The sequence below is a fragment of the Lithobates pipiens genome, unplaced genomic scaffold (assembly GCF_037356315.1).
Source record: "Lithobates pipiens isolate NorthernLeopardFrog02 unplaced genomic scaffold, aLitPip1_a1.2 Scaffold_83, whole genome shotgun sequence".
Taxonomy (NCBI): domain Eukaryota; kingdom Metazoa; phylum Chordata; class Amphibia; order Anura; family Ranidae; genus Lithobates; species Lithobates pipiens.
The window spans coordinates 614,500-686,588 of NW_027507907.1; the positions used below are offsets into that span (position 1 = coordinate 614,500).

The following is a 72,089-nucleotide window of genomic DNA, read 5'->3' on the forward strand; positions in this document are numbered from 1 at the left end:
CTAATTCAGAAGGAAACGAATTGCACATGTCTAGTAGACAGGTAACAGGGAATTCTCAGTAGATCAGCAATGGTTCTCTAGTTAAGGCACTCAATATTTAATCATATTTTGCTGCAACAATTACCACATTTTTAGATAAACCATGCATTTCCTCCAGCTTTAAGTGTGCAGAGTGTATTTTTTATCAATTTAAGAAGCAAAATTGAGAAGTCACATTGATAATACCCATAGTAGTGCAGAAAATATGTAAAACAGTTTTTACTATATAAGATATAGATCAATACCTTTTTTTATTACAGTGAAAAATCCCAGCGCTATGGGCATAAAAAGCTAGCAAAATTGCTGCCACCTAAAAACAAAATATATTAAAACTTCAAAGTGTTTAAAGTGAGAGTGACTTAAAACAGTAGTGCTGTGCTTAACTAATAAACACCTACTTATTATACATGTATCAAAGTCCAATAAACATAAATTATACTACAGAGATTCCAGTGAAAAAATAAAAATAGTAAACAGACAAAAGAAAATGTGTATATCTCCATATGAAAGTCCACCAATGAAGTGAAAGAAAGTGTCCAAATCTTCCAATAAGTGATTAAATTCCGTCACACATCTCTTCACATGTCTAGTGATTCCACTCCCCAACAGAGTACGCACTCACCAAAAACAATTACTTTCCACTCTCGTGGTTGGCACAACTAGCATGAACTGATATCCTGCTGTTAAGTTCAGAAGATGTTCAATAATGGCTCCATATTATTGCATGACAGCAAATTGCATATGAAAAGGAAGCATGGGGTCCAATGGTGCAATAACTAAACAGAGTCCACAATTCTATTAAAACCAAGATACACACATGATACATAATAAAAACTTGCATGTATTAAAATTCACGCTGTGACATCAGGTGTATGGTACTAGGTTGGATATCTCACCACCTCCAAGAACGAAAGTCTGTGCTTGCACTCCTCTGTGTTTGCATCCATTCTCTTTCCCTACTTCCCGATGCATCAGCTGTTGCCACGTAACCACACCCGGATGAATTTCCTCACTTCCAACTTCGTCACTGGGGGTCCTGGGAGTCTATCTGTGCTTTCTTTTTCATATACCATTTGCTGTCATGCAATAATAATAATGGAGCCATTATTGAACATCTCCTGAACCTAACAGCAGGATATTGGTTCATGCTATTTGTGCTAACCATGAGAGTGGATGGCAATTGCTTTTGGTGAGTGCATACTCCCTTGGGGAGTGGAATCACTAGACACATGTGAAAAGATGTGTGACTGAATTGAATCACTTATTTGAAGATTTGGACACTTTCTTTCACTTCATTGGTGGACTTTCATATAGAGATACACATATTTTATTTTTTTCTGCTTTCTATTTTATTTTTTCCCTAGAATCTGAGCAATATATATTTTTTCACTGGAATCTAAACAGTATAATTTTTCTTTATTGGACTTTATTACTGTAACATATGTATAATAAGTAGGTGTTTATTAGTTATGCACAGCCCTACTGTTTGACGTTACTCTCACTTTAATCACTTTGAGATTTTAATATCTTTTTTTTTACACCAAAATTAAAATATATATGCTGGGGTTTATCTTTGTATATAACTATTTCCTTTTGAAGTTTTTATCTTACATGCAGTACAGAGGGACGGCAATGGGGTTGACTTTCACCCCATCCTGCTTGGGAAAAACCCATGGCACCCCTCTAATGTAGTGCTGTAGTGTACTATCACCCGCTCTGACATTAAAATGTAATTTAGAAATTACAAAATTAAGTTAAAAATAATAATTATTATTATATATATATGTGTGTGTGTGTGTGTGTGTATTTATACTGTATATAATTCTAAAATACAGACAAACCATAGAGAAAACTTTCCATACTTACCAAAGAGGATGATGAGCTGAAATGCAAGGCAACATCTATACATCATTCCAACTGTATTATACACTAACACATCTGTATAAAAAATTGTATATATATATATATATATATATCTTGTCTTTTACTGATGATTCATAATAAATAGCTGTTTTTATCAATTTATCTGTTATGTGTTTTAAGTGCCTATAAAGTCCCACAACTGGGAAACCTCTATGTCTATATTCATATTTAGGGATGTGGCACACTCTGGAGTCTAATCATCGATACCCCCATTGGCTGCCAATAGGTGCATGCTGTATGTGTGGTGTGTGGGTATTAAAGTCCACCCTCTTTGCTGCATTATGTAAGTGGCAAATGGTTAAATCATCAGTAGCCATTATAATATCAATTTAGATCTACATGAACTATTGATGGATTGCTTACTCATTACTTCCAAAAAATATTCTGTGACTATATACAGTATACACATCTTACTCATCTAAGCAATCAAAATTCTACTATTGCAATGCCCAATATCATCATACCTCTTGATGTAATAAAATGTTGGCAGTATCCTTCAGCTCTTATTTACTTATTGAGATGTATAAATATTGGTAATTACTGGATCCCTTTTTAGTCCAAGGAACAGCTTTTTTTTTTACAGTAGACAATAATGAAGCTCTATGTGATACCCTAATTATCTTCCTGTTTTATAATAAACTCTCTTGTGGTTTTTCAGCTCATGGGGAAGTGATGCTTCTTACAAATCAGTACAAACCACATTCTGATATCATCTGCTGTATGAGCAGATTGATAAAAATTGATCCACCAGAGGCTTTAAAGATCTACTACAAAGTGGTACCTATCAGTTGGCTTAAAGTGTATGTGTAGCACCCTGGAGATTAGGCAGGGTTGCTCCTCACAAATTTACTTGTCAAGAGTAGTTATCCTGGTTGATTGCTAGAGATCTATTGATTTCTCCCTAAATCTGGCCTTGTTGCACTTTTTTCTTCAACCACTAGGTGGCCGGTTACTTTGGTGGTACTAAGTATGGGAAGTATAAAATAGAGAGTGCTAATGCGCTTCACCTCACTCAAAAAAGGTGTATGAAAATCAAAAATAGTGAAAAACAAATGTAGGTATAAGTATAAAAAATACCGAATATACTAAAAAAACGTGGAAGCAGCCAAGCAGTGAATAGTAATCTCAGTACTACATAAACAAATGGGTGTAAATTATTAATGCGGCGCTGCCAACAAACTAAAATAAAATATTACAAAAACACTAGATACATAACATGTGGAAAAAAGTGAATCAACCTCACTCAGTGATCCAGTGTGCAATACAATATGCTCCAAAACACTAGAAATAGTGCCTATATAGAAACATCATGAAATAAAAGATATATAATCAAAAAAATAGAACGTGACTAAAAGATCAAAAAATAAAAAGTGCACATAAATACAAAAAACAATGTAACGTGCCAAAAAAGTCCATAGAATTATTTCGTGAATATACACTCAAGTCCATGCAAGTAACGTGATATCCAAGCCCGTGATACTCCAGCAAACAACTTCAGTGCCAAAACACAGGTGCACCAAAACGTTTCCCCCAGCCTCTCACCTCAAAAGTTTAGTAAGCAGACTTTGTATACAGCCCAAAGGCTATTCCTTTCTCTTCCATCCAGCAGGTCATAAACAGCTGCACCTTTCTTTCCCAGACTCCTCCGTTATCTCTCAGTACAGTGTGCGGTATGGAGAGTATGCAATAAAGGACAGGGGGGGCTCTCATGTGTAGTAATTCACAAAATCATTTTAATAAAATAAGTAATCACTTACATGAAGGATAAGAACAGCGAGAAACAACGAATCATTCGAAACTCCCGGTCTCGGCCGCGACCGGAAGTGACACGTGACGCACCACAGCTCCTTTCCCTGACGCGTTGCGTCACTCCCTCGTGACTTTCTCAAAGGGTTATGGGAGTTGTGGTGCTAGATGGAGCTTATATGTAGTCAGCGCCGTCGTCATGGTAACCACGACGGCGCCGCCACAGACAACACAGTACATGTAAAATGTAGCATACAATAGCGGTAATGCAAGGTATATCTATACCATATCAGGCAAAAAGAGAATAATGCAAATAATACCTGTACCTTACATTCACAGATGTCAATACGCACAAATCAATATAGAATATCTGATATCTATATAAACATATAGAGCGGCATCTAGTGGTAAATTAGCAAATGACTTCCTCTAATGCAATTAAACCTTCAAAATAATAATAAAATAATTTATACATCATTAAAAAATATATAATACCGATACCCTTTTAATTATAAAATCTGAAGAAAATAAAATGCATAAAAAAGCTACAAATCAGCTTCAAAATAAAAATAAAAATAAAAATAAAAATAAAAATAGAAAAGGAGGAAGTAGTTAAAACTTAATAGAGAAGGGAATCGTGATATTTTCAAATATATCCCCCATTTTTTTCCCTACCATCACTACTGGAATTCATGAAGACCTATACAGTACCCCGTATATAAAAAATCTATAAAAATATCTAAAATCTAAAATGTTATAAAATGGATGCGGTATCCCTAAAAGATACATATCAACCGCAAAAATGGAACTTACATGAATCTGAAATATGTAAAAATTATTAAAATAAAAAATTAAAAATTCGAGATAAAACAATTAAGATCAAATTCGACATTATGGCCTAAAGGTGTCAAAGTGCGTAGTTCGTGTATCCAACGAGATTCAGCCTGGCTGATTTTGATTACCTTATTGTCACCCCTCCAGTGTGGCTTGTACTTCTGGATGCCACAAATGATTAATGATGAAGGATCTTTTTGGTGAAATTTGGCATAGTGTCTAGACAAGCTATGTTTATCGAAACCTTTTTTGATATTCTGCACATGTTCCCTAAGTCGTTTCCATAGCTGTCTTTTTGTCCTTCCCACATACTGAATATGGCATGGGCATTCTAAAACATAAATCACCCCTTCACTGTGGCAGGTGATAAGGTAATCAATACATGTTATGTATCTAGTGTTTTTGTAATATTTTATTTTAGTTTGTTGGCAGCGCCGCATTAATAATTTACACCCACTAAGTATGGGAAGGGCAACTCAAGGTCAGATCCCTTGGCGTGTTGGAAGAGCCTATGTATTTGGGTGAAATCAGGTGACCTATGTTCTGTGCCACCTAGACGGCTGTCTGGGTGGATGTGTGTCATATTGCCTGGGCAGCTAGGCTGGAGATTGTGCCTATCCTGGGGGCATCTGGATGCTAGGCTGTCTGAGGCCTATACAGAAGCAAGAGAGCAGCGCAGGGTTGGGACTGCGGCTTGCAGTCCAACCAAAAGTGACGGTTCTGTCGGCCAGAGAACCTGTCGTGGTCAGAGGTAGAGGGGAAACTGTCACCAGTAAGGGACCACAGTGAGTAACTGAAGCAAGTACCGGGCGCGGTGGAAAATCGGGAAACTTCAGGCGGTGATCAAGTCAGGGACCCAGCCAGTGGAGGTGACACTTGCGGTGCAGCCTTGTCTGTCAAGCTAGGGACTGGACAGGCCAGTGGGGTGAAGCTTGAGAAGTATCTGGAGTGCCGAACTAGGGACTAGGGAGGTTCTCATTAGACTGAAGGAGTCCGGAAGACCTTGCTACACTTGTAAAGCCAAAATGTTTCTTTTTAGTTTTGGATGGAGTGTAGAAAGAGTTAGCTCTTCTGTTGTACTTTTTTCCTGTCTTTATGCCCACTGGGGGAGATTCATCTTCATCCTTTTGTCCTGGTGACCATTGTCTTTGTTCCCAGAAAAGGAGGGAAATCCAACATTTGACACGAGAACAGGAGGTAATAGGAAATCTTCCAATGGGTACACTGATGGCAGCTACCTAAAGAGAGTTCATTCCCTCGATTTGAAGAGACCTCCTCTACATTCTGACGTGTCTCCAGGACAGAAAGTGAAGGCAAATCTCCCCAATGGGAAAGCTTCAGGTACACTGCACTTCACCCGCGGTCTGAGTAAACCACAGCACATCAGTGAGAAAGCAAACCTATACTATAATGCCCAGTGTATTGCTTCACATTCACCTGAAGATCTCTTCATACCTGCTGCTGGTACAGCTCTGAAGACCACTAGCCGGTTATCGGTAAACCACACAGAACAGAGATCTGCCTATGTAAACAAGGCAGATCTCCCTTCTGATAGGGGGGGAAAGGGATGGATTTTGTGTTCCTGCAAAGTAGGGTAAAAAAATCCAGCTCTTCCCTTAGTAAAAGCACCACATACAGTACACGAAAACACTGGCTAGGCACACAGTTAACCCTTTGTTGTTTAACCCCCTTCCCAGCCAATGTCATTAGTACAGTGACGACGCATATTTTTAGCACTGATCACTGTATTAGTGTCCTTGGTTCCTGCAACATGTCAAAAGTGTCAGTGTCTGATTGGCCTCCACAATATCACAGTCCTGCTATAAATCGCTGATCGCTGCCATTACTAGTATAAATAAATATATAAAAATCCCAATATATATCCAATAGTTTGTAGATGCTATAATGTAACCAATCAATATACGCTTATTGGGATTTCTTTTAATCAAACACATGTAGCAGAATACATGTTGAACCCTTACAATCACTTTAAGAAGAAATTTGTTTTTTCATTTTTTTAGGATTGGATATATTTTATAGCAGAAAGTAAAAAATATACATTTTTTATTTTTTTACTTGTCAGTCTTTTTTTTGTTTATAGCGCAAAACATAAAAACCACAGAGGTGATCAAATACCACCAAAAGAAATCTCTGTTTGTGGGGAAAAAATTTTTTTTTTTTATATATTTTTTTTTTTTTTTTTTTTTTGGGGTACAGCATGGCATGACGGTGCAATTGTCAGTTAAAGTAACGCAGTGTGTTTGTGTATTGCAACAGATATACAATTTATTTTTCTTTGTTTGTATGACTAGCGCTGCACTTATTCACATCCATGAAAGGGGGTAAGCCTTCCGGAGGTCGAGGGGTGTTATACATTATATTGTATATACTGTACATTAGTGTTATTTAATGTATAGTTATATATTAGACATGTGTGATTAGTTTCGTATGAAACTAAAAATTCAAACAAATCCAAAATACTAATTTTTATGCATACAAATTCCGAAATTTCATTTACAAATTTGGGATCCAAATTCATAACGAACATTCGTAATTGTTACGAAAAGTTTACAAACCTAAAAGTTAAAAACCCAGGAATAGGGATGAGCCGAACACCCCCCGGTTCGGTTCGCACCAGAACTTGCGAACGACCCCCGCGTTCGGTACGAACGTTAGAACCCCATTGAAGTCTATGGGACTCGAACGTTCGAATTGGAAAATGCTAATTTTAACGGCTAATATGCAAGATAGTGTGCTAAAAAGGGTTTGGCGATCTGCCTCCTGCCTCAGGGGACATGGGTCACTGCAAAAAAAAGTTTTAAAAACTACCGTTTTGGCGGGAGCACTGATTTTAATGACGATTAAAGTGAAAAAAAAAAGTGAAGTATTCCTTTAAATATGGTGCCTGGGGGGTGTCTATAGTATGCCTGTGAAGTGCCACGTGTTTCCCGTGTTTAGAACAGTCCCTGCACAAAATGACATTAAACGGAAATAACACCATTTAAAACTGCTTGCGGTTTTAATGTTATATCTGGTTCCTGCAATATGGTTGAAAATCATTCAGAAAAATGGCATGGGTAGCCCTCCCTGCCCATTACCAGCCTATTTGGGTCTTGTACGCATATTAAGGGGAACCCCGTACCCATATTAAAAAAAGGAAATGCGTGTGGCCCCCAGGCCCTATATACTCAGAACAGCAGTATACAGGCGATGCAAACAAGACAGGGACTGTGTAGGTTTGTTGTGTTAAGTTGAATCTGTTTGTCATTTTCAACCGGTACATTTTTAAAGTGTAGCTCCAGTCAAAAAAAATATTTTTAAGCTTTTTGGAAAACATAGGGAAGGGTTATCACCCCTGTATAATTTGTTTTGTCATCCATCTTTTTTCATCTCACTTGCTGCTGTCTCCTTGCGTTTGCAAGAAGGAGATGTTTGTAAGTTGGATGTTTGAAAGTAGGGGCCTGCCCTATATTATAGCGGTATGTACTGGGTACAGAGCACGCAGACAGCACGCACTATCTCCTAACACTACTGACTGCAAGCTCTATTATTAACCACTTGTTAGCCCAATGTTTGCATAAAGTGAAAGATGAAGTTATGCTGAGTAAATAGATATCAAACATGTCACTCTTCAAAATTGCACATGCCCGTGGAATGGCGCCAAATGTCGCTACTTAAAAAATCCCCATAGGCGACGCTTTAATTTTTTTTTTACTGGTTACATGTTTTGAGTTGCAGAGGAGGTCTAGGACTAGAATTATTGCTCTCGCTCTAACATTCTCGGGGATACCTCACATGTGTGGCACATGCGAGCACATGGGGACATGGGCGCTTTAATTTTTATTTTATTTTTTTATTGTTCATTTTACTTTATTTTAGTTTGACATTTTTTTTCCCAAAAATATATTTTTGATCACTTTTATTCCTATTACAAGAAATGTAAACATCCCTTGTAATAGGAATATGGGGTGACAGGTCCTCTTTACAGTGAAATCTGGGGGGTCAATATGACCCCACATCTCACCTCTAGGCTGGGAAGCCTGACATAAAAAAAAAAAAAAAAGATTCTGGCTTTGATCGTACTGGCGAGTTGGTAGAAGCACCGGAGGGCGGTGAGGGGTGGGGGGCGTCTATGGCTGGGTACTTCAGGGTATCACCGAGTATGGCTGGGTATCTCTGAGTATGGCTGGGTATGGCAATTTATGGCAGGGTATTACAGAGTATTGGCGGGGTATTGGCGGGGTACTACAGAGTAATAGCAGGGTACTGCAGAGTATTGGGGGTACTGCAGAGTAATAGCAGGGTACTGCAGAGTATTGGGGGTACTGCAGAGTAATAGCAGGGTACTGCACTGCAGAGTAATGGCGGGGTACTGCACTGCAGAGTAATGGCGGGGTACTGCACTGCAGAGTAATGACGGGGTACTGCACTGCAGAGTAATGGCGGGGTACTGCACTGCAGAGTAATGACGGGGTACTGCACTGCAGAGTAATGGCGGGGTACTGCACTGCAGAGTAATGGCGGGGTACTGCACTGCAGAGTAATGGCGGGGTACTGCACTGCAGAGTAATGACGGGGTACTGCACTGCAGAGTAATGGCGGGGTACTGCACTGCAGAGTAATGGCGGGGTACTGCACTGCAGAGTAATGACGGGGTACTGCACTGCAGAGTAATGGCGGGGTACTGCACTGCAGAGTAATGGCGGGGTACTGCAGAGTAATGGCGGGTACTGCAGAGTATTGGGGGGTACTGCACTGCAGAGTAATGGGGGTTACTGCAGAGTAATGGGGGGTACTGCAGAGTAATGGCAGGGTACTGCAGAGTATGCACTGGTATTGCAGAGTATTGGCAGGGAATTGAGGGGTTAAATTCGGTGAGCAGCGATGTGGGCACTGCAGATGCAGCCCACATCGCTGCTGACACCGATCTCTTTCCCCTCCGCTGTACCGATCGGTACAGAAAGGGGAGGGAGGAACAGGCGTCATAACATGACGCCGGTTTGTTTCCAAGTGATCACTCCGTCATTTGACGGAGCAATCACGTGGTAAACGGCCGCTATGAGCGGCCGTTTACCGTGATGCGCCGGGTCCTATGGACCCGGCGGTCACGGATGCTCTCGAGTGCGCACACCTCGGGGCACGCAAGAGCAGAATTCTGGGAGGCCGTTAATTAACGGCCTCTCTGAGTTAAACAACCGCCCTGAAGCCATTAATCGGCAATGGGCAGTTGTTAAGTGGTTAAAGCTAGATCACTAGCTATATAGGTGAGGTGAATATAGTGGTGTATACTGCAGTCAGGGCACAGACAACAACCACTACACAGCAGCAAGATAGGAAATCAGCCAAAAACGATTGGTGTGTACTGTGTTGAAGGTACACAGAACACCCACTGCTTCAGATGAAAAGTAACACACTACAGGAGGCCGCCTTAAAGGCGGCCTTATATAGTGTGGGGCGTGCACTACACAGCCTGAGGTATGATTGGCCACAGGCATCCTGCCTGTGGCCAATCATGGCTCTCCTCGCTGCCGGCGCTGCGATTGGCCAAGCATGCGGGGTCATAGTGCATGCTTGGCCAATCATCGGACAGCAATGCACTGCGCCAACGCAGTGCATTGTGGTCCGCGCGCGCGTCACTCGAATTTTGACGCGAACGGCCAAAACGTTCGGAATTCGCCGAACGGGCGAACAGCCAATGTTCGAGTCGAACGTACGTTCGACTCGAACATGAAGCTCATCCCTACCCAGGAAGTCAGCACAGCCCAGGGATGGTGGGAGCCCCTCATAATGATAAATTCATCATAACAAACTTTTGTTATTTTATCGAATCTAACGAAAATTCGTATTTCGTACGAATCCGAATTGAATTTCGTACACGAATTCTGAAATGTGTTTTTTTTTTCATACGGAACGAAACTAAACAAATTTTTTGACGGCGCCCATATCTATTATATATTAGTGTGATTGAGGCTCGGTTCACACAGGGGGCGACATGAGGCGACACGACTTGCCGTGCCGCGACCTGACAAGTCGCCCCCGTTCTGTACTACGGAACCATTCTAAGAGGAGCGACTTGAGTCGCTCCGACTTAGAAAAAAGGTTCCTGAACTACTTTTGGGCGACCTCGGGCGACTTGCATTGACTTCTTTACAGAAGTCATTTGCAAGTCACCGCTGAGGTCGCGTCAGGTCGCGGCGCGGCAAGTCGTGTCGCCTCGTGTCGCCCCCTGTGTGAACCGAGCCTTATTGTAAAGCTTTATATTTACGTTAAACAGCATACTGTATAGTTATAGATTAAAGTTACATTTTTTACTAGATTAGTGTCATATATTTTATAGTGATATATTAATGTCATATATTCAGGGATTTTTTTCTCTGAGAATAGGTGCAGGGACCCTATCCCCCTTCTTCTGAGTCACTTCTTGTCTCCACCCCCTAGCCACCTCTGAGCAACGTTCCTTGCTTTCATCCCCCACCCAAGTAACCCGAATGGAATTTATTAAAAATAGCAAGAAAAGTAGTAAAATAGATCCCCCACAGCTTGCAGCAATAGATCCCCCCCAGCAACAATAGATTTGATCAGAAACAATAGACCCCCCCCACCAGCAACAATGGACCCCCACAACAATATACCACCACAACAGCAACAACAGATGCCACCAGCATCAATAGACTCTCCAGCAGCCACCAACAATAGACTCCCCTTTGTCAATAGTAGATCTCTTCCAACAATAATTGACCCCCCAGCAACAATATATCCCCCACCAGCAACAGTAGACCGCCACTCAAAAAGGATCTGCTCCAGCAATAATAGATCACCCAGAAGCCAGCATTAATAGACCCTTCAGCCCAACCCAGCACCCCTTGCCATTACACACAGTACACATTGCTAGAGGTGCCGGAACTGCGTTCCCCCACGTTCCCGCTGAAAAAACGCCCTGCATATATTGTATAGTTATATACTGTATTAATATTATACAGTATATTTTATAGTTATATTTTAATGTTATATATTGTATAGTTATATATACTGTATTAAAGTGGTTGTAAACCCTTACAAACCACTTTGACCTACAGGTAAGCCTAGATTAAGGCTTACCTGTAGGTCCAAGAAATATCTCCTAAACCTACACAGTTTAGGAGATGTTTGGCAAAACACAGGCACTGTTGTCTACGGCGCATGCGTGGGAATGACATCGCAGCTTCGCCGAATGACAGCGCTGGAGCAGCGAGACCCACCAAGAAGATGGAGGCTCCGTACACAACGGGACAGCGGTGACTTCGCTGGCTCCTGTGTCAGGTAAGTGACACATAATGGGCTACTATGCGATGCATAGTAGTCCATTATGCTTTACCTTTGCAGGGAATCAAAGAGGAAGTAAACCCATCTTTAACATTATACAGTATATTTTATAGTTATATGTTATTGTTATATATTGAATAGCTGTTATATTATACAACTAGCGGCTTACTGGAAATGTGGTCATAATACACAGCAGCCTCCCCCTGTATACTAGTCGTCTGTCATCCTGTGTAAGTTAAACATTTTGATATCCTGTCTTAACCAAACAGCACCCTTCCAGGCACACATTTCTAAAGAGGCCATGAGAGGTATAAGGTCAGTCCTGATATGGGTGCTCCTAATTGGTAAGTTATCAATAGTATGTATTTATTGGCCTGTATTGTTACACATAAGTGACCATCTGCTTTATCATATAATGATTTTGATTTTCTTTTGTTTTTTGTTTTTTACATATTTTTAAGCAATTTTGTTTGCACTGTTACTTTGTACCTAGATTTAAATTATCTGCATGTATGTAACAATTTGCATGTAACCAAATATATACTAAATACAATATATAATACACAAACACACTATATATATATATATATATCTGTGTATATGTCTTTTCTTTTTCTCAACAACCCAATTTGCTCTGTGCACCAGACACAATTTTGCTAATATATATATATATATATATAATGATTTTATATATATATATATATATATATATATATATATATATATATATATATATATATATATATATATATATATATATATATATATATATATATATATACAGTGCCTTGCGAAAGTATTGGGCCCCTTTTGCCACATTTCAGGCTTCAAAAATAAAGATATAACATTTTTATTTTTTGTGAAGAATCACCAACAAGTGGGACACAATTGTGAAGTGGAACGAAATCTATTGGATTTTTCAAACTTTTTTAACAAATAAAAAAAATGAAAAGTGGGGCGTGCAAAATTATTCAGCCCCCTTGGGTTAATACTTTGTAGAGCCTTTGTAAAATTATTCGGCCCCTTTACTTTCAGTGCAGCAAACTCACTCCAGAAGTTCAGCGAGGATCTCTGAATGATCCAATGTTGTCCTAAATGACTGATGGTGATAAATAGAATCCACCTGTGTGTAATCAAGTCTCTGTATAAATGCACCTGCTCTGTGATAGCCTCAGGGTTCTGTTGAAAGCGCAGAGAGCATCATGAAGACCAAGGAACACACCAGGCAGGTCCGTAATACTTTTGTAGAGCTTTTGCTGCGATTACAGCTGCAAGTCGCTTGGGGTATGTCTCTATCAGCTTTTCACATCGAGAGACTGAAATTCTTGCCCATTCTTCCTTGCAAAACAGCTCGAGCTCAGTGAGGTTGGATGGAGAGCGTTTGTGAACAGCAGTTTTCAGCTCTTTCCACAGATTCTCGATTGGATTCAGGTCTGGACTTTGACTTGGCCATTCTTACACCTGGATACCTTTTATTTGTGAACCATTCCTTTGTAGATTTTGCTGTATGTTTGGGATCATTGTCTTGTTGGAAGATAAATCTCCGTCCCAGTTTCAGGTCTTTTGCAGACTCCAATAGGTTTTCATCCAGAATGGTCCTGTATTTGGCTGCATCCATCTTCCCCTCAATTTTAACCATCTTCCCTGTCCCTGCTGAAGAAAAGAAGGCCCAAACCATGATGCTGCCACCACCATGTATGACAGTGGGGATGGTGTGTTGAGGGTGATGAGCTGTGTTGCTTTTACGCCAAACATCTCATTTTGCATTGTGGGCAAAAAGTTGGATTTTGGTTTCATCTGACCAGAGTACCTTCTTCCACATGTTTGGTGTGTCTCCCAGGTGGCTTGTGGCAAACTTTAGACAAGACTTTTTATGGATATCTTTGAGAAATGGCTTTCTTCTTGCCACTCTTCCATAAAGGCCAGATTTGTGCAGTGTACAACTGATTGTTGTCCTATGGACAGACTCTCCCACCTCAGCTGTAGTTCTCTGCCGTTCATCCAGAGTGATCATGGGCCTCTTGGCTGCATCTCTGATCAGTCTTCTCCTTGTCTGAGCTGAAAGCTTAGAGGGACGGCCAGGTCTTGGTAGATTTGCAGTGGTCTGATACTCCTTCCATTTCAAAATGATCGCTTGCACAGTGCTTCTTGGGATGTTTAAAGCTTGGGAAATCTTTTTGTATCCAAATCCGGCTTTAAACTTCTCCACAACAGTATTACGGACCTGCCTGGTGTGTTCCTTGGTCTTCATGATGTTCTCTGCGCTTTCAACAGAACCCTGAGACTATCACAGAGCAGGTGCATTTATACAGAGACTTGATTACACACAGGTGGATTCTATTTATCACCATCAGTCATTTAGAACAACATTGGATCATTCAGAGATCCTCGCTGAACTTCTGGAGTGAGTTTGCTGCACTGAAAGTAAAGGGGCCGAATAATTTTACACGCACAACTTTTCAGTTTTTTATTTGCTAAAAAAGTTTAAAATATCCAATAGATTTCGTTCCACTTCACAATTGTGTCCCACTTGTTGGTGATTCTTCACAAAAAATTTAAATTGTATATCTTTATGTTTGAAGCCTGAAATGTGGCAAAAGGTTGAAAAGTTCAAGGGGGCCGAATACTTTCGCAAGGCACTGTATATATACATATATATATATATAATGATTTTATATATATATCTATATATATATCTATATATATAGATATATATATATAATGATTTTATATATGATTTTAATGATAATATATATATATATATATATATATATATATATATATATATATATATATACATAAGCAAAATTGTGTCTGGTGCACAGAGCAAATCGGGTTATTGAGAAAAAGAGAAGAAACCAGTGGGGGGACACGCTGCAATCATTATCATTTTAATGTATCAGAGGAGAAACCTGTGGGCATGCTATAAGAGTGAATAAATAAAATAAAATTAACATCTATGTGTGTTTAACCACTTCAGCCCTGGAAGGATTTACCCACTTCCTGACCAGGCCTTTCTTTTTCGATACAGCACTGGGTTATTTTAGCTGTGCGGTCGAGCAACTCTGTACCTAAACAAAATTGACATCCGTTTTTTGGCCGTTTGTTTCATAGTGAAGCCTGTTGAGAGCCGATGACTCATTAGTTGTTAACCACTTCAGCCCGGACCATTTGGCTGGCCAAAGACCAGAGCACCTTTTGGGATTCAGCACTGCGTCAATTTAATTGACAATTGCGCAGTCATGCGACGTGGCTCCCATACAAAATTGGCGTCCTTTTTTCCCCACAAACAGAGCTTTCTTTTGGTGGTATTTTGATTACCTCTGTGTTTTTTATTTTTGTTGCGCTATAAACAAATAAAGACCAACAAATAAAAAAAAAAAAACTATATTTTTTTACTTTCTGCTATAATACATATCCCCCCAAAAAATATATAAAAAAACTAATTTATTCATCAGTTTAGGCCAATATGTATTCTGCTACATATTCGCAATAAGCGTATATTGATTGGTTTGCGCAAAAATTTATAGCACCTACAAAATAGGGGAAGGATTTAGGGACTTTTTACTTTTTATAGTTTTTAATAGTAATGACGGTGATTTGCAATTTTTAGCGGGGACTGCGACATTGCGGAGGGCAAATCTGACCCAAAGTGGCACTTTTTGGTGACCAGTGACACCAATACAGTGATATAAATGGCACTGGCAGGGAAGGGGTTAACACTAGTGGTGATCAAGGGGTTAAGTGTTCCCTAGGGAGGTGTTTCTAACTGTCAGAGGGACGGACTGACTGGGAGTAGAGAGAGATCGCTGTTCCTGATCAGTTGTTACTACGGTACAAGCGCCTGTCCAATCGGGACGTTACAGCGCGGTGACGTCAGCACGATGCTCCGCCCTACGCAGTTCGTCACAAGTCTGACATCGTCCTGGGGCACCGGAGGCACAAACCTGCTTGGTACTGTAGGAGTTGCGTCAGGCTCTAATCATGTGCTTCAAAAAACAAAAGTCCTAGAAATCCATGCGTCAGGGGCACTGCATGTAGATTGGGGGGGGGGCAGTGCCCCTTGTGGATGGGCCCCCCCACTGCATTCAGCATGATTAGGTATGCTGCAAATATCATGCATTGCATCAAATCTGTTTTTCATTGGCTTAAGAAAAAAAGAGGGGAGCTTAAAACTATTGCCATTTCATTTGTAATATTAGAATTTAAATAAATATTTTTCAGTGGTGCCTTATCCCTTGTTGTGAATTTTATTTACATTGAAACCTTTGGGTGAGTCCAGGATTGGCAGGCACTTGAAGGCTTTGCATCGAGTGCTGTTCACCTTTTGTAGTTTTTATGATTTTCATATATATGTGTGTGTGTTTGTATGTACATGACCAAATGTTGGTGGACACGTGACCATTTGTGTTGGGCGAAAGGTTTGGGCCAAGCAAAAGTTTGGCACGAACATTGCCCGCTCGGGTGTTTGCCGAACATCCGAATTTTCTGTGTGATCTGCGAGATGTTCTTCTGCCGAGTTCACAGTCAATATGTTGTTAAGGAGCGGGGGGCCGGGAAACCAGCTACCGTGTCCTTAACCGCTTGCGGACCAGCCAACGCAGTTTTACCGCGACAGGCTGGCTCCGCTGTGCAAAATCACGTTATTGTACATGAGCTTGCACACCCGCCGCGAGCTCCGTGAGTCCAACCGCGGGTCCCGCAGATTCAATGTCCACGGGGATACCCACGATCGTCTCACGGAGAGGAGGAACGGGGAAATGCTAATGTAAACAAGCATCTCCCTGTTCTGCCTAGTGACACTGTCACTGATCACCGCTCCCTGTAATCGGGAGCGGTGATCAGTGTAGTGTCACACATAGCCCCTCCCCCCACAGTTAGAACACATCCCTAGGACACACTAAGCCCCTAGTGGTTAACCCCTTCATGGGCAGTCACATTTACACAGTAATCAGTGTATTTTTAATCGCACGGATCGCTGTATAGATGTGAATAGTTCCAAAATATCGCCAAAGTGTCCGATGTGTCCACCGTCATGTCGCAGTCATGATAAAAATCGCTAATCGCCGCCATTACTAGTAAGAAAAAATGATTAATAAAAATGCCATAAACCTATCCCCTATTTGGTAGACACTATAACTTTTGCACAAACCAATGAATAAACGCTTATTGCGATTTTTTAAATATTAAATATTTGTAGAAGAATACATATCGGCCTAAACTGAGGGAAAAAAAATTATGTATTTTTTGGGGATATTTATTATAGCAAAAAGTAAAAAATATTGCTTTTTTTTCAAAATTGTCGCTCTATTTTTATTTATAGAGCAAAAAATAAAAACCGCAGAGGTGATAAAATACCACCAAAAGAAAGCTCTATTTGTGGGGAAAAAAGGACGAAAATTTTGTATGGGAGCCACGTCGCATGACTGCGCAATTGTCAATTAAATCGACGCAGTGCTGAATCCCAAATGGTGCTCTGGTCTTTGGCCAGCCAAATGGTCCGGGCTGAAGTGGTTAACAACTAATGAGTCATCGGCTCTCAACAGGCTTCACTATGAAACAAACGGCGGGGGGAGGTCCCACCTCCCAGTCCACACCAGGACCTTATCCAAGCAAGGGCTCCTTCCTGACAACCCTGGGCAGTGTTTGCGGGGGTCAGCGTGCAGGGGGCTTATCGAAATCTGAAAGCCCCCTTTAACAAGGAGGCCCCCAGATCCCACCCACTCATGTGAATGAGTAGGGGTACATTGTACATTGTGTTCTTTGGAAATGTCAGTTTTGCTGCAGCAGGTTCTATAAATGGTTCAGATGCGCCATCTTACATAAAGACTAAGGGGACCCCCCCCCCAGCACTAGATTTAAAATAATTTTTCATTTTTATTGTTTCACTTTAAGCATCCTTAAATCATTGAATTTGAATTTTTCATTGATGCATGTCCCCCAAGGCAGTACCCAGGCCCCCATAGCCTTTTTTTATGGCCAATTACTTTCATATAAGCCTTCAAAATGGGGACCTTTGATTTTTCATGTTTGGGTCCCATAGACTTTAATAGAGTTTGCGGTTTGGGGCCAAACTTTTTCCCTGTTTTGGAGTTGTGGTGCAAACCGAACGGGGGGGGGGGGGGGGGGGGGGGTTCAGCCCATCTCTACTGACCATCACACCAATATGAGCTTGTTGGACATCCCATCGCAAAACCATGGGCATCAGTATAGAGTTGCCCCCCCCCCCCCCCCCCCAATGGTGGCTATTACATCCTCTAATCTTTCCACAAGGTTTTGAATTGTGTCTCTGAAAAATGTGTACCCATTCAGCCAAAAGAACATTTGTGAGGTCAGGTGCTGATGTTGGATGAGAAGACCTGGCTCGCAATTGGTGTTCCAACTCATCCCAAATATGTTCAGTAGGGTTGAGGTCAGGGATCTGTGCAGGACACTCAAGTTCCTCCACACCAAACTAGTTAAACCAAGTCTTTATGAAGTTGGCTTTGTACACAGGGGCACATTTTTGCTGGGGAAAGGACCTTCCCCAAACTGTTGTCTCAAGGTTGGATGTATACAGTTGACTAAAAGGTCTGTGCATGCTGCATTTTTAAATCCCCACTGGAAACATCTGATCTCAATAAGTTGGAGAGAAGCCACATACTTTTGGCCATATAGTACGTATATTATGTATTTATTTATGCAATGTGATTTACTATCAGGGCCAAAGAGTTGACCAAAAACATCTATGGTACCTTTGATTTTTTTGGGGGATTATGAATGATGGTTCTAAGTCTTACTTTTTTTTTTTTTCATTTTTTTTTTTTTATAGGGATCATGACAGACAGCCAAGGTAAGTTTTAGAGTATGTTCATTTTAAAAGATCAATCACTGAATTATAGAGCAACATCAAAATCAGAAACATTATGATTCTTTCACCAGTGTACCCATAAAAGTGTTACTAAACCCCGGACTCTGCATTCACTATATCTGGTCTCCCACAGTACACAGAACATGGAAATGCAATTATTTTAGTACATATAAACTGCTAAATACCTTTACTCATCAGCAGTATATAGCAGTCTTGTGACTTCTATCAGTGTCTGGTTGAAGCTTGTAGAAGGAGTGTTCATTTGTACTCTGATGCCGTGTACGCACGATCAGAATTTTCTTCGAAAAAAAGCTCTGATGGTTTTCCCGATGGAATTTCCGACAGGATTTCGCTCAAACTGTCTTACCTACACACGGCCACACCAAATTCCAACCGCCAAGAATCCGGTGACGTACAACAGTGTTTCTCAACTCCAGTCCTCGAGGCGCCCCAACGGGTCATGTTTTCAGGCTTTCCATTATTTTGCACAGGTGATTTGATCAGTTTCACAGCCTCAGTAATTACCACAGCCGTTTCATCTGCTGGAAATCCTGAAAACATGACCTGTTGGGGTGCCTTGAGGACTGGAGTTGAGAAACACGGACGTACAACACGTACGACGGGACTAGAAAAAGGAAGTTCAATAGCCAGTAGCCAATAACTTCCGTCTTGTAGTTGAATCTGAGCATGCGTGAGTTTTTGCACGTCGGAATTGCATACACACGATCGTAATTTCAAATAGAAACTTTTTCCGTTGGAAAAATTGAGAGCCTGCACAAATCACAATAAGCGTGTATTGATTGGTTTGCGCAAAAGTTATAACGTCTACAAAATAGGGGATGTCATTTTTATTATTTTTTTTATTAGTAATAGCGGCGATCTGCGATTTTTATCATGACTGCGACATTATGGCGGACACATCGGACACTTTTGACACTATTTTGGGACCATTGCCATTTATACAGCGGTGAGTGCTACAAAATGCACTGATTACTGTGTAAATGACACTGGCAGGGAAGGTTAAACACTAGGGGGCGATAAAGGGGTTAAGTGTGTCCTAGGGAGTGATTCTAACTGTGGGGGGGATGGGCTACCACTCACATGACAGTGATCACTGCTCCCGATGACAGGGAGCAGTTATCTCTGTCATGTCACTAGGCAGAACGGGGAAATTATTATTATCATTATTATTATAATATACGATTTATATAGCGTCAACAGTTTACGCAGTGCTTTACAATGTATAGGGGGGGCAACACAATTACAGTAGAGTTCAATACAAAAGGTGCCTTGTTTACATAGGCATCTCCACGTTCTGTGGCTCTGTGACACGATCACCGGGACACTGGTGTACATCAAGTCCGCGGGTTCATGGGCGCGGTTACGCTATATGCGATGGGTGTGTGTGCGCCTGCTAGCCCCACCAATTAAAGGTGACAAACAGGTACGCCCATTTGCCCACCGCTGCAATTGTGCTGAAGTATATCGGCGTGTTGGCAAGTGGTTAACGCAAACAATTTCACCTTATTCACCAATCGTTACTTTGCATCGTGAAAATGCACTTTTCTAGGCAAACAGCCCCTATTCCATTAGTAAATTAACACCAGTGTGTGTGTTCCAATATTTGCCAAAACTCCAACTGATCTTTATTGAAATACCTAGTCCTAGCAGGTAATCCTAGTTCTTACTCGATTTCTACATTACATTACATTTGAAACCCGGATTCGGATGGAGAATTTTGTACGACGTGCTTTTCGGCAGCCGATTTCGCTTTTTTTTATCAGACAAAAGCTGGATGTGCAGACTATACATTTTTGTCAGTGTCCGATTTTCGTTTCATCTTGTTTCGTTTTCAGTCTTTTTACGAAAAAAAAAACGTAAGAGCAAGACTACGCATGCTCAGAAAAGCAAGAATACATACAAAACTATTCAACGCATTATATCACTTCTGACGTTGTATCCTGGTGAATGAAAATTTTCGTATTGTGAGTGACCTCTTCACTTTTGACATGAGACTAGCATGCCACAAAAAAACGGACGTTCGGTCATCTGAAAATCTAAGCCTGTGTACGAGGCTTAACTTTAAAACCAGGCATACGCAATCCTCAATCCCCCTCACTTCCATCTCACCCATTCACACCTTTTTTTTAAAAATACCTTTGTTAGCTGTTTTCCAGCCTCCTGACTCTCCAGCTTGCGTCCCTGACTGGTGCCACATTCAGGGTTGCAGTGCCGCACTCTGTGGCCATGTGGACTGGTCATGTCTTTGTAATGACATCCAGTAATGCAGCTTTTGGGACCTGAGAGGGCCTTCACTGTTGGACAGCCAATGGGTAGGGTCTATGTCACCCGTGCATTTGTGTGGATGTCCCCAAGTAATACCCACCTCCTCTGCAGAGGAAGAGATAAGAGACTCAGATCCCAGCATATCTTTATTTGCATCCACGTGGGCTTGCCACTTCTTTGTAATGACATCCAGCACCTCGGTTTTCAGGACCTAAGAGGACCCATACCCCTTGACATCAAATAGGTAGGATCTATGTCATTCATGCAGTAATGTTTATGCTACAAGGAGGAATCTTCTCCTCTGCAAGGAAAGTGATAAAAGATTTGGGACCCAGCGCATCTTTCAAGTAATATACTTGGTGTAGAGCAAAGAGCAGGAGGGGGTTTTCACTCCTGGAGTTCAGGTTTACCGCCTAACGCATTATACCATTTGAGTTGGGTTGTCCCAACCTAACCTTTAAGCTAATGCCGCGTACACACAATCCGACTTTTTGACGGACTTGGTCCGGCGGACAATCCGACGGACTTTGCAGCTGAGGTCCACCGGACTTTCAAGCGAACGCACTTGGCCACACACAATTCTGACGGATTCGAACGTGATGATGTAGAATAAGGAAGTTCATAGCCAGTAGCCAATAGCTGTCTGTAGCATCGGTTTTATTCCATTGGACTAGCACACAGACGACTGTATTTTTCGACCGGACGCGAGTCCGTCGGAAAGATTTGAAGCAAGTTTTATTTCTAGGGAAGAAATTTTGGGAAGAAAAAGTCCACTGGAGCCCATACACGATCGAATTGTCTGACGGATTCCAGTCTGCCGGACCAAGTCAGTCGAAAAGTCCGGTCCCGTGTATGTGGCATTACACTAGCTATCTGTTGTTGGGCACAGCAAAAGCTTCCATTTCTACATGCCAGAAAATTGTGATCCAAGGGGGCCAGGCCAAAAAAAATGATTGGTCCTGCTTGTAGAGCGTACAGTCACTGGTTGTGCAATGTGTGGTTTATTTTATTATTATATACTGTTACAGTGGCTTTCTTGTTGTATCACCTGAGTAACATATTGTCTTCCAGGAGCTACAGAAAAAGCAATAGTGACTTTCAATCCCAACTGGGTCAAAGTATTCACAGGAGAGTCTATAACTATGATGTGCTACGTAAGCCTTGCCCATCAAAATCAAAGGTTTTCCTGGTACAAAGATAATCAGCAGTTATCTGTCAATGGCCAAACGTATACAATATCCTACACCGGAACTGAACATACTGGAAATTACCAGTGCGGGACAACTTTTTATGAAACTAGTGGTATTAGTAGGCTGGAGGTCATCTACGGTAAGTTCCCTGGTAAGGTAAGGATTAGACACTTTTTTGTCTTTTCTGTAGAAGCAGGGTGGCACTTTTTTGCTTAGTGAAGAAGAGGTCTAACCACATTTGGAGAGATTCCTTTAAAGTAAGAGCTGTGAAATGTGAAATAGCCTTCCATAAGAGATAGTTTTAGCTAAGCCCTGAGCAGCCTACATTGGCTAACCATAAAGAATCGAATCACATTCAAGACCCTCTGCCTCACCCACAAATGCATGCATGGAGACGCTCCTCAATACCTATTCGAGAAAATAAAACACTACACACCCAACCGCAGTCTTCGATCCTCTAACCAAAACCTCCTCTTCATTCCCAAATCTCGGTACAAATCTAAGGGGGAACGGAGATTCGCTCTCCAAGGACCACGGCTATGGAACGCTCTACCAACCAACATCAGCTTGGAAGGAAACCTCCAGGTCTTCAGGAAAAAACTCAAGACCTTCCTCTTCTACAAGCTGGACAACAAAGCTCAGCACAGCGCCTTGATGCGATTCAGTTCGCTTTGAGCGCTATACAAATTATTCATTCATTCATTCATTCATTCAACTCTTTAGATTGTTAAAAAAGTTGGATGTATTTCTAAATTCACTTAATATAGCTGGCTATTTATCAGAAATAATACGGTAGATTACAGATCCAGGTAGTATCTGATTGCCTAAGGGCATCACAGGAATGTGTTTCCATATTGCAGGAAACTGCATCATAAGGGTTTTCGCCTTCATTTGGATCTTCCGGGGTGTAGGGTTTTGTGGATAGAGAATTTAAACTTTTTTATTTGCCTATTGGTTGAACTCAATGGACTATTTTCTACCTATGAAAGGAATTGTAAAAAGACATTAATTTAGAGTCTAATTCAGTAAAGGGTTCAAGTTGAAAGTGAAAATAGCTTACAGTCATAGTTCATCTTGTACTGGTCTCATTTGCCATAATTGTCTCAAATTGTCACATAGACCATACTAGTTTTACAACAGTGACCTCACTCGCAGAAAAGCTGAAGAGAATAAGCTTAGTTAGAAGTAGACACATTGTGAGTACAGGAATAGAATCCATTGAATGATAATAATATAGATCTGTTATGCTGCGTACACACGACCAGACTTTTCGACGGACTAGGTCCCGACGGTCTTCCCGACGGACTTTCCGAATGAGTGGCCACACACAATCACACCAAAGTTCGACAGATTGGAACATGATGACGTATGACCGGACTAGAATAAGGAAGTTCATAGCCAGTAGCCAATAGCTGCCCTAGCGTTGTTTTTTGTCCATCGGACTAGCATACACACGAGTGGATTTCTCGATAGGAACTGGGTCCGGTTGAGTTCCGGTGAAAAAATTTGAAATCATGGGCGCCTGCAGGTAGGGGCAAGGGGGGTCAAGTTCCCCCCCCCCCCCCGGAATCAGGTATTGGATGTTAAATTCAGTACAGTTGCGTCGCTATTGGGGTGCGGGTAGCCTGCACCCAAGCGCCACCTGCCAGTGGGGTGACACCATCAAGGTGCTGTCAAGCCCCTCATCAGTGTAGTGTGACTTTGAGCTCTTTTCCCTGCTCAGTACAGCAGAGAACTTGGCAGTGCTGTGACAGAAGAAAGGTGAGCTGTGGGCTATCAGAGGCTTCTCCCACTCTCCCCACTTTCTCCTGTCAGGGAGAAGAGACGGCGGCTCTCACTAGGTTCCCCGTCAAGGTTCCTTCCCGCTCTGTTCCTTCCCTATTGGCCATAACTGAGGGCCAATCAAAGGAGACTGGGAGAGGAGATCATCGTGGGACATGTAGTCCCAAAGATTGGTGCCCCCATTTTCCACAGGGAGGAGGCTACAGCTCGATCAAGAGAGATATTGACAGACTGCAGCCTGGAAAAAAAGAGTAGGGAGAGAGCACTACAGGACAAAGAATGAGAAGTGTGCTGGGCGGAAGCCAGAGAGAGAGCCGCACTGCCCAGAGCCACCAGAGAGAGAGCCACGCTGCCCAGCACCACCAGAGAGAGAGCCACGCTGCCTAGTGTCACCAGAGAGAGAAAGACTGAGCCACTACCAGGGTACAGACATGCTACACTACTGACAAAAGTCGCCCCCAGGGAACCCAGAGTGAAAGATCGTCCAGCCGGAGGGATCACTGCTGTAGTTTCACTGAGTCTGGTAAAAGGGCTTGTTGGCCATTATCCATTACTTATCCTAGGGACTTACTACTTCTGCAGTCTCTGACCATGATAATGTGATAATGGCCTTGTCGAAAAGGGGCGTTGCATGGGTGACCCCAAAATGATGCCCCCCCCTGAAAAAAAATCTGCGGACGCCCATGTTTGAAGCATGTTCTATTTCTAAAGTCTGTCAGATTTTTGGACAGCAAAGGTCCGATGGAGCCCACACATGATCGAAATGCACAGGTTTGCACAAAACTATAACTGTAATGCCGCGTACACATGACCGGACTTTTCAACAGCAAAGGTCAGACGGCATTACAGTTATAGTTTTGTGAAAACCTGTGCATTGCCTGTGCAGGGCAAAGCAGCAGTTTAGCTTTAATACCCTCTTCCCAGCAGCATATATTTGGCTTTCGTTAGTTCTCCCACATGCTCCATTCCGCCACTGATAACCAAGCCACAGTAACTTGTGACTTACTCCATGTGACAGAGCTTATGCATGGGAATTGGCCCAGCACTGTCACAATGGGTGGGAAGAGAACCCTCATGCTATGTCAACTTTCACTGGAGCAACTTAGATCCTGCAAAGGATTATCTTTCTTCCCTCCTAGTAGCTGAACGGGCCGGTGGGGGAAAAGGTAAGTACAGCTGATACTCGAAAAATTAGAATATCGTGAAAAAGTTCATTTATTTCACTAATGCAACTTAAAAGGTGAAACTAATATATGAGATAGACTCATTACATGCAAAGCAAGATAGTTCAAGCTGTGATTTGTCATAATTGGGATGATTAAGACTTACAGCTCATGAAAACCCCGACATCCGCAAGACCATACAGGTGATTCTAAAGCCTCATACACACGATAGGACTTTGTACAAACTTTCCCTTGGATTTTTGTACAAAGGGTGTCGGCCCTGAACTTGTATTGCATACACACAGCAGGACTTTTTCAGCCAACTTTCACAAAATCACGTGGTTTTTCTGCTCTTTACCGCCACCTTTGGTCAACTTCTGTAATGTTATCTGATCTTTTGCATTGGTTCTGAGCATGCCTGTTTGTACTTTGTACAAAAGTCCTATGGTTTTCTGTACACACGATCAGACTTTGCTCCATCGGACTTTTGTTGCCAGAAAGTTTGTCCGTTCACACAGCCAACAAAAGTCCGATGAAAACCAAAAAAGTTTGTCCGATGGAGCGTACACACGGTCGGACGTTGCTCCAAAACAGCTAATTTGCATGTTTGTTGTCAAAAAGTCTGATCGTGTGTATGGGCCTTAACACCACCTGTTTGTCACTGGATTTGGCCGGTTCTCTCTCACTCCGATGTTGCGATATATCTTTGATCAATGCCAGGATATTTGGATGCATGGTGAACAGCCCCGAAGAAGCAGCAATCTAGTCTGTGAAATGCGGCGGCTAACCAGTATACACAAGAATCTGTTCAAGTTCATTGAAAATTAGCATTAATCTTGGTCATCGCTTTTATGACTTAATATTGTTATCATTTTACATTGTATACTCTAATAAATTATATATTTTTTTAATTTTCCCCTGTGGCTGTGCTTACCTCATGACAGAAATATGCATCCTTTAAAATCCCATTTTCCTTTGAGGAACAGACTTTAATCTGTTCTCTCTCAAATATTCTTTGTTTTATCTTCTGAAGTACGTTCCCAGTTTCCAATAGCTTCTTTAAGATGTCTACATTCGGATGATCTCTTTCAGCATGTTTGCAGTCTCAACAACTCTCCTGTTGCATGTCTGCAGCCTATGACAGCTTTCTGTACATTACATTTACTGAATATTATGTATGGCCATTTGGTTATGTCAGGAGCCACACTTCAATCATCTTGCATCAGAAAGGTGACCACCCTTAGCACACTTTTGCTTTACAGAATTAAAGAGGAAGTAAAGAAGCTAAAAAAAAAAAAAAACACACCCTGCAAGGCAAAGGCATAATGAGCTAGTATGCATAGCATACTAGCTCATTATGAATAACTTACCTGAGAACGAAGCCCCCGAAGCGGTCCTCCATCTTCATGCCCGCCGCTGCCATGGATCCCGGAGTGACTCCCGGGTCTCGCTGCTCCGGTGCATGCGCGCGGGGGCCGGCACTCGCGGCATATCGCCGTGATCTGCGGCCTGCCCAGTGCGCCTGTGTGCCGTCTTAGGGTAAATATCTCCTAAACTGTATAGGTTTAGGACAGGGATATGCAATTAGCGGACCTCCAGCTGTTGCAAAACTACAAGTCCCAGGAGGCATAGCAAGATTCTGAGAGCTACAAGCATGACACCCAGAGGCAGAGGCATGATGGGACTTGTAGTTTTGCAACAGCTGGAGGTCCACTAATTGCATATCCCTGGTTTAGGAGATATTTATTGGACCTACAGGTAAGCCTTAATCTAGGCTTACCTGTAGGTCAAAGTTGGTTGTAAGGGTTTACAACCACTTTAATACGTATAAGTCGTACTTTGGGGTGAGATTTGAAGGATATTTGTTAGAATAAATGAAATGAGGGTTTGCAGGATCAAGTTTCTAGTGTTCTTCTAAGCTTCAGCAGATGTTTAGTGTTCAGTGTTTAATGTTCAGCTGCATTTGACAACATCAGAAAAATCTAATGATACATGTGCCACCCAAGCTACTGTGTGCAATCAACCCGTTTTAGAGGTCAACTGACCCTTTGACAATGTTTTCTTACTTTCAGGTTATCTGATATTGCAAGTTCCTCCCTTGGTGTATGAAGGGGATGATGTGTCTTTGAGATGTTACAGCTGGCCTGGGTATTCAGTACGACGCACCATGTTTTTCAAGGACAAGGCAGTCATAAGACCACTGAAGGCTGACACCAACCTAATCATTCCTAATGTCGATAAAGATGCAGCTGGGAAGTACAAATGTGAAAAGAAATCTGAGTCCTCCTCTGACACGAGTTACACTGATGAATCCTTCCTTTATGTCCAAGGTAAAACAATCCAATACTGCAAACTGTGGAGCTCAACTGTAAACCTGAAAATCCTTAATTGTTAAAAGTCGATGGTTAAAACATGTCTGGGTACTTAAGGATCATTCTAATATGTATAAGCCTTTGTACACACGGTCGGAGATTCTGACGGAATGTGTCCGATCGGACCGTTTTGTCGGATATTCCGCCTGTGTGTGGTCTACATCGGACTGTTTCCATCTGAGTATCCGATGGACCAAGTTTTCCAACTTGGTAAAATTTTCCGACAAAATGCTCCTATCGGACATACTCCGATCATGTGTAGAGAATTCCGATCGGACAAAGTGCCACGCATTCTCAGATCAAATTCCTACACCAAAGCTATTGGCCTGAACGTAGTCCCGTCGTAACGAAATAACGTCATCACGACGGATTTTCCGACAACTTTGTCCGACTGTGTGTATGCAACCGTTTCGGACAAAATCCGTCGGACAAAATCCGACGGATTTGGTTGTCGGAATCTCCGGCTGTGTGTACAAGGGCTAAGAGAGCTATGACTGAGGCTGCTTAGCCAAAGCACGTTAGCTTTGGTACCACTAACCATGGACTTTTAACAATAAAGGATTTTGAAGTCTACTGTCCATTTCTGGTGCTTGCCTAATTTGAAAGTTTTTGCAAGGGTGAGTAGGAAGCCAACCATAAAGCTGACACTCCATCAGCCATATTGGTTGAGAGGTCAAGCTTGTCTGCTTCCTTTAAAAAAATATACATTGCTTGCATTTTGAAACCATCATGTATTCTACAAGAACATTACTACTTTACGGTCAACTCTTCTATGTTTCTAAATGTGGAAGACGTAAAAATCTCAGTGACTGAATATTTGACAAATTCTCATTTAATGGACATTTCCTTATGGATCTTCTTTTTATTCATCAAAAGACTTATTCCAATGTAGCAGTTACTACATTTTGTGTAATGCCCTGTACACACGATAGGATTTTCCGACAACAAAACCGGTGATTTTCTTCCAAAGGATATTGCCTCAAACTTGTCTTGCATACACGTGGTCACACAAATGTTGGCCAACAATTACGAACGTAGTGACGTACAAGATGTACGTGATATCACCATTATGAATGCTAGTTTTACAAGACCTAGCGCTTCCGGCTCGTACTTGATTCCAAGCATGTGTAAACTTTTGTGTACACACGATCGCAAAGTCCGACAACAAAGTTTTGTTGGCGGAAAATGTAAGAATCTGCTAGCCAACATTTGTTGGCGGAAAATCCGTCAACAATCGTTCGATAGAGCATAGAAATGGTCGGACTTTCAGCCAACAAGCTTACATCTAACATTTCCCATCGGAAAGCCCCATCGTGTGTACGGGGCATAAGCCCTTGTACACACGGTCGGACATTCCGACGACAAAATCCGTCGGATTTTGTCTGAAACTTGTGTTGCATACACACGGTCGGACAAAGTTGTCGGAAAATCTAATCGTAGGTAACGTGATGATGTAATTTCGTTACGACGGGACTACGTTCAGGCTAGTAGCCAATAGCTTTGGTCTAGGAATTTGATCTGAGCATGCGTGGCACTTGGTCCGATCAAAATTCTCTATACACAATCGGACAAAGTCCGATCGGATCATGTTGTCGGAAAGTTTTATAGCCCAGCTCTAAAACTTTGTCCGTCGGATATTCCAACGGAAACAGTCCGATGGAGCCCACACACAGTCGGATTATCCGACAACACGGTTCGATCGGACATTTTCCGTCGGAATGTCCGACCGCGTGTACAAGGGCTAAGAGTTGCAAAATCCAAGCCAGCTTGTTGAATCGTGTCCTATTCCTTTGTAGACCTCTTCTCAAGTCCAGAAGTAAATCAGACTCCATACCCCGTGACACAAGGCGACAACCTGATTCTGACCTGTGACACAGTTCTCAGTCCGCTCAGGCAGGAGACAGAACTGCATTTTGCCTTCTACAAAGATGGACAGTATGTTCAGAGATTCAGTTCATCAAACCAATATGAAGTCCAGTCCGCTCAGCTGGAGGATATTGGGAAGTATTCCTGTGAGGTGAAAACCTCAAGCTCCACAGTAAGGAAGATGAGTAAAGCAATACATATCCAGATACAAGGTGACCATCTTATCAATATAGCTTGTTCGGTGTTTAGAACTTAATTTGCTATCCATTAAAAGTCCAAAGAGGACTCATTAGGGCTGATTTACTAAAGGCAAATACTGTATACTGTGAAGTTTGCAAGTGCAGTTGCTCCAGAACTTGGAAAATTAGGTAAATCTTCACTTTACAAAGAATACCCAATCACATACAGTATACACACCTAATTAGAAGATGGAAGTCAGCACAGCTTTCACGCATTTACTAGGGTGAGGATGAGGGACACCTACTAGAAAACCTACTAAACTAGGTCTATGGCATTTTTATTATTTTTTTTTTTACCAGTTATCAGGACTGCGATATTGCAGCAGACAAATTGGACACTTTTGACACATTTTTGGGACCATTGACAATTATACAGCGAGCAGTGCTATAAAAATGCACTGATTACTATGTAAATGTCACTGGTGGGGAAGGGGTTAACACTAGGGGGCGATCAAGGGGTTAAGTGTGTTCCCTCACTGTGTTCTAACTGTAGGGGGGATGGGACTGTCTAGGAGGAGAGGAAGATCGGTGTTCATACAATACTTACTCCCCTGAAAGAACTGGGATTTGTGTGTTTACACACACAGATCATGGTTCTTGCTCTGTCACGAGCGATCACAGGAGTCCGGCGGTCATCTCACCCGCCAGGCACTCGCATTGGCTCCGGGCACATGCTGCGGGCCCCAGTGGCCAAAAGGAAAAGCGGCGTAAGGTAACGTCGATTTGCCCAGCCGAGTCAACCTACCGGCGGCTGGTCTGGAAGTGGTTAAACATCTATATTTTACTATTGGGTTACATGGTCGGTTGACTAATCATTAAATAGACACTATAGTGCATGTTTTTTGGACTCACTGACATATTACAGGACTGATGTCTGTGCCACTTCTATTAACAGGTCCTTCCATATGACAACTTGTCAATTGTTAATAGCACGTTGATTTTAATTGAGGGGAAAGGTAGTCACTGACACTGGGATTATTATTGCAGTCTTGGGTACCACATGATTCACCTGATGACTGATACATGACTTAAATATCTACATTTTACTATTGGGTTACATGATCGGTTGACTAATTTCAACCAATCATGAAGAGGTTCTTCAGTATTACTACTAGTCAATTTTTAATAAGCACATCTTTTTTTGAGGGACGTGACTATTTCTTTGGCAATTAATAAAAAAGGGGGCTCAAAATATCAAGTCCTGAGCTACTAACCAGGACTTAAGAGTTACTCACCACCAGTTGCCCCACTCAACCCCTACCCTGCCCTTCCCTAATTCCGCCCCTAAACACGCCCTTATAAATGATGTCATGAAATTACACTGTGAAATGTTTTATGCAGAATTGAGTTACAAAAATAAATATTTAAAAACGACTTTATCAATGCCCATCAGTGCAGCATATCAGTGCAGCTTATCAGTGCTGCCCCATCAGTGCAGCCTTATCATTACCCATCAACACAGCCTCATCAGTGCCCAACAGTGCAGCCTCATCAGTGGCCAACAGCGCAAGCCTATTAGTGCTCATCAGTGCAGTCTCATCTGTGCCCATCAATACAGTCTCATCGGTGCCCATCAAAGTAGCCTCATAGGTGCCAATCATTTCAGCCTCATCGGTGCCAATCATTTCAGCCTCACTGGTGCCAATCATTTCAGCCTCATTGGTGCCCATCAGTGCAGCCTCAATGTTGCCCATCAGTGCAGCCTCGTCAGTGCCCATCAATGCAGCCAATCAGTGCCCATCAGTGCAGCCTCATCAGTGCCCATCAATGCAGCCTCATCAGTGCCCATTAGTGCAGCTTATCAGTGCAGCTTATCAGTGCAGACTCACCAATGCCCATGAGTGCAGCCTTAACAGTGCATATCAATGCAGCCTATCAGTGCCCATCAGTGCAGCCTCAACAGTGCCCATCAGTGCAGCCTCATCAGTGCTCATCAGTGCAGCCTACCAGTGCCCATCAGTGCAGTCTATCAGTGCCTATCAGTTCCCATCAGTGTAGCCTCATCAGTGCCCATCAATACGGTCTCATCAGTGCCCATCAATGCAGCCTCATCGGTGTCCATCATTGCAGCCTCACCAGTGCCCATCAATGCAGCCAATCAGTGCCCATGAGTGGAGCCTCATCAGTGCCCATCAATGTAGCCTATCAGTGCCAATAATATTATATATGTGCTTATGTATTCTTTACAGAATTATTTCAAACTACAGAAATAAGACTGACTTCATATCCATTGGTAGAAGGTGATAACATGACCCTGATGTGTTTCACAAGCCTAAGTCCGCTAAAACAAACAACAGAGCTGCAGTTTGCATTCTATAAAGAAGGACGAAGCGTTCAAAGATTCAGTTCATCCAACCAACACGGAGATTGTTGCGCTCAACTGGAGGATTCTGGGAATTACTCCTGTGAAGTCAAGGCTTTAAACAACAATATTAAGAAAACAAGCAAAGAGCTGTATGTCGTTACACAAGGTGAGAGGCGATGGGGACTGTGCAAAACACGTGCTGAAATTTGTAAATCAAAAATAGAATGATTTATTATTTTAATAAGAACTCTGCTTTGGATTCTTGGCTTTTCTAGAACTCTTCTCCAAACCATACATTACAGCAATCCTATATCCAACGGTAGAAGAAGACCACATGGCTCTTCTATGTAACACAAGTCTGAGTCCGATCAGACAAGAGACAGAACTGCTGTTTGCTTTCTATAGAGATGGAAGGGATGTCCAGGGATTCGGTCCATCGGACCAATATGAAGTCCACTCAGCCCAGCTGGAGGATTCTGGAAATTATTCCTGTGAAGTGAGGACATCAGCCAACAGTGTAAAGAAGAGGAGCGAAGAGATAAATATTCACTTTCAGGGTAAGCATTAAAGAGGCTGCGAGTTGTAGTCGTTAAAATTTCTTTATAATGCCCCGTACACACGATCGGACATTGATCGGACATTCCGACAACAAAATCCATGTATTTTTTCTAACGGATGTTGGCTCAAACTTGTCTTGCATACACACGGTCACACAAATTACGAACGCCAAGAACGCGGTGACGTACAACACGTACGGCGCGCCGAGAAAAATGAAGTTCAATAGCCAGTGCGGCTCTTCTGCTTGATTCCGAGCATGCGTGAACTTTGTGCATTGGAATTGTGTGCACACGATCGGAATTTCCAACAACGGGTTTTGTTGTTGGAAAATTTGAGATCCAGATCTCAAATTTTGTGTGACGGAAATTCCGATGGAAAATGTCCGATGGAGCCCACACACGGTCAGAATTTCCCGAAAAGAAGCTCCCATCGAACATTTTCCGTCGTAAAATCTGACCGTGTGTACGGGGTATTCGTTTTAAATAACTTAAAGGGATTTTAAAGTATTTTTTTTTGTCTTAAAATAACAAACATGTTATACTTACCTCCACTGTGCAGCTCGTTTTGCACAGAGTGGCCCCGTACCTGGTCTTCTGGGGTCCCTCGGTGGCTGTCTGTGCTTCTTCCCGCAGGTGCTTCTCACGTTCATGCGAGCTCCCTCGCATGGTGAGAAGCACCTACGGGCGCGCTCCCGTGATACAGCCGGCGGCTATAGCCGCTCGCTGTATCACACGGCCCCGCCCCTGGTGCAGCGCGTCATTGGATGTGATTGACAGCAGCGCGAGCCAATGGCTGCGCTGCCTTCAATCCATCCACTCCAGCCAATCAGCTGCCAGGCTGAGTGGTGAAGAAGAAGTCGGGGGCGAGCGCGGGACTTTCGAGCGGTCAGGCAAGTATAACGGGGGGGCTGGGAGCGCCGTCACTGTGAGATGTTTTTTCACCTTAATGCATAGAATGCATTAAGGTGAAAAAACATTTACCTTTACAACCCCTTTAAAGTGTAAGTCCAGCTAAAAATGTTGCTTTTTTGGATCAAGTGGGAAAGCTTAGAACCCCTGTAGGGTTCAATTGCTTCAGCCCCGGAAGATTTTACCCCCTTCCTGACCAGAGCACTTTTTGCGATTCGGCACTGTGTCGCTTTAACTGACAATTGCGTGGTCCTGTGTTGCTTTTCCCACAAATAGAGCTTTCTTTTAGTGGTATTTAATCCCATCTTCGGTTTTTATTTTTTGCGCTATAAACAAAAAAACGCAACAAGTTTGAAAAAAAGCAATATTTTTTACTCTTTGCTATAATAAATATCCCCCAAAAATATATAAAAAAACAAATTTTTTCCTCAGTTTAGACCGATACGTATTCTTCTACATATTTTTGTTAAAAAAAAAATCACAATAAGCGTATATAGATTGGTTTGCGAAAAAGTTATAGCGTCTACAAAATAGGGGATAGCTTTATGGCATTTTTGTTAATATTTTTTTTTACCAGTAATGGCGGCGATCTGCGATTTTTATCATGAATGCGACATTATGGCGGACACATCGGACATTTTTGACATATTTTTGGGACCATTGTCATTTATACAGCAATCGGTGCTATACAAATGCAGTGATTCCTGTGTAAATGACACTGGCAGTAAAGGGTTTACACACTAGGGGGGAGGGTAATGGTTAAGTGTGTCCTGGGGCGTGTTTCTAACTGTGGGGGGAGGGGCGTGGCTACATGTGACACGTCACTGATCTCTGCTCCTGATCACAAGGAGCAGAGATCAGTGACACTGTCACTAGGCAGAACAGGGAGATGCTTGTTTACATTAGCATTTCCTCATTCTTCCTCTCCATGAGACGATCGCGGGTATCCCCACGGACATCGAATCTGCGGGACCCGCGGTTGGTCCCACGGAGCTCGCAGCGGGCGTGCAAGCTCATGTACAATAACATGATTTTGCACAGCGGAGCCAGCCTGCCGCAGTAAAACTGCGTTGGCTGGTCCGCAAGCGGTTAAGGACGCGACTGCCGGTTTCCCGACCCCGCTCCTTAACAACACATTGACTGTGAGCTCGGCAGACGAACATCTCGCAGATCTCCCAGTTCTTCCTCCCCCGTGAGATGATCGGAGGTATCCCCGAGGCGATCGAGTCCACAGGGCCCGCGATCGGGCTCACGGAGGTTCCGACGGGAGCGTGCACACACCGCCAGAAGCTTGCACGCGATGGCATGGCGGTAAATTTAAAGGGACATACCTGTACACCCATTTGCCTGTCCGTGCCATTCTGCCGACGTACATCGGCATGCGCCGGTCGGGAACCGGTTAAGTTAAGCATTTAGGGGAAAAAAACCTGGTAGCTGATTGGTTTCTATGCTGAGCTGCACCAGATTTGCCCTCTCCGGCTTTAGTAAATCAACACCCAAGCATGATAGTAAACAGCTAAAATAACATAAAATGGATATCAGAGGCAAATAGTCACAAAAATATCAGTTACAGCTTTAATAGATAAATGTACCCTCAAATGAAAGCTCTATATTGTATTTGTAATGGATAAACATTTTTCTCTATTTTTAAGGTACAACGTACAGAAGATATGAGTTGATGAACATAACAAGACTTGTGGCAGCATTCCTTATATATGTTGCCTGCTGTTTTATCACCTTTAAATACTGCTAAGAGGAAACTACTATTGATCTGTCTGTGGAAACTTATTGGATATATTATTTATTTTAAGGAGACTAGTTTGGAACAAGCGGTTAAGGTCATTTCAGTAGAGACGCAAAGTTGGATAAAGGTCACATTGAAATTCTCATACAACATGTTTTAAGCATAGACCTTTCACCGGGTGTGACTACATCATAAATATAAAGTGCATTATACGCACAGCCAAATAAGACAACAATAAGAAAACAGCAATGAAAAATATCAAAATAAACAAAATAGTACAATGCAACAATGAAAGGACAAAGTACTTCTGTATCTGAAGCCCTAAATTTCTGGGAAGGTTCTAGCTAGATTTGGTACTAGAAGCTAAGAGGTTCTTGAGTCTTTCCAAAACCCTTCCTACTGGCTAATGTGGTATAATGTTTGGGTCCTGAGTCCTCCATTGGAGCACTTAAGTCTATTTGTATCCTACTACAATGAAGGGCATTAGTCCCCAAACTATGTCCCGATTTAGGGTGGCACAGGAGGTTGGGTTAGTTGTGGCCAGTGGTCTCTCACCATTATGGAGTCTGTTAAGAAGCCTCTTGTTGATGTCTTATGATGGAACCTGTGCTGTGGTGGTGACTCTGGACTCTATAGCAGCCATCTCGCACGAAACCAGTGACATCTCTTTCCTCCAACCTGCTGGATCTCGCCAAATTTACAGGAGGGTTCTAGCTAGATTTGGTACTAGAAGCTAAAAGGTTCTTGAGTCTCTCCAAAACCCTTCCTACTGGCTAATGTGGTATAATGTTTGGGCCCTGAGTCCTCCATTGGAGCACGTAAGTCTATTTGGTTCCTACTACAGTAAAGGGCATTAGTCCCCAAACTATGTCCCGATTTAGGGTGGCACAGGAGGTTAGGGAAGTTGTGGCCAGCGGTCTCTCACCATTATGGAGTCTGTTAAGAAGCCTCTTGTTGATGTCTTATGATGGAACCTGTGCTGTTGTGGTGGTGACTCTGGACTCTATAGCAGCCATCTCGCATGAAACCAGTGACATCTCTTTCCTCCAACCTGCTGGATCTCATCAAATTTACAGGAGGGTTCTAGCTAGATTTGGCACTAGAAGCTAAAAGGTTCTTGAGTCTCTCCAAAACCCTTCCTACTGGCTAATGTGGTATAATGTTTGGGCCCTGAGTCCTCCATTGGAGCACTTAAGTCTATTTGGTTCCTACTACAGTAAAGGGCATTAGTCCCCAAACTATGTCCCGATTTAGGGTGGCACAGGAGGTTAGGGAAGTTGTGGCCAGTGGTCTCTCACCATTATGGAGTCTGTTAAGAAGCCTCCTGTGGATGTCTTATGATGGAACCTGTGCTGTTGTGGTGACTCTGGACTTCATAGCAGCCATCTCGCACGAAACCAGTGACATCTCTTTCCTCCAACCTGCTGGATCTCGCCAATGGCTACAGGCTTTTTGCAGCACAATCTCATTATGACATTGCGGCAAGTTCCGGTAATGGCAGTATCTCTGACTCAACAGCACCCTACACCAGTCACCTCTCATTCCCCATACGAGACTGTCAAGAGCCCTGGCTAATCCTTCCACTTCCTTCTTTCTGCAGCACACTTTAGTCATGTGGCACATGACCGAAACACCACGGATCGGGGCTGTTCTGTACTAAAGCCGCGTACGCATGATTGGGTTTTCCGACGGCAGTAATGACAGGCTGCTGTCGGAAAATCTGACCGTTTGTACGTTCCATCAGACAATTGTTGGCCAACTTTCCGTAGACAAATGTTGGATGGCAGGCTTTAAAAAAAATTCTGTGGACAAGTGTCTGTTGTCAGATTTTCTGAGTGTGTGTACACAAGTCCGTCGGACAAAAGTCCAAAGTACAAACACACATGCTCGGAAGCAAGGACGAGCCAAAGGCGCTCGGTCTTGTAAACCAGCGTTCGTAATGGAGAATTAACATTCGTGACGTGGCAAATTATGAAAAGTTGAAATGCAACGCACAATTCTCTTCTTCTTTAATGGGATAATAATTAAGCTGCTTTGCTGGTGATACTCATGGAGCTATTGCAAATGTATTTGAAAAGGCTTTTTTTTTTCTAGTGATATCAAGAATAATATTATTGTGCTTTTTTTTATCATTTTTATCATTATGAGGGAGCCCCTCATAATGATAAATTCATCATAACGAACATTCGTAATCGTACGAAATTTCAGACGAAATACTAATTCATTCTAATACGAAACAGAACGGAACGGAACGAAACAAAACAAATTTATTGATGGTGCACATGTCTAATGCTTATCAATGCCATCTATCAGTGCCGCACATCAGTTCCCATCACTGCCACCTATCAGTGCCCAGCAGTGCCCATCAGTGGCGCCCATCAGTGCCCAGCAGTGCCCAGCAGTGCGCCTATCAATGCCACCCATAATTACCCATCAGTTCAGCCTTTCATTGCCCATCAGTGTCGCCTATCACTGCCCACCAGTACCACCCATGAGTGCCCATCAATGCTGCCTATCAATGCCAATCAGTGCTACATATCAGTGACACCCATCAGTGCCCAGCAGTGCCGCCTATCAATGCCACCCATAAGTACCCATCAGTGAAGCCTTTCAGTGCCCATCAGTGTCGCCTATCACTGCCCACCAGTGCCACCCATGAGTGCCCATCAGTGCTGCCTATCAATGCCAATCAGTGCTACATATCAGTGACACCCATAAGTGCCCAGCAGTGCTGCCTATCAATGCCACCCATAAGTACCCATCAGTGTAGCCTTTCAGTGCCCATCAGTGTCACCTATCAGTGCCCACCAGTGCCACCCATGAGTGCCCATCAGTGCCACCTATCAATGCCAATCAGTGCTACATATCAGTGACACCCATCAGTGCCCAGCAGTGCCGCCTATCAATGCCACCCATAAGTACCCATCAGTGAAGCCTTTCAGTGCCCATCAGTGTCGCTCATGAGTGCCCATCAGTGCCACCTATCAATGCCAATCAGTGCTAAATATCAGTGACACCCATCAGTGCCACCTACCAGTGTCCATCAATGCTGCCTATCAGTGCCCATCAGTGCCGCCTCATCAGTGCCGCCTTATCAGTGCCCATTAGTGGAGAAAACGTACTTATTTACAAAATTTAATAACAGAAACAAAAGAAAAACTTTTTTTTTTTTTTTACATTTTAGTTTAGCAACAAATAAAGAAATCTCTATTTGTGAGAACAAAATGAGAAAAAATTCTGTTAGGGTACAGCGTAGCATGACCACGCCATTGGCATTTAAACAGCGACAGCGCTGAAAGCTGACAATTGGCCTGGGCGGGGGGGGGGGGGGGTAAGGGGGGGTAAGTACCCGGTACTCCACCCTTTATTGTACTGCCCACCCACCTCTTCTTCTGCTGGAAGCCTTTGTATCAGAACTACAGATATCCTAGTGCTAGTGACATGATAATAACCCTTGTCTTTGTATCAGTTGTGTCTTGCACGGTCTAACCATTTATGAAAGTTCACTGCTTTTAGTCACATTGGCTTGAGGTTACTAAACGGAAAAAAGAGAAAACGTGGTCAAATTTTCCTTTTCGGTGCCTTCACTGCATTGCTCTAGCTTTTCTATAACCAAATTGTTTTCAGTCGCCTATATTTTTTTTTTGCACTTCTGACCACCTGCAGTAACAACAGCATGAAGTTCAAATGTTACACTCCAGCCACGGACCGCAGCACTCAATGTTTCAAATGCGTTTGTACTTCTTTTTGCCAGTCACCCAGTTCCGCTGTATAATAATAGGTTCACAGTAGGGGAAAACAAAATGTTTAACCACTTCAGCCCCCCCCCCTCCCGGACCATTTGGCTGGCCAAAGACCAGAGCACTTTTTTTGCGATTACGGCACTGCGTCGATTTAACTGACAATTGCGCGGTCGTGCGACGTGGCTACCAAACAAAATTTACATCCTTTTTTCCCCGCAAATAGAGCTTTCTTTTGGTGGTATTTGATCACCTCTGCGGTTTTTATTTTTTGCGCTATAAACAAAAAAAGAGCATCAGTGTTGAAAAAAAAACACATTATTTTTTACTTTTTGCTAAATATCCCCAAAAATTATATAAAAAAACATATTTTTTTCAGTTTAGGCCAATATATACTCTTCTACATATTTTTAGTAAAAAAAAAATCGCAATAAGCATTTATTTATTGCTTTGCGCAAACGTTAGTGCGTCTACAAAATAGAGGATAGTTTTATGGCATTTTTATTAATATTTTTTTTTTTTTTACTAGTAATGGCGGCGATCAGCGATTTTTATCGTGGCTGTGACGGCGGGCACATCAGACAATTTCGGTGCGTTTTTGGAACCATTCACATTTATACAGCAAACAGTGCGATTGTCACAGTGTGATTACTGTGTAAATGTGGCTGGCAATGAAGGGGTTAACCACTAGGTGGTGCTGTAGGTGTTAAGTGTGTCCTAAGGAGTGATTCTAACTGTAGGGGGGGTGGGGCTGTGTGTGACACGACACTGATCACTGCTTCCTGATTACAGGGAGCTATGATCAGTGTCCTGTCACTAGGCAGAACAGGAAGATGCTTGTTTACATTAGCAATTCCATGTTCTTCCTCACCGTGAGACGATCGTGGGGATCCCCACGGACATCGAGTCCGCAAGACCCGCGATCACGCTCACGGAGCTCCCAGTGGACGTGCGCGTGACCCCAACGTGACCCCCCCTAGACCCCAACATTTAAAACAGTACCACGTGTTGATTGCATTATTTACATGATCATTTCTTATACAGGTACATCTCATAAAATTAGAATATCATCAAAAAGGTACCGTATTTATCGACGTATAACATGCACATTAATTTTAAGAGGGAGTTTCAGTACATTTTAAATAAGGAACTTTGAAGCAAAATAAGGGCCAGTGCCCATCTGCAGCCTCATCATTGCCATCAATGCAGCCTGATCAATGCTCATCTGCAGCCTCACAAGTGCCATCAATGCAGCCTCACCATTGCCTTCAATGCAGCAGCCTCACCATTGCCTTCAATGCAACAGCCTCACCAGTGCCATCAATGCAGCAGCCTCACCATTGCCTTAAATGTAGCAGCCTCACCATTGCCATCATGCAGCAGCCTCACCCAGTGCTATCAATGCAGCAGCCTCGCCATTGCCATCAATGCAGCAGCCTCACCAGTGCCATCAATGCAGCAGCCTCACCATTTCCATCAGTGCAGCAGCCTCACCAGTGCCATCAATGCAGCAGCCTCACCATTGCCTTAAATGCAGCAGCCTCACCATTGCCATCAATGCAGCAGCCTCCCTGTTGCTATCAATGCAGCAGCCTCACCATTGCCATCATTGCAGCAGCCTCACCATTTCCCTCAGTTAAGCAGCCTCACCATTGCCATTAATGCAGCAGCCTCACAATTGCCATCAATGCAGCAGCCTCACCACTGCTTTCAATGCAGCAGCCTCACCATTGCCATCATGCAGCAGCCTCACCAGTGCTATCAATGCAGCAGCCTCGCCATTGCCATCAATTCAGCAGCCTCACCATTGCCTTAAATGCAGCAGCCTCACAATTGCCATCAATGCAGCAGCCTCACCATTGCCTTCAATGCAGCAGCCTCACCATTGCCATCATGCAGCAGCCTCACCATTGCCATCATGCAGCAGCCTCACCAGTGCTATCAATGCAGCAGCCTCGCCATTGCCTTCAATGCAGCAGCCTCACCAGTGCCATCAATGCAGCAGCCTCACCATTTCCATCAGTGCAGCAGCCTCACCAGTGCCATCAGTGCAGCAGCCTCACCATTGCCATCAATGCAGCAGCCTCATCATTGCCTTCAATGCAGCAGCCTCACCATTGCCTTCAATGCAGCAGCCTCGCCATTGCCTTCAATGCAGCCTGATTGATGCCCATCTGCAGCCTAGAGGGGACAGGAAGGGGGGGCGGGACGAGCATGAAAATACAGTGAGAATCTCCTATGATAGACAGAACAGTGGTCCAATGGCTGCCCAGGAGACGGGACTTCCTATTACAGAGGCCATCCAAGTAAACAGGAGATTCTCACTGTGTGTAATCTGACGGTGCTCGTCCCTCCCCCCTCCCTGTCCCCTCCAAGGCAGCTAAAATTGAAGTATATATTGGCATATAACACGCACATGCTATTTGCACCTGATATTCGTGGTGAAAAGGTGCATGTTATACACCAATAAATACAGTAATTTATTTCAGTAATTCAATTCAAAAAGTGAAACTCATATATTTTATATAGATGCGTTACACACAGAGTGATATATTTAAAGCATTTCTCTCTTTTGATTTTGATGATTATGGCTTACAGCTCGTGAAAAGCCAAAATTCTGTATCTCGGAAAATTAGAATATTACATAAGACCAGTGAAAAAAGGGTTTTTAGTACAGAAATGTTGGCTTACTGAAAGGTCTGTCCATGTAGAGTATAGTATGCACTCAATACTTAATCGGGGCTCTTTTTGCATAAATAACGGCATCAATGCGGCGTGGCATGGAGGCGATCAGCCTGTGGCACTGCTGAGGTGTTATGGAAGAACAGCTCCCAACTTTTAGAGATGGGAATGAGGGACACCTATCAGAAAAAGTATGCAGGCATAGGACATACCCCCCTTGCCACGCCCCCTTAAAGGATAATTGTATAAAAAATAAAAGATTGGTTGAACCCAAAAGTGCTTTTTTTTACCACTACACTTCCTTATATTGAATATCAAAAAAAAAAAGAGATTGCGCTATGGTTTATTTAGAGAAGTTTTTTGTTGTTAAGCTGCCTCTACCGTAATAGTCTGACCGTGAAGGTGAACTATACTATGTGCAAAGAAAAGTGGGTAGACTTGGCGCTATACCTTAAAATTAAAAAGTGTGAAATATTCCTATTATAGCATGAATCAATCTACTAGTGTTTGAGTGACCATAAATAAATCTATCAGGGTATGGCAGCAGAAAAAATATATATATATATTATTTGCTCTCCGTGCCTAAAAGTAATGTGTTCTCATCTCACTGTCAATAAACCATCAGTCTACATATATTACCTACAAAAAATTCATATACAATTAAGAATACACAGCCAAAAATATAAATATATAGTCCGGTGCAAGTGCCTAAATAAATAAATAAATATGTAAATATATAAATATATATAAAAGTGACAATTAATAAAAGTCCCGCACAAAGAAGAAAGAAAGTGATTTGTGCAAAGATCCTTGATTTTTCACAGTAGGACAGACTTCTCCCGGTGCGCTTTTCAGTGCTCAATAATGTAATTGCCCTCACCAGAAATCTTACCCCTGTTGGGGTGGATAAGCTTCCACAGTGTCAAACCCTATTGAAGTCTATGGGAGCCGAACTGGGAAAATCAAAAGTGCCCATTTTGAAAGCTTATATGCAAGTGATTGGCCATAAAAGGACTATGGGGGTCTGGGTACTGCCCTGAAGGATATGTATTAATGCAAAAAACATGGAGTAGTAATTTTATTGATGCTTAACCACTTGCTGACCATCCGCCATCATTTTACTATTACTGTTTTATTTTACGACGGACTTTCTGAACGAAAAGGACTTGGCCACACACAACCGGACTAAGTCAGTTCGAAAGTCCATCTGTTTTGAACGTGATGACGTAAACGGGACTAAACAAGGGCGTTCAATAGCCAGTGGCCAATAGCTGCCCTTGCGTCGTATTTGGTCCGTTGGACTAGCACACAGACAAACGGTTTTCTCAATTTTTAGTCCGTCAGGCTCGAGTCCGTTGGATTTTTGAACGGTTTTCTCAATTTTTAGTCCGTCGGGCTCGAGTCTGTTGGATTTTTGAAACATGTTTTATTTCTAGGTTCGTTGGACTTTTGGGGAAAAAAAGTCCACTGGAGCCCACACACAATTGAATTGTCCAACGGATTCCAGTCCGCCGGACCAAGTCTGCCGGAAAGTGCGATAGCGTGTACGTGGCATTACAGATACAACCAGCCCTTTGAGGGCAACCATAATGCTGATGCAGCCTGCAATGAAATTGTGTTTGACACCCCTGATGTAAATAAATATCACAACTTGGAGACCACCTACAGTATACCAAAGCTTTTCTCCATACAAGTGACATGATCTCTCCAATCTTTGAACACAAAAAGAATTGTATAGGACTCTAACCCAATTCTCTGCTATTGCCTATGGTACATAGTTGTTAATGGTTACCGACTGTACGTATAATGAAAATGTTATGAAAACTTATTGGAAGTAAAAAGAGCACCATGTGTCCAAGATACATCAAGAAGTGTATTTAAAATAACAAATCACCATACAATATATATCACTATACAGTCCAGTGGAAAAAAAAGAACAATTCTGCACTAATTAATACACCAAAATACATGCAAAAATAAAAAGACCAAAATTAAAATGGTAATGAAAAGTAAAAATCTAATATCTGTGAATTTAACCACTTGAGGACTGCCGTATTGCCATTGTACGTCAGCACAATGGCACAGGCAGGCATAATCACGTACATCTACGTGATTGCCTTCCAGCGGGTGGGGGGTCCCATCGGACCCCCTCCCGCTGGTTACGGCGGTCCGATTCGGTGCAGGAGCGCTCCGTGATGAGGGGATGGCCGTTCGTTTTCGGCCACCCCCTCTGGATCGCTCCTGGCCAATGAGAAGCTTCCTCCCCTGTGTATTGTTTACACAGGAAGGAGGAAGTGATGTCATTCTCCTCGGGGCGGTCTTTTTGACCGGACTACGAGGAGAAGAGTAAAAGTAAGTCTGCACGAACACTACACTGGCATGTAGGTACACACAGGCACACAAACCCCCCCCGATCCCCCCCCGATCGCCCCCCGATCCCCCCCCCGCCCCCCCTCCCCCCCCAGTCACAGTGTCACTGATTGCATTGATCATTTCTTTACTGATCAATGCATTCAGTGTCAGTTGTGACAGTAAAAACTGTCAGGACAGTTAGTGTTAGGTCCAGGGTAGCCCCCTATCACCCCCCAATAAAGATTTAACCCCCTGATTGCCCCTAGAGTTAACCCTTTCACCCCCTTTTGCCAGTGTCACTAAGCGATCATTTTTCTGATCGCTGCATGTGTCGCTAGGTAGCTAGTTATTTTTTTAGGTTCACCGCCAGGTTTTTATATCGCTAGGTACCCCGATATACTACCCAATAATGTTTTTAACCCCCTGATTGCCGCTAGTTAACCCTTTCACCCCCTTTTGCCAGTGTCACTAAGCGATCGTTTTTCTGATCGCTGCATTAGTGTCGCTACAGTCGCTAGGTAGCTAGTTATTTTTTTAGGTTCACCGCCAGGTTTTTATAGCGCTAGGTACCCCGATATACTACCCAATAATGTTTTTAACCCCCTGATTGCCGCTAGTTAACCCTTTCACCCCCTTTTGCCAGTGTCACTAAGCGATCATTTTTCTGATCGCTGCATGTGTCGCTAGGTAGCTAGTTATTTTTTTAGGTTCACCGCCAGGTTTTTATATCGCTAGGTACCCCGATATACTACCCAATAATGTTTTTAACCCCCTGATTGCCGCTAGTTAACCCTTTCACCCCCTTTTGCCAGTGTCACTAAGCGATCGTTTTTCTGATCGCTGCATTAGTGTCGCTACAGTCGCTAGGTAGCTAGTTATTTTTTTAGGTTCACCGCCAGGTTTTTATAGCGCTAGGTACCCCGATATACTACCCAATAATGGTTTTAACCCCCTGATTTCCGCTAGTTAACCCTTTCACCCCCTTTTGCCAGTGTCACTAAGCGATAATTTTTCTGAACGCTGCATCAGTGTCGCTAGTGTCGCTAGGTAGCTAGTTAACTAGGCTCCCAAAAAGTCCCCCACATGTGGTATCCCCGTACTCGGGAGAAGCAGCAGAATTTATTTTGGGGTGTAATTTGACTTCTGCCCATAGCATGTGTGAGCAATATATCATTTAGTGACAACTTTGTGCAAAAAAAAAAAAGTTTGTAATATTCCCGCAACTTTTGGCAAAATATAAAATATTCCATGGACTCAACATGCCTCTCAGTAAATAGCTTGGGGTGTCTACTTTCCAAAATGGGGTCATTTGGGGGGGTTTTGTGCTATTTTGGCATTTTATGGCCTTCGAAACTGTGATAGGTAGTGAGGAGTTACCGTATATACTCGAGTATAGGCCGACCCGAATATAAGCCGAGGCCCCCAATTTACCCCCAAAAAAACTGGCAAACTTATTGACTCGTGTATAAGCCGAGGGTGAGACATGCCTGTCCATCCCTGTGTGTGTGTCCGTCCATCCCTGTGTGTCTGTCCATCCCTGTGTGTCCGTCCATCCCTGTGTGTCCGTCCATCCATCCCTGTGTGTGTGTGTGTCCATCCATCCATCCATCCCTGTGTGTGTGTGTCTCCATCCATCCATCCATCCCTGTGTGTGTGTGTCTCCATCCATCCATCCATCCATCCCTGTGTGTGTGTGTCTCCATCCATCCATCCATCCCTGTGTGTGTGTTGTCATGGCGATTTTTATATCTCACTTAAATGACTAACGATACGAGAAAATAAGTGATTAAACCTTTGTCTACATAAGAATAAAAATGAACGATAACAGTGCGAAAAGATAAACAATTACATTTATTTATACAGAAAAGAAACTTTAGAATAATTAGAACTTATCATATAACTCAAGTGATGTTACAAGTACAGAGCGGCCAAGATGATTTAGGTCATATGCTTACAACAGACATACACTTTCTATATATTTATCAATATTTCAAGATAAGTCCTACGAAAGAAATAATTAGAAATAGAAGAGACATGATAAAAAGGAGAGAGAGAAAGAGAGAGAGAGAGAGAGGGAGAGAGAGAGGGAGCGAGAGAGGGAGAGGGGGGGGGGGAGAGAGAGGGGGAGAGAGAGAGAGATACGTTACACAGACTTCCGGTCGCCCTCCATGGTCTAGAAAATCAAGAGAGAGCAGCTAATTTTAGCCCTATTTTATATGCATTCTGGGCCAATCAGAAGATGGAACGCACCCATTGGCTCTGATTGGTTCAGGATGGCTCACACTCTGATTGGTTATAATTTCAAGCCCAGTTGAGCATCAAACTTCCGATGCCTCTATGAGCAACTTCCTTTGATCTCTGACCCTGCCAGTTCCGACTTAAGACCGGTTTAATTATCTCTGGATTTACAACCGTCAGCCCTCTTTGATACAACATAAATTAGCATTTAAAAGAGGCACTATATCTGAAATGGCCATCTCTGTGAACAATAGGGTAACTTAGATACTGTACAAACAGCAGAAAAACAGGTTTGTGTGTTTGAGATACCAAGAACAGTAAATATTCTAGTATACATGTTACACATATATATATATCTAAAACAGGGCATAGTAAGTTAATTGGTCCTCACAATGGCTTTCTTTTAAACTCTTTGATATAAATATTATCCTTCAAAATCGCCATCACAGTGTGTATCCATCCATCCCTGTGTGTGTGTGTGTCTCCATCCGTGTGTGTGTGTGTGTGTGTGTGTGTGTGTGTGTGTGTGTGTGTGTGTGTGTGTGTGTGTCCAGCCTACCTGTGTCCCGAGCCTTTGTCCCGAGCCTCCGTCCCGTGTCGTGCCTTGCCTTCGTCCCGTCCCGTCCCGTCCCGTCCCGTGCCGTGCCTTGCCTTGCCTCCGTCCCGTGCCCTCTTCGTCGGCGGCCATTGTAAAATTCAAAAGCCGCGCCTCCTCCTTCGCCTGTGATAGGCGGAACACTGAATTTCCCAGCAGCCTGTGTTCCGCCTATCACGGACGTCGTATCATCCTCGTCCGTAGTACGAGGATGAGACGACGCCCGTGATAGGCGGAACACAGGCTGCTGGGAAATTCAGTGTTCCGCCTATCACAGGCGAAGGCGGAGCCGGAGGCGCGGCTTTTGAATCATAGAATGGCCGCTGTCTGTCTGCTCGACACGCTGATCGAGCGGGCAGACAGCGATGACTCGAGTATAAGCCGAGGGGGGCACTTTCAGCCTCAAAAAAGAGGCTGAAAATCTCGGCTTATACTCGAGTATATACGGTAAATCAAAAATTTGCACCCTTAGAAATCCTGAAGGTGGTGATTGGTTTTCGGGGTGCCGTGCGCGACTAGACTCCCAAAAAGTCCCACACATGTGGTATCCCCGTACTCGGGAGAAGCAGCAGAATGTATTTTGGGGTGTCATTTCACATATAACCATGGCATGTGTGAGCAATATATCATTTAGTGACAACTTTTTGTAAAAAAAATTTTTTTTTTTTTTTTTGTCATTATTCAATCCCTTAGGACAAAAAAAATAAATATTCAATGGGCTCAACATACCCATCAGCAATTTCCTTGGGGTGTCTACTTTCCAAAATGGGGTCATTTGGGGGGGATTTGTACTGCCCTGCCATTTTAGCACCTCAAGAAATGAGATAGGCAGTCATAAATTAAAAGCTGTGTAAATTCCAGAAAATGTACTCTAGTTTGTAGACGCTATAACTTTTGCGCAAACCAAAAAATATCCGCTTATTGACATTTTTTTTACTAAAGACATGTGGCTGAATAAATGTTGCCCTCAATGTATGACTAAAATTTAGTTTATTCGATTTTTCTTATAACAAAAAGAAGAAAATATCTTTTTTTTTCAAAATTTTCGCTCTTTTTTCATTTATATCGCAAAAAATAAAAATCGCAGAGGCAATCAAATACCATCAAAAGAAAGCTCTATTTGTGGGAAGAAAAGGACGCAAATTTCGTTTGGGTGCAATATTGCATGACCGCGCAATTACCAGTTAAAGCAGCGCAGTGCGAAATTGCAAAAAGACCTCTGGTCCTTAAGGTGTTTATTGGTCCGGAGCTGACTCCCAATGATAAACTCAATGGTGAGTTTATGATGACCATCAAGAGTTTATGATGAGTTTATGATGACCATCAAGAGTTTATGATGAGTTTATGATGAGTTTATGATCACCATCAAGAGTTTATGATGAGTTTATGATCACCATCAAGAGTTTATGATGACTTTATTATGACCATCAAGAGTTTATGATGATTTTATGATGACCATCAAGAGTTTATGATGAGTTTATGATGACCATCAAGAGTTTATGATGAGTTTATAATCACCATCAAGAGTTTATGATGAGTTTATGATGACCATCAAGAGTTTATGATGAGTTTATGATGACCATCAAGAGTTTATCATGAGTTTATGATCACCATCAAGAGTTTATGATGACCATCAAGAGTTTATGATGAGTTTATGATGACCATCAATGATGACCATCAGGAGATGGTCTCATGAACTTGTTAATTGCATCTACTCAATGTTAACTTTTCATTAGCATTCCATCACTGTAGGATAGGGCCATAGACTCATCCTCAAATATTCCTACATCATAATAATGTCTCAAGCCATAAGGGAGAACACCTATACACATGGTTAAGAAACTCTGCTCTAAGGAACGTGTGAAAACTCTAAAGCACTGATCAGAGCTTATACCTGCCTGCTAAACTGATCCCACCCCCCCCCCCCTCCTAAAAAAATAAATAAAAGGTTAATGGCATAAAAAACTCCCTATCGATAATATGTGTTTTTTGGCAGTCACCCCCCTCCAATTTGCAGTCATCCACATATCACTCTTCCTCCTCCTGCTGAGGTTACTGCAAATACATTGCAGATACTGCCGGTTTCCAGCCCTTAGTTCCATGACATGTCCTTCAAATCCTGGGGCAGTCCCATGAAAAATGGAACAGTAAGGACATCTGGTTAATGCAGGTCTATCTACTGTACAGGGCTTGGGCAAAAGATCTGGAAATACTATATAGTTTGCAGGTGTGAAAATGATGGCATGTTTTGCGTTGAGAGCGGAAGTGATGTAACATTCTTTTGCTTCCGCTGTGTGATGAGACACCTAGCTAACAGGCTGCTAGTAACATGGAGTCAGAGCTTACTGAGTTTCAGAGGGTAAATTGTTGGTGCCCGCTTAGCTGGTGCCTCTGTGACTGAAGTTGCCAATTTATTTGTGGTGTCGCAAGGTGCAGTATCCAAGGTTATGACAGCAAATACAGTTTCCGGGAACGTTCGGCATGGTCAACTGATCGAAGAAGACAAAAGTGTATTGCGCAGGATTGTAACCTGGATTTTTGAGAGTAGTAACAGATTCCATTATCCTCCATCCAAGACTTATATTTGTCAATTCCCAGGAGAGTTCAGGCCGTCTCAGATACCAAAGGCAGTCCAACACCATATTAGGTAACAATTTTGTTCTTTTACCATACCTATTTCCTTAATTTTGTCCAACCGTGTATATCTAGATTGTCGGCTTCGATTTTGTAGGGTAAGATTTATCAGCTTGGTTTACTAAAGAAAAACATAATGTTTTTACGCTGGAAACTGAATGTTCGCCTTACCAAAACTGGCTATACATGTATCAAAATTTGTCCGGTTCGGTAGCAACCAGACAAGATTTGATTCATGTATTGGCAGGCTGATTGTACCTATGTCGACCCATTGACCGACTTGGTTACAACTAACCTGTTGGATTTTTCTACATTCGATTACTGCTCAGAGCTTATACCGGGCTTATACAGGGCTATACTCACTGGGAAGGCGTCCCACACAGGGCGTCTCCCCTTCCCCCCAGGGTAAGGCATCTCATATGACGTATCATGATACATATGGTTATGGCGATAGAGAGGAGGACTTGTTCACTCGTTCCCCCTATTGATACAACCAAACCCAACCAGGACCTTCCTACCAATCGGGTTTTCCCGGGTCAACTCAAGATTACCTAGGAAGCTCCCCAAGAAGAGAGGTACCAGAGGTGGGTGGAGGGTCCAAGGCAAAAAGAAAAAGGACCTAACCTGTCCCAAAGCCCAACTCCCCCCACCTGAAAAACACAATAGCGCTGTAAGAAGCATTCTCAGTCAGTGTTGATGGGGAACTCAAGCAATTTTCTTTCCTTCCACCCATGGTGGAAGTTAAGAAAGTCGAGTAATCTATGGACTGCTTTAGTGATTAGGGTGCAGCTCTACTTTAAACACAAAAATGGGCAACTGAAGTTAAAAAAAAAAACACACAATCTTTGTTTGTGCATAATTGGATAATGTAAGGTGAATACTTTATTCACTATGACAAGTGAAGATCATTCAGTTTTACTCCCATGTATATGAGTACAAAATGCTGGAGCTCTGGTCCAGTTTCCATGCCCACACTCCGTCTGGAGCACCCTCATGACCAAGAAAAAAAAATCTGTATACATGCCTTTTTCCTATTTCCTGATATATTCAGCTAGGTTCAATGACATCACATGATGTGGAGATTAGGGCCAGATAACAGTGGTGACTGGTGCTCAATATTTTTGGGGAAGTGGAAAAAAATTTAGGAAAAAAATCATCAATTGCAGCTACTGTGCCATCAAATGCTGCCACTGTGCCATCAATTGCAGCCACTGTGCCATCAAACGCTGCCACTGTGCCCATCAAACACTGCCACTTTGCCCTCGAACACTGCCACCGTTCCTTCAAACTCTGCCACTGTGCCCATCAAACGCTGCCACTGTGCCCATTAAGCGCTGCCACTGTGCCCATTAAGCGCTGCCACTGTGCCATCAAATGCTGCCACTCTGCCCATCAAATGCAGCCACTATGCCAAATGCTGCCATTGTGCCCATCAAACGCTGCCAGTCTGACATCAACTCCTGCCAGTGTGCCCATCATCTGCTGCCAGTGTGCCCATCATATACTGCCAGTGTGCCCATCAAATGCTGCCACTGTGCCATCAATTGCAGCCACTGTGCCATCAAATGCTGCCACTGTGCCCATCAAACACTGCCAGGGTGCCAAATGCTGCCAGTGTGCCCATTAAACGTTGCTACTGTGCCATCAAACGCTGCCACCGTGCCTTCAAACTCTGCCTATGTGCCCATCAAATGCTGCCACGGTGCCAAACGCTTCCACTATGCCCATTAAACGCTGCTACTGTGCCCATTAAACGCTGCCACTGTGCCATCAAACGCTTCCACTTTGCCCATCAAATGCAGCCACTGTGCCAAATGCTGCCACTGTGCCCATCAAACGCTGCCAGTCTGCCCATCAGCTGCTGCCAGTGTGCCCATCAAATACTGCCAGTGTGCCCACCAAATTCTGCCAGTGTTTCCATTAAATGCTACCAGTGTGCCCTTGAATGCCCCCAGTTTGACCCCCGCCCTCTCGCCGTTTGCCTGGCACTTGCCCTGTCTTGGTGGGGCAGCGACCCTGGGCACAGTGGCATCATGTGAGGTGGGGGGGCGCTGCATGGAGAGTTCCTACCTTCAAGTTGGCAGGACTAGTGAAAGCAGCTTCAGAGTAACAAATAATTGTGCTGAGGTTGAGAGTTTTTGTGTTAGGAGGGAGAGGGAGAAGAGGATTGGTGCTAGGAGAGGGGTTGAAGGGGGGATTGGTGGGCAGAAAATTTGTACCGGGAAGAGGAAATTTGGGGGAGGTAGTGGCGTACGATTTATTTCAATTTGGGGGGGGGGGATTGTACTAGGACGGGCATTTGTGTTATGAAGGGGGAATTGGGTATAGGGAATTTGTGCCAGTAGGGATGATTGAGGGGATTTGTGCTAGGAGGCAATATTTAGGGGGTAGAAGATTTTATGCTCAGAGGGAAAATTTGAGGGGTAAAGGATTTATGCTATGGGGGGTATGGTGATTGTATTTTGACAGCAGAATACACTGATCAGCAGCTGCTCACTGATATATATTTTTTTATTTGACTGTTCTGACAATGCTCATTTACTATCTGTCCAATTTGTGGTTGCCTCCCTTCCTTCCTCTTGCAACTTGACAATTTCATTTCAAACCCGCTTTTCCTATATTGCTAAAGAGTGTCCAATCATTGGTACTAGTGGGAGAAATAGTGTCCCATCATTGGTATCAGTGGGAGAAATAGTGCCTCATCATTGGTATCAGTGGGAGGAATAGTGCCCCTTCATTGGCATCAGTGGAAGGAATAGTGCCCTGTCATTGGTATCAGTGGCAGAAATAGTGCCTCATCATTGGTATCAGTGGGAGGAATAGTGCCCCTTCATTGGCATCAGTGGAAGGAATAGTGCCCTATCATTGGTATCAGTGGGAGAAATAGTGCCTCATCATTGGTGTCAGTGGGAGGAATAGTGTCCCATAATTGGTGTCAGAGGGAGGAATAGTGCCCTTTCATTGGTATCAGTTGAAGGAATAGTGCCCCTTATTGGTGTCAGTGGAAGGGATAGTACCTCATCATTGGTATCAGTGGGAGCAGCCTGTCTTCTTTTACAGATAGCTGATTTTTTGTTTATATTTTTGAAGACGTTATTTTTCAAGGTCTCATAACCCCCTAAGCCTACAACTTATCCTTATCCCCAAAGTGAGCCCTTAACACTTACCCTGCTCCACCAACAGTCAACCACCATTATGCCGGCTATCTGGCTTGTCCTGCACTGGTAGCCTCTGCGTCAAACTCACACAGATGAATAGGATCTAGTATTTGGACTGTTTGGCATTGACATTGGGTCTCCCCGGTGGATGGGTCTGGTCCTTCCATAGTTTTGGTATGGTATATATCACAGGTACTTGGCAAGTTTGATGTAACAGATATTTAGCTTCTTTCTGGTTCCCAGTTGTATTAAGCTTTCCAATTCTTACTTATATTTTGTTGTGGGATTTCCCATCAATTTAAGGTAATTATTATGATCATTCAGTTTCCCAGTAAGTTCATCGTTATAATATTCCTTCGCTAAAACCACAACCCCCCCTCCCCCCTTGTCTGCAGGTCTATAGGGCTAGCACCGTTTTGCCTCCCACATTGCTGTTATATCTTTTTATCCTTTTTGTGATCACTTTTACATTGCTTATCTTGCATGTCTTTTTTTTAAAAAAAATTACGCTTGAATAAACCATATCTGGTTGACCTGCACCATATGGAGCATGTTTTTCCTTTTTTATTTTATATTTGGTCACCGTTAATCATCCATCTACCATCATTCTTTGGATTGTCCTGGATTTACCTGGTTGTTGGGTGTCCATCACTGTTCGTCCTTACGATTTGGAATGGTATACTGTTCATGGTATCCAGTGTGGCATTTCCAGGAACCGAGGATTACGAGCCCGTTCGACCCACTGCCGTATGGTATGTGTGTCCATCATATCTGGTAAGAGTACCCTACCTCTTATTTGTGAACTCCTTTCAAGTGTCCACAGGGCTACCAACTGGTACATCCGGATTATATATCCAAAAGTCCATCTGGAAACGGGGGAATCAGAACTCTTCCACTTCTCATGTACTTGTTTTTTGGACTGTGATAATTACATTCCATTGTGTCTCACTAGCACAATTCATGTTTAATTTTCTTCACAATTTCACACTATCCTATTTTTGTGTATATATTTGTATTCACATTTATTTTATTCTTATGAGCATTGGCGATTTCTAATTACCAGTGCACAATTTTTGGCCACTTGAGTATATGTTTCCACTTATATGGTTACATTTTTGAGCGCTACACATTATTTTTGTATCTTGCAGATCTAATGATCACATTTTTTCTTTCCTCTAGCTCCTTAATTCCTCCTCCTTGGATGTATGTTGGATCCCTTATCCTTTTTAGTTTCAGCGTTTCAAGATCTTGTAGTACCATATGGTAGAAAACATCCACATGTTCATTATTATGAATCTGTGGGTTAAACAGCGATTTGGTTCTCAACTGAGTATGGGTATTATCACTGGTTAGGTTTTGTGACCTTTGGGTCATGGCAACAGATTTATTTAGCATTTAGTGAACCATTCTACCAGTAGTTTCCGAAATTCACGTATAGGTAAGGACGTACCTTACGGGATATGATTGCAAAGCATATCCCTGATCCTCCCAGTCAAGCAACTAGCTTCACCTTCTTTCAGGGAAAAGGTTTTTTTTTCCATGCAGGAGATGTTATGCATGCAAGAATACTAAGCTGAATGGTCAAAATGGCGATACATTCAAATCCACTGTTACCAATAAGGAATATCAGATCAAAGACTTTATTTCTTGTAGGACAGTGGGGGTGGTGTATGTCCTTCAATGTCCGTGCTTGAAGCAATATATCGGTAGGACTAAACGCCCGATGTGGAAAAAGGTCCTCCAAGGTCTGTGCTTGAAGCAATATATCGGTAGGACTAAACGCCCGATGCGGAAAAAGGTCCTCCAATTTCTGTGCTTGAAGCAATATATCGGTAGGACTAAACGCCCGATGTGGAAAAAGGTCCTCCAAGGTCTGTGCTTGAAGCAATATATCGGTAGGACTAAACGCCCGATGCGGAAAAAGGTCCTCCAATTTCTGTGCTTGAAGCAATATATCGGTAGGACTAAACGCCCGATGTGGAAAAAGGTCCTCCAAGGTCTGTGCTTGAAGCAATATATCGGTAGGACTAAACGCCCGATGCGGAAAAAGGTCCTCCAATTTCTGTGCTTGAAGCAATATATCGGTAGGACTAAACGCCCGATGTGGAAAAAGGTCCTCCATTGCCTGTGCTTGAAGCAATATATTGGTAGGACTAAACGCCTGATGTGGAAAAGGGTCCTCCAATGTCCGTTCTTGAAGCAATAAATCGGTAGGACTAAATACCCAATGTGGAAAAGGGTCCTCCATTGTCTGTGCTTGAAGCAATATATCGGTAGGACTAAACGCCCAATGTGGAAAAGGGTCCTCCAATGTCCGTGCTTGAAGCAATATATCGGTAGGACTAAACACCCGATGTGGAAAAAGGTCCTCCAATGTCTGTGCTTGAAGCAATATATCGGTAGGACTAAACACCTGATGTCGAAAAGGATTAGAGAACATATTTAAAAAGTTTGTAAGGTGTTTACTAAGCATAGTGTCCCTAGACATTTTGCCCAATTCCACACACAGGCTCCTTCGGTATTGAAATTTTGGGCAATTGAAAGATATAAACCTCACTGGAGAGGGAGCAATAGAGTTAACACACTAAATGTGAATCAAAATGGATTTTTGAAATGAAATCTTTCCATCCTCAAGGGTTAAACATTGATTTTGACCTTAATTGTTTCATTTCTGATTTCTAGATGTTGATTTTTTCATTTTCATTTCCATTTCTATTTACTTATCTATTACGTTTAGTCTTGTTCAATGAAACCACTGTTTGGTGTATTTATGAGCATTTCGGGTCATTTTTATATGTTTTTATATATTAAGTATCCTTTCAGTGGTGATGTTGTTCTTGTCCACCAGATGTCATCCTCTCATACTTACTTAGTATGTCTATAATTGGTTATATAAACTCCATGTGGCAGCACTATTGTTTTTTGCCCACTGGATGTCACCATTATCATCCCCTCTCTCTCTCTCGTTCATATTGTGTATATTTTTATATCTTTTATTTTTGGATTTAGTTTATTTTTCTCCAATATTCCTCTTTGGGAAATCTTGTACGAAAAATACTTCCGTATCTATTTGCATATTAAATGTCTAAAATTTTTCCATGTTTGCCCGCCATTTAGTGTTAGATTTAATTTATTTAATTTTATTGTATTATATGCAATCTATAACCTTTCGGTTGCTAGGCAGTTTTCTCTGGTGATGAGACTTTATTTTATTTTATTGTGTGCAACATATCACCTTTCGGTTGCTAGGCAGTTTTCTCTGGTCATGAGACTTTATTTTATTTTATTGTGTGCAACATATCACCTTTCGGTTGATAGGCATTTTTCTGTGACCATGATGGATGTTTTTTCTTATTGGCCAATTAATTATATTGGACACAGATGAACTAATGACTCACCTGTTACTAAGGCTTACCCATTGGTTAGAGGGGGTATGAATACCCGCCGCTTGTCACTTGGCTCCTATCCCTGAGGAAGTCACATGATCAGTGACGCAACGTGTCACGTGGAGCCTTGTGACGTCTTTATCAGTGGCGTTTTACAGAAGTGCCATGAGGGGGTGAGTGTGTCACTACTCTCATTGTTTCTTACTGCGATTTTTATTCTTACTTGATGTAAGCAGCTTCTTTTACTTAATAAATGTACTTTTTATTTGGCAATATTGCACTATGGCTGTTCTTTGTTTCCTTTGAGCGCCATTTATACAAGAAGTGCCATTTCTTGGAGCGAGCTGTTTCCTCTACGTATGCAGTCTACCAAGATGGTTTGATACCAAGATCTGGACGTAGTTCTTTGACTTCGCTTGGGACCTGAATGTCTTTACAGATCCATCAGCAAGATTCCTTAACTGATGAGTCTTGTTTGACCTTTGGGTCATTTTTGGAGGTGAGCGGCCAATTCATAAATTTAATGTCGCGTACACACAATCGGAATTCTCGTCGGAAAAAGCTCTGATGGTTTTCCCGTCGGAATTCCAACAGAATTCCACTCAAACTGTCTTGCCTACACACGGTCACACCAAATTCCGACCGCCAAGAACGCGGTGACGTACAACACGACTAAAGTAAAGAAAGTGCAATACCTAGTCGCCAATAGTTTCCATCTCGTAGTTGAATCTGAGCATGCGTGAGTTTTTGCGCATCAGAATTGCATACACAAGATCGGAATTTCCGATAAAAGTTTTTCCATCGGGAAAATTGAGAACCTGTTATCAAATTTTTGCTGGCCAGCTAAATTCCGATGGAGCATACACACGGTCGCATTTTCCGATGAAAAGCTCTCATCTGTCTTTTGCTGGCCGAAATTCCGATCGTGTGTACGTGGCATAACAGTTGATGTTTGGATTGATATGTTGTCTGTTTTTTTTTCTATCAAGTCACTCCTATGAGATTTTTTTTATCTCTATATGAACTGACTCCTACCATTGGGCTTCAGTTGGACTTTTATTTACATTTATTTATTTGTATGTTTTGGATACTTATCATGCAGGAGCGGACTGACCATTTGGCCACTCGGGCACTGCCCGAGGGCCCCGGGCCACTAGGGGCCCCATCATGGTTGCTAGCCTCAGTAAAACCAGGGACAGTATGTAAAAATCTGTGGTTTTTTTTACATCTATCTCTGAAATGTCCCTTACCGACATCCTTTTGGTCTAAAAATCCTGAGATTATAGCTGCCCCACCTCTCCAGTACCTTCTCAGCCAATAGAAACATGTCTGTGTATACTGTGTATACATGTTTGTGTATACTGTGCAATTGTACACCGTGTGTGTGTATACTGTGTGGCCCCATAATCTCTGATTGCCTGGGGGCCCCATAATCTCCTATTGCCCGGGGGCCCCATGAGTTGTCAGTCCGCCCCTGTTATCATGTTCGTTCTTTAAGTATATTAATTCATGGCACGTTATTGAATAAGTGCACCACTCTTATTTCTTCCTTTCACCAATGTAAACAGACACCAAAACCACTGACCACCTACTAAAAGAGGGGCACTACACTAGCCATAACCAAAAGCAGTGTAGTGCACTATAGTGACTACCAAACAAAACTTAAAAGGGGACATTACCCTGACCACCAGTTTAAAGGTGGGCATCCCACCATTGACCACTATCTTAAAGCAGGGCACTACACCATCCATCAGTTTAATGGGAGACTACAATGACCACAAATATAATATAGTGTGCTACACCGCTGTCAGTATTATTCTTATGCCCCGTACACACGATCGGACTTTCCGACAAAAATCGCAGATCGCCGCCATTACTGGTAAAAAAAAAAAATAATAATAATAATAATAAAAAGGCTATAAATCTATCCCCTATTTTGTAGACACTATAACTTTTGTGCAAACCAATCAATATACGCTTATTGCAATGTTTATGTAGAAGAATACATACCCTGTTTCCCCCGAAAAATAAGGCCTAGCGTGATTGTCGGTGATGGCTGCAATATAAGCCCTACCCCCCCAAATAAGCCCTAGTTAAAGTCCTTGTAGGTCTTCATTTCAGGGTAGGGCTTATTTTTGGGGAAACAGGGTAGGGCTTATTTGGGGGGTGGGGCTTATATTGCAGCCATCACCGACAATCACGCTAGGTCTTATTTTCAGGGAAACAGGATATCGTCCTAAACTGAGAAAAAAATAGTTGTTTTTTTTTTGTTTTGTTTTTAAATGGGGGTATTTATTACAAAAAGTACAAAATATTGTGTTTTTTATTTCAAAATTGTAGCTCTTTTTTTGTTTATAGTGCAAAAAATAAAAACTGCAGAGGCAATCAAATACCATCAAAAGAAAGCTCTATTTGTGGGAAAAAAAGGACATCGATTTTGTTTGGGTGCAGCGTTGCATGACCGCGCAATTGTCAGTTAAAGCGACGCAGTGCCGAATCGCAAAAATGGCCTGGTCATTCAACAGCCAAATCTGAAGTAGTTAAAACAATAATGGAAGGCCAAACATTATAAATACCTTTTCCCCCCTTTTTACATCACATCTGTTCTCAGCTGCATACGTAGCTCAGGGAGGAGAAACAGCAGCATACTCTGCTCACCTGCCTAGTGTGGTCAGTTTTTAATAGTAAAGCTGAGGGATTGGCAAGAACATTAGGGACTTCACATAAAGGAAGCAATACAAAGAGAACAGGATACTTTTTGATACAAGTATATGGTACAGCAGGCGCTTATCAGGAATATGAACATGTTGGGTTTACATATTCTTTAATCCTTCCAGTTATAAGTATAGGGGACTTGCCTTAAGCTGGAATGCCCCCCCCCCCCCCGTCCAAAATGTAGTGTTGCAGCTAGGCTGTAGTCAGCCTGAGCTCTAATTGCTGATGTTCTGGGTTTCTTGGGCTTCCCTTCTGCCTGTTGTAGGCGAGTGTTCCATTCAGACTGAAGAAGGATATAAATCTTTGTGGTGACTTTGAAGAAGGAGCCTCCTGGGTTGTTGCAAGGAAAGGTGGCAGTGTTGGAGACCAGTGCCTCTCAGAACTGCTGCCTGGGAAGGGCCTTTAGTAGAAGAGAGAACATGGTTTGCGGCCTGGAGAAGCTTGTTCTACCTTGAGTTCGTTCTACCTTGCTGGAGCAACTGGAGAAGGAGTGTCCTGCTAAATAATGTCCTGGAGAGCTAGGTTCATGCTATTGGACCATGCAGAGTGTCCTGTCTAGACTTGGGGAAATTGCCTTTGGCAAACATCATTTAGCAGGGAGCTCGGCATTATGTTTGCCCGCCAAGTGCCCCACAATGCACTGCGCACTGCACATAGCATTCTAAGCCCTGATTGGGCAAAGCTTTGCCCAATCAGGGCATAGTGAATAGTTGGTCGTTAAGGAGCCAGCTGCTGCATCCTTAACAACGGATGAGTCATCAGCTCTCAATGGGCTTCCCCGCCGACAGCTTTAATGAAAGCATTGCCGTCAATAGAAAAATAAGGACACCCCCCCCCCCCCACGCCAATATTTTAAAAAAATACTCCTGGTCAAGCCAAGCTGCAGCTTTGTGTATCCATTCAGAGACGGAGCCGCTGGTCGGCCCTGCTCCCCTCTCTCTCCTGATTGGCTGAGTTTGATAGCAGCAGCAGCCAATGGCTCACTGAAGCTTCAGCTGGGACCTTGAAATCCTGCCCCAGGGTTAGAGCCCCTGCACAGGGGTCTCCTCCAGCAGGACTATACCCAGGAACTCTGCTCCTCATGCCTCAGGCTCCAGAAAAAGTATGAGCTCTTCCACTGCATTCTGAGTACACCTTACCGGGCATGGGTTGGATTCTTATAAATATTCAGGCTGCTTGCTCTGTTCTTCCTCCCATTATACTTCTAGAATCCTCTAGAATAAAGGGGGAAGTAATCAGTGCACCAGCCTGTGAGACATTGAGCAGACCTAAACAATCAATCCCCGCTTCACTGATTACAGAGCTGCACTACTATAGGAGGGTGCTATATTAAAAAAAAAAAAAAATACGACTTACATGGGTGGAAAATGGTTTTACTGTTTTAGATTGCAGAGGTCAGAGAGTATAAAGTAACTGTATACAGGTTCTGAAAACATTCAGGCACCATCAAATTGTTCCCATTGAGAACTGAACCTAGTGAACATTAAAGCTTGACCCAAGTCTGTGAGGTAAGGATATTTCAATTAGATTGTAAGCTCTTCTGGGGTAGAGACTGTTAGGAATTGTCCCTATTCCCCATCCTAGGCCAACTGTCTTGTGCTAACCCCCTCCTGTCGCAATCAATTTTCTCACCTTAAGCCGCGTACACACGGGCGGACTGTCTGTCCAACTTAGTCCGCTGAAACACATTTCAGTGGACAGTCCGCTCGTGTGTGGGCTTCAGCAGACTTTTTCAGCGGACAGTCTGGCGGACTAAGTCTTTCGGAATTTCCGTAATATTGTCCGTCCAACTTTGGTTTCAGCGGACAGTCCGCTCGTGAGTAGGCAAGTTGGACGGACTAAGTATGGCACATGCTCAGAAAGGATTTACACGGCGAAAGGTTGCATTGCTGTGTATTGGACGTCCTATTTCTAGTCCCGTCGTACGTGCTGTACACGTCATCACGCAAGCTTTCAGCGGAGTGTCTGTTCATCGTATGTGGTCAAGTCCGTTCATTCGAAAGTAGGACGGACTGTCCGTCGGATTGTCTGATGGACTTAGTTGGCCAGACAGTCCGCCCGTGTGTATGCGGCTTCAGTATCTTATGAACAAGGTTAGATGTCATGACTTTAGACTGTAATGAATGTGATTAAAGGAATCATGAAACGTCTATTCCAATGTCTATTCCAATACATGCTTAGTAGTCCATTATGTGTCACTTAGCATCGCATAGTAGTCCATTATGTGTCACTTACCTGACACAGGAGCCAGCAAAGTCACCGCTGCCCCCTGTAGTCCGGAGCCTCCATCTTCTTGGTGGGTCTCACTGCTCCAGCGCTGTCATTCGTCGGAGCCGCGATGATGTCACTCTCGCGCATGTGCACGGAAGCCGCCACTCGTGGCATATCGCTGTTAAATGCGGCGCGCTCAGTGCGCATGCGTGCCGCTGTCTACAGCGCATGTAGGTTTAGGAGATATTTCTTGGACCTACAGGTAAGCCTTAATCTAGGCTTACCTGTAGGTCAAAGTGGTTTGTAAGGGTTTACAGCCACTTTAAGACATATTCAGATATTTTTGGAACTGGACTGACAGTCAACAGGTAACATAAGTTCATGCCTGCTTCCGAGAATACATTCAGAATATAACAACATAACACCAATGGATTAAAAGAAGCAAGAACTGCTGCAACAACAAAGCTACTTCCTCAATTAAGCACCCAACTAAAACCAATGTTTTAGCACTATATGTATTTTTATATTTGTGGTTTGTATGTGCCATTCTTGTTGACGTGTCTTAATCTTTAATGGAGTTGTATTAAAGTCTTGAGAAGTGGAAATATTAAACAGAAAGTATTTTACTCTGAACTGAGTGACAGCGTATTACTTCAGCGAGTGCATGCGCGCTATATTCAATCTGATCAGGGGTAGATATAATAATATCGGACTTTTGTTCTGATCCAAAACAAGACTAGGCAGTGTCTGATACTTTAAGACAGGGGTCACCAAACTTTTCAAACAAATGGGCACTTTGTTGTCCTTCAGACTTGTGGCCAGCAGGGGCAGAAAATGTCATGGGCCCAGCATCAGTGAGAATAAATATGGCCGCAAGGTTGGTGGTAAATAGGAGGAGGAGTATTCCCCTTATTAGTAGGAGGAATAGTATCCCATCATTGGTATTGGTGGAAGATATAGTGCTCCATTGTTGGTGTCAGTGGGAGGAATTGTGCCACAAGGGCCTAACAAAGGCTAACAAAGGGCCACACCTGGCCCTCGGGCCGCAGTTTGGAGACCCCTGCTTTAACCACTTGCTTACTGGGCACTTAAACCCCCCTCAGTCCCAGACCAATTTTCAGCTTTCAGCGCTGATGCACTTTGAATGACAATTGCGCGGTCATACAACACTGTACCCAAATGAAATTTTTATCATTTTTTTCCCACAAATAGAGCTTTCTTTTGGTGGTATTTAATTACAGCTCGGAGTTTTATTTTTTGCTAAACAAACAAAAAAAGATGCAAAAAAAATAAAAAATCATGTTTAATAGTTTGTTATAAAATTTTGTAAGCAGGTAATTTTTCTCCTTCATTGAAGTGCGCCGATGAGGCGGCACTGATAGGCTGCATTGGTGGGCACTGATAGGCTACATTGGTGGGCACTGATAGGCTGCACTGGTGGGCACTGATAGGCATAGTTAAGACGGCACTAATAGGCACAGATAAGGCGGCACCGATAGGCACAGATAAGGCGGCACTGATGGGCAAAGATGGGCACAGATAAGATGGCACGGATGGGTGGCACAGATGGGTGGCACGGATGGGTGGCACTAAGGGGCACTGATAGGTACCACTGATAGATGGGACTGATGGGCACTGATAGGTGGCACTGATAGGTGGCTCAGATAGGTGGCACTGCTGGGCACTGATGGGCGGCACTGCTGGGCACTGGTAGATGACACTGATGGGCATGGATATGTGGCATTGGGGTGCAGCACCTTTGTTGAGGCAGATTTTGGACACTGCTGGGTGGCACTGTGGGCACTGCTGGGTGGCACTGTGGGCACTGCTAGGTGGCACTATGGGCACTGCTGGGTGGCACTGACGGGGGGCACTTATTTTTTTAACATCTTTATTGATGAGGGGGCAGGTGGGCACTGGCAGGGGGCAGGTGGGCACTGGCAGGGCTGGCCGTGATCGGGACTGATGTGATCACAGAGCTGCGCTCGTGCACGGGACTACATCAATAGACATAGTCCCGGAAAAGGAGATCCGCGCTGTAGCCGTCATTTGGCTATAGCGCGGGTCCCAAGTGGTTAAGAGATGGGCTGCCCACTCTGTTGGTTCACCTAGAACCAGCACCTAAATATATTCGGCAAACTGCAGGCTAAACTCTTCTAACATCTCCGGAACTTTAAGAAGCCAAAGAAGTTTTAGTGATTGAAGCACTAGAATGGAGAGGAGATAGAAGAAATAGGCTGTCATTGACGTTAATGCCTGGAAAGGTGCAGCGTAATGTGGTGGAAGAAAACACACAAAGTCCAGGTGCAATAGCAAAAATATAATTTAACAAAAGACCAGCAAAAACAAACAAGCCAGGTGGGAAAGCAACCCGACTGGGAGCGCTCACAAGTTGTAACACAAAAGCAGCAGTAGAGTGGTGGACCAAAGGTGCCGAAAGCATCTGTCTTACGGAGCGGAATGTGGCCTGGCTGGTCTGCACCCAATTGGAAAGGCTTCCAGGAAGGATGGTGTGTCCCTGCAATTTCTGTACTGATCTGGAACCTTCCCCTGATGCTAAGCACTGTCCTTGACAGACGAGTGACCTGTCCCTACAATAGCCAGTTACAAAATGGAACCCCAGAGCCAGGGTCTTAAATAGACTATGCCTGACCCAAGCTGGCCTCTAGAGTCACATGGGGTGTCTCCAATCAGATGTCCGCCTCCCTGTGGCCGAGGAAACCATAGAGGAACTAGGTTCCTCTCAACTCCCTCCTCCACCTTCATTGCCACTGCAGATGAGCACCACCCGCAGTGGAGAAAGTAGACTGAACCTGCTATCTTTTACAGTTTTTTGTTTAGATTTTTGAGGACCTATCAGGTTCTCATAACCCCCTAAGCCTACAACTCATCCTTATCCCTAAAGTGAGCCCTTAACACTTACCCTGCTCCACCAACAGTCAACCACCATTTTGCTGGCTATCTGGTAGCCTCTGAGTCAAACTCATGCAGTTACTGCCTATATATAATGCAGCCCCAATACCATAGAAACAAGGCTTATGTTTTGAGTAAGTTTACTATGTTACCTAAGCAAAATGAGTCTTAGAGAGTTTGAAAATGGAAATAAAAAAAAAATGCGGTTATATTTTCCATTTCCTAAATTCACTGAATCGCTAACCACTATTCTACCTAATTTACAGTCACATGGTCTGCGCACCTGACCTCCTGCACCAACAAAAAAGGTGTTCAAACATTGCACACCAGTTGTATGGAAGATAATTCTCAATGTCTCAAATTAACTTTGTTCATTAGCACAGTGTCCTGAAAAAGTATTCATACCCCTTGACATTTTCCACATTTTGTCATGTTACAACCAAAAACATAAATGTATTTTATTGAGATTTTATGTGATAGACCAACACAAAGTGGCACATAATTGGGAAGTTGAAGGAAAATTATAAATGGTTTTCCAATTTTATTACAAATAAATATGTAAAAAGTGGTATTGGTGGCTAGCTTATGATTTGTCTGAGCAGTCAATTGAGCGTATTAACGATAATGAGGGAAGCTGATAATGAGATAGGATATCTACACTATATATATATATATATATATATATATATATATATATATATATATATATATATATACTACCAGCACATGCCTTACCTGCCCGCTGTCACCAGTACCAGCCTACTTTAGTCTGCCATCCTCCAGCTGTCTACCAGTCCACCTGCTTCACTGAAGACTACTGACAAACTCTCCTGTCTGGTGGGGAAACACGTTCTGCTACTGGAAAGACCTACAGGTACTCGTGCCACTCTGCACTCCTGCGTCTTCTGTTCACACTGCCAGGGGCCTCGAGTCAGAGGTGTAAGCCCTTGTAAACACGGTCGGAGAATCCGTCGGAATGTGTCCTATCGGACCGTGTCGTCGGATAATCCGACTGTGTGTGGTATGCATCGGACCGATTCCGTCCGAATATTCGTCTGACCCAATTTTCCAACATGTTGGAAATATTTTCCGACCAACTGGTTCGATCGGACATACTCCGATCATGTGTAGAGAATTTTGATCGGACCAAGTGCCACGCATGCTCAGATCAAATTCCTACATCAAAGCTATTGGCTACTAGTCCCATCGTAATGAAATTACATCATCACGTTCTGAATGATCGGATTTTTCGACAACTTAGTCCGACCGTGTGTATGCAACAGTTTCGGACAAGATCCGACAGGCAAAATCCGACGCACAAAATCCAACGGATTTGGTTGGCAGAATGTCCGACCGTGTGTACAAGGGGCTTAGAGAGGTCTTCCTCATCACTTCAGGCTCTGCTCTGCTACCAGGTACGTGATAACTTCTTTCCTATGTACAAAATCCTGGACTGTTGTCCTTCCTAGACCCTGTCAGTCCTCAGTAATCAAAAGCAAAAGTCCCGTGAGGACTAGGAGCTCTCAGTCCCCTTTAGAAAATAACACAGTATATAGTAAACTGCATACAGAAGTATCTCCTCTCCTTTGTAGAACTGCCTCCAGCTCTACTGCCTGCAGGAACTACCAGCCCTCCTGGCTGTTTGTCCACCAGCCCACCTGGCTGCTCCAAATATCTCCCGGGGCAAGGGATAGGAAGTGTTAAGCGCTGTCATTCTAAAAGCTTGCTACATGTGGCAGTCATTCCCATCCCCCTCCTGGTTGTACTGATGTACTCACTCTGTCATCTTTGTTCCTTGCTGCTCCTTAGGCAAGATTCCTCCTCAAACTAAGTTTATGATAGGATCTTCCCAAGCCAGCCCAAGCCCAGCCTGCAGGCAGAGGCCCCCCAAATCCAGGTGTCCCCTCCTAGGCCACCAGCAGCTTCCTCAACACTCCATCTTCCACCAGACTCCTCTGCTAACATGGCTCCCCCATATTTAAGGGCTGACCTAGCCACCTTGCCAGGACATTCTGTCTGAGGATTGGCCGAGTTCCCTCAAGTATGCAGATCAGTACCTCCTGACCTCCGCACACTAACTTCTAGAAGCTTCTCCAAACTTCTAGATCCAAGGGGAGGTACCAGAGACCGGCCTCTGTGGAGCCATCCAGCTTGACCTGCAGTAACCCTAACCCAATTTCTGACTCACATAACTTACCATGAGTCATAAACTTCCATTTGCCTGCACTAACACTATTAGGACATTAGAGGGTGCTACATAAGTACCTGAAATAAATAAATTAAAAAAACAGCATTTTTGCTTGTATATGATTAGATGATGGAAGTCAGCAGAGCTTCACCTTAATTAACCACTTGCTGACTTATGTCCCTGCGAATCGCAGTACGGTACGTTGGCTCCTTTAAAAGCCATAGTAGGCGCACGCCCACTGCGCGGCAGGGGACACGATGCACATGGCCGGCAGGTGTGATTGCTGCCGGCCACCTGCAATCGCAGGCACAAGAGCCAGAACGGGGATTTGTGTGTGTAAACACACAAATCCTTGTTCTGACAGAAAGAGACAGATCTGCTGTTTCTAGTAATTATGAACAGCGATATGTGTCTTCCCATAGTCTGTCCCATCCCTCCATAGTAAGAAACACTCACAAGGGAATACATTTAACCCTTTGATCACCCCCTAGTGTTAACCCCTTTCCCTGCCAGTGACATTTACACAGTAATGAGTGCATTTTTATAGCACTGATCGCTGTATAAATGTCAATGGTCCCAAAAAAGTATCAAAAGTGTCCAATGTCGCAGTACCTCTAAAAATCGCTGATCATTGCTATTACTAGTAAAAAAAAAGAAAAATTAATAAAAATGCCATAAATATATCCCCTATTTTGCAGATGATATGCATTTTTTTTTTTACCAGAAATATGTCGAAGAATGCATATTAGCCTAAACTGATGAAGAAATTTATTTATTTTTAAAACATTTTTTGGGGATATTTATTATAGCAAAAAGTAAAAAAATATTGTTTGCTTTTTTCACAATTGTAGTTTTTTTTTGTTTATAGCGCAAAAAATTTAAAGCGCAGAGGTGATGAAAAACCACCAAAAGAAATCTCTATTTGTGGGAAAAAAAGGACATCAATTTTGATTGGGTACCACGTTGCAGATCCGCGTAATTGTCAGTTAAAGCGACGCAGTGCCGTATCGCAAAAAATGGCCTGGGTCTTTAAGCAGGAAAACCTTCCCGGGCTGAGCTCTGGGGAAATTTCCCTTACAAAGTTCAACTTCTCGTACAAAGTGAACAGGGTTTAGTAAATCAACCCCAGTGCTTCTAATAATAAGTAAGCTCTGTGTGTTCCTTTGGTCATCGGTGTGAAAACCAAAGATCGTTTTGGCCCTTAACAAAAAAAAAAAATAAGTTTGAGGTGCCACAAATCAAAGTGTCAAATTTTTGGTCTTCTGTTGTTCTTAAAATGCTTCTTTCATGATCAGTGAGTCTGTGGTCACTTGAGTTTCCTTCCGCCTACCTTAACAGCTAATAATAGTCTTCATATCTTGTGTTAGGTTGTATATACCTGTTCTACACAAGAAGGATTGGAGAAATGGTTGGAGTGATGTGCAGACTGTTGGTTCCATGTTGGTTTTCGATCATTATCTGTAAGTATGGAGTATTTTTCCAATGTTTTTGGGTTTTCTTTGTTTTTAGCATATTTTGTATAGTGTAGAGTCCCTGACAATATTTCCTGAGTCCTCTGTGTCTTACATTTCATGCGTAGTGTAAAACCTCGTCTTTTTTGGGGGCCAGAATGCTTATGATTCGGGATTCAGGGGTGGTCTGACAACTCATGGGGCCCCCCGGGCAATAAGAGATTATGGGGCCCCCAGGCAATCGGAGATTATGGGGCCACACAGTATACACATAATTGTACACACAGTATACACACAGTATACAATCACACAGTATACACATAATTGTACACACAGTATACACAGACATGTTTCTATTGGCGGAGAAGGTACTGGAGAGGTGGGACAGCTATAATCTCAGGATTTTTAGACCAAAAGGATGTCGGTAAGGGACATTTCAGAGACAGATGTAAAAAAAATAACACATTTTTACATACCGTCCCTGGTTTTACTGAGCCTGGCAACCCTGATAGGGCCCTCAGGCAGTGCCCGAGTTGCCAAATGGTCAGTCCACCCCTGTATACGCTAAATACACTGTGGAAAGTTAGAAATTTTTCTGGTTTATTTTAGATTTTGTTCACTGATAAATATGGATGTGTGGAGGAATTAGCAAAATCGCAGATTTCACCATTCACAACATTTTTCTAAAGTGGAAACTTTTAGTTTTGTTCCTTGAACGTGTTAAGTTAAATTACTTGAAACAAAAAAAAAAAAAAAATCTGCACTTTTTTTTTTTTAAATTGTAAGGTGTGATTATTTATTTATCTTTGGTGGTGTATTATGGGTACTTTATCCTATTTATTGTAGCATTTGTTGAATTTGTGTTTTTATCTTCCCTTTTTTTTGTGCGTGTGATTAGTATTTGTGGGCAGTTTTATGTAACTTTTTTTTTTTTTAAGTAATGTAATGTATTTTTAAAAAAAAAAATTTTCTGTACGTTAATGTCATCTGACAGGTGGTCTTGATAAAATAACTGATTGATTTTTACACAAAGTGTTTGTCCTTTTGTTGCTGCCAGAAAACCCCATGGGGAATTCTTTCTCTCTTTTTTGAAAGTAGTTTCAAAGTTTCATAGTTTCATAGTTAGTAAGGTTGAATAAAGACACCAGTCCATCCAGTTCAACCTGAGTGAATGTCTACAATTGTCCCTGTACATTGCACACTCACATCGGTCCCTACCCTCAAGGAGCCCTCAAAATAATGTAATGAACCTAATGAGGGGCCCTTTTTTGGCACTAAAACAGGTCCAGGATAGTTGAAAGGAGATTTTCTACCCCACAGGAGCCATTTAGAAGTCCACTGTACTCTTATGCCCCCTACACACGATCGGACTTTCCTCCAACAAAACCGTGGATTTTTGTTGGCAGGTTGTTGGCTCAAACTTGTCTTGCATACACACAGTCACACAAATGTTGGCCAATAATTCCGAACGTGGGAACGCGGTGACGTACAAGACGTACGACGAACCGAGAAAAGGGAAGTTCAATAGCCAGTGCAGCTCCTTGCATGATTCCGAGCATGTGTGGACTTTTGTGCAACGGACTTGTGGACATACTCTCGGACTTTCCGACAACAAAGTTAAGTTGGCTGAAAATGTGAGAACCTGCTCTCAAACATTTGTGGGCAGAAATACTGACAGCAAGTGTTTGATGGAGCATACACATGGTCGGACTTTCCGACAACAAGCTCACATCCAACATTTCCCGTCCGAGTCCAATCGTGTGTACGCGGCATTAGATGCATGAATAAAACATCTTATGTTTGCCTCCCTCATTGTCTCAAATAAATTTTAATGAAATCTGCAAATTATTGCAGAACTTGAAACACTCCTTTCTCAACTTTTTTAACATGAAGTATCACTTAAAATACCTTTCTGGTCTCAGGGAACCGCTGTCTAAAATTACAATATCTGTAGCTCGTGGTACATACTGTGGGTGTGATGGTCAAAAGGAAGAATGCTCTTTACATTTAGGGACAGAAGGAAGAATCCTCCAATAAAAAGAAAAAATAGATCATTGTGGTCAGTGAGAACTTATCTGAGATGCTCTTTGGTCAAGGAAACCCTAGCAATCTTTAGAGGAACCCTGGTTGAGAAAGGCTTCTTTAACCGGTTCCCGACCGGCGCACACCAATGTACTTGGCAGAATGGCACTGGCAGGCATATTGGCATACAGGTACGTCCAATCTTTAATGCAGCTGGTCAGGACCCCTGTGAGTCCGGTCGCGGGTCCCGCGGACTCGATCGCCGTGGGCATAACCGCGATCGTCTCACGGGGCAGCTGAACGAGGAAATGCCATTGTAAACAGCATTTCCCTGTTCTGCCTAGCAACTAGTGACGCTGATCCCTGATCCATGTGATTGGAGCAGAGATCAGTGTTCACTAAATTAAAGCCCAGCCCCCAACAGTTAGTAACACACCCCTAGGAACACTTAACCCCTACACTGCCACCCACTGGTTAACCCCTTCACTGCGAGTGTCATTTACACAGGAATCACTGCATTTATATAGCAGTGATTGCTGTATAAATGACAACGGTCCCATAAATGTGTCAAAAATGTCCGATGTGTCTGCCATAATGTCGCAGTCACAATAAAAATCGCTGATCGCCGCCATTACTAGTAAAAATTTTTTTATAAAAATGCCATAAAACTATCCCCTATTTTGTAAACGTTATAACTTTTGCGTAAACCAATCAATAATCGCTTCTTGCGATTTTTTTTTTAAACAAAATTATGTAGAAGAATATGTATCGGCCTAAACTGAGGGAAAAAAAAGTTTTTTTTATATATTTTTGGGGGATATTTAATATAACAAAAAGTAAAAAATAATGCGTTTTTTTTAAATTGTCGCTCTATTTTTGTTTATAGCGCAAAAAATAAAAAGTGCAGGGTTGATCAAATACCACCAAAACAAAGCTCTATTTGTGGGAAAAAAGGACAATTTTGTTTGGGAGCCACGTCACACGACCGCGCAATTGTCAGTTAAAGCGACGCAGCGCCAAATCGCAAAAAAATGGTCCGGGGCTGAAGTGGTTAAACCATCAATTCATCCCTTCTGCTGAGAGATATTTTGAACATGCACCCACAATGGAAGATGTATGTAAGTGTGTGTATGTGTGTGTGTGTGTATGTGTATATATATATATATAAAATGTGCCCATCAGTGAAGGAGAAAAAGTACCCGTTTGCAAAATTTTATAAGAAAATATTAAAAGCATTTTGTTTGTTTTTTCAAAACTTTTTTTGCTTGTTTAGCAAAAAATAAAAAACCCAGTGGTGATTAAATACCACCAAAAGCTCTATTTTGTGTGGAAAAAAAATGACAAAACATTTTTTTGTGAAAAAAATAATAAAAATGTCATTTGGGTACAGTGTTGCATGACCTCGCAATTGTCACTCAAAATGTGAGAGCACTGAAAGCTGGAATTTGGCCTCCAGCCATAATTGGCAACACTTACACATGAACGTGATACCAAAATGCTAACAATTGCACAAAATTCTGTAAATTATCAGCATACAGTTCCCCCCCATGCCTAAAAGCAGAGTGATGGAGAGATGATCATTCGTATGCGGAAAAATAAAAAGGAAAAAAAAACATACATTTTAGGAAAAAAACGTTATTTCATTTGAAAATAACTTTGCTATGCTTTGTAATAGAATCACTATTTGAGGCTGGATTCACACCTATGGCATTTTTAGTGCTTTTTGCATTTTGCAGATTTTAACTACAGAACGTGTTCCATAGGAAACCGTTTTAAATAGACTGTAGTGCAAATCTGCAAAATGCAAAAAGCGCCAAAAATGCATAGGTGTGAATCCAGCCTTAGTAAACGGGGAAGTGATAAAATAAAACATATACTTTTTTTTTTTAACAGGAATACCTGTTTTAAAATTAACATTAGCAAGAAGTATATTATTTCTGTTTTGTTAAATTTTTATCTATAGATTGCAAAGAAATTGAATATTATTTTCAAGACAATATTGTCAAAGGAAAGACTTGTGTGTAATATGTATTACTTTTATATCTTAACCCCTTTAAGCTGACTGTGCCCAAATATGCGGCCCCACTGGACTGGGCTTTTTTCCTTTGTGTTGAGAGCATACTGCACATCAGCAAAAGAACCCCGTACCCACCGTGAAGTATGGTGGTGGCAGCATCATGCTTTGGGTTTGGTCCCAGCACAGAGACTGGGGACTCAGCAGGAGCCTTGGGCCCCGTACTAACGATCGGGACCCAGATCTCCTGATTCTGGGTCACCTGATCACTGTGAAGCTTGCCCTGTGTTTTCTTTCTTCGTATCTCCCCTAGTGTAAAAATATTGCTTTTTTTTTCAAAATTGTCGCTCTTTTTTTGTTTATAGCACAAACAATAAAAACCACAGAGGTGATCAAATACCACCAAAAGAAAGCTCTATTTGTGGACGTCAATTAAGGACGTCAATTTTGTTTTGGTGCAACGTCGCACGACCGCGCAAAAAGTGCTCTGATCAGAAAGGGGGTAAATCCTTCTGGGGCTAAAGTGGTTAAAAGAGAAGTCTACAAACAAAAAAATAATAATCTGTTTTCTGAAAGGAGTTACAAATTTAAAATTACATGTAGGTGTGTAATACAATAAACATGTGCGCCATCCATAAATTAGTATCATTTCGTTCTGTTCCACTTCGTATTAGCCGTTAATT

At 42.7% G+C, this 72,089-nt stretch overlaps 2 protein-coding genes across 2 annotated transcripts; both read left to right on the forward strand.

Annotated features, from left to right (window-relative positions):
• The first annotated feature begins 26,851 nt into the window (after positions 1 to 26,851).
• On the forward strand, positions 26,852 to 29,609 carry LOC143973514 (Fc receptor-like B). The gene is made up of 2 exons (XM_077474432.1): positions 26,852 to 27,445; positions 29,284 to 29,609. Exons 1-2 carry the CDS (start codon positions 27,283 to 27,285, stop codon positions 29,607 to 29,609), a joined length of 489 nt encoding a protein of 162 aa, XP_077330558.1. The 5' UTR covers positions 26,852 to 27,282.
• Positions 29,610 to 31,396: 1,787 nt separating this feature from the next.
• On the forward strand, positions 31,397 to 36,106 carry LOC143973522 (Fc receptor-like A). Its single transcript, XM_077474441.1, has 3 exons — positions 31,397 to 32,063; positions 32,173 to 32,454; positions 35,016 to 36,106. Exons 1-3 carry the CDS (start codon positions 31,841 to 31,843, stop codon positions 35,114 to 35,116), a joined length of 606 nt encoding a protein of 201 aa, XP_077330567.1. The 5' UTR covers positions 31,397 to 31,840; the 3' UTR covers positions 35,117 to 36,106.
• Positions 36,107 to 72,089: the final 35,983 nt, after the last annotated feature.

What these genes read in the sequence shown, in the direction of transcription:
- LOC143973514 (XM_077474432.1), top strand. Translation starts at nt 27,283, where the DNA reads ATGTTTTTCAAGGACAAGGCAGTCATAAGACCACTGAAGGCTGACACC. An exon ending in ATCCTTCCTTTATGTCCAAG is followed by an intron (nt 27,446 to 29,283) that starts GTAAAACAATCC and finishes ATTCCTTTGTAG; the next exon opens with ACCTCTTCTCAAGTCCAGAA.
- LOC143973522 (XM_077474441.1), top strand. Translation starts at nt 31,841, where the DNA reads ATGACCCTGATGTGTTTCACAAGCCTAAGTCCGCTAAAACAAACAACA. An exon ending in GCTGTATGTCGTTACACAAG is followed by an intron (nt 32,064 to 32,172) that starts GTGAGAGGCGAT and finishes TGGCTTTTCTAG; the next exon opens with AACTCTTCTCCAAACCATAC. An exon ending in GATAAATATTCACTTTCAGG is followed by an intron (nt 32,455 to 35,015) that starts GTAAGCATTAAA and finishes TCTATTTTTAAG; the next exon opens with GTACAACGTACAGAAGATAT.